Source organism: Odocoileus virginianus, chromosome 16 (genome assembly GCF_023699985.2).
Source record: "Odocoileus virginianus isolate 20LAN1187 ecotype Illinois chromosome 16, Ovbor_1.2, whole genome shotgun sequence".
Lineage (NCBI taxonomy): Eukaryota > Metazoa > Chordata > Mammalia > Artiodactyla > Cervidae > Odocoileus > Odocoileus virginianus.
In genome coordinates, this window is record NC_069689.1 from 51,223,777 (window position 1) to 51,292,666 (window position 68,890).

Here is a 68,890-nt window from a genome sequence, read left to right on the forward strand (position 1 = left end):
CAGGTCTCCTGCATTTCAGGCAGATTCTTTACCTGCTGAGTCCCCTTGTCAAGTGCAGATCCAGTGTGGTCACCCAGCTCTCTCCCCCCTGGGCTTTAAAACCCATCAGCAGGTTCCTTCTGCTCTTTGCATCTAGACCCCCACCCCACCCCAAAGAACAAGGTCCTGCATGGCCTGCCTCCCGCTGGTCCCTCCGGGATGGGCAGCTGCCATCCTGCTGCCCTGCACTTTGGGCTAACAGCCAAGTGGCCTAACAGCTGTCCTGCTCATTAGGAATCGTTGACAGGCCCATCCCTCCGCCTGAGCACTGCCTTCCCACCCCCCCACCTACCAACTGCTGTTCTTCCTGGGATCTCGGCTCCTCTGTCTTTTCCTCACCCCTTTCTTAGGGACGCTTTCCCCACCCCACTGGCTGGTTCTTCCCCAGTGCACTCTCACAGCACTGACTGGGTGTAATAGGTCTGCTATTTTATTTTGATGTGATACTCTGCCTGTATCCTCACTTAAGACCATCAGGTCCGTAGACAGGGTCGATGTCTTCCTCCATTGATCCCTGTATCCTCCCTGTGGTGCCAGGCACAGAGCAGGAGCTGAACACACACTTGTCGAAAGAATGAATGAGTCAACACCGCGTGTTGGAAGTAGTGCTGGGTTCTGAGGACCAACGTTGATAACCAATTACTTAGCACCGTTATTGCCATCTAGCGGTGACTGAGGTTCCTGTGCCGTCCGCCCGTTCTCTGAATTGACTGCCCTTGAGAGACCTGTCAACAGTGCTCCTGAAGGGAATCAAAACATGAATCATAGATTCTAGTTGAGAATTTGCCTTGTTTCCCGTATTGTCGTAGGCACTCAGGACTCTGCCTACCTGATTCCTCAGCAGAGGGCCTGTGAGCTGCCTTCCCAAGGTCTCCGGCTAAGGAGGAGACCTGGAATTCAACAGCAGGGTAGAGAGGCTGTTTTCCCCCTTGTCCCACTGCTTCTGTGTTTCTGCTATTTGTTACATGTAACATACGCATAGGAAAACTGCAGTCATTGTAAAGGTTGCAGAGGGATTGAACAAAACTCCCTTCAGTGGCAGAAAATATATTTTGTAGCCGGAGAAGCTTTTAGGGGGCTCCTGTGGTTTAATAACACGTCTGAATTCATAGACTGACGCTGTGAATAACTGGTTATACTGCAACCCGTGAGGGCTTTGATTTTAAAGGCCCCGGGACAATTTGATGTGCAGTGTTTCTGGATGGTTCACAGGTCTTTCTTGACATATCTTTCCTAGGCTTTTTGACTTTGTGGCCTAGGCAACTATGGCCTTCAAGTCTCTACAAAGTTTCAGGTCTTTTATGGAGTAAGTATTTTTTTACATCTTCATAAACTGCCTTTGAGGTCTGTGGTGAACAGATCTACCTCAAATGTTTTTTGAAACAAGGTAGAACATATGTGAAGTGTATGAAACAGTAGTTCTTTGCTTTATGTTCTTGACAAGTTTATGCAAGTAAATTTGGAGGAGTGGGTAAATTTGATAACATTTTCTTTCTATCTGTTGAGTAAATTGTACACTTACTGAGGAGCCAAAAAAGTAAAGAAGCCAAAGAAAGTGAAAGTGAAAGTCACTCAGTCGTGTCTGACTCTTTGTGACCCCATGGACGGGCCATACTGTCCATGGAATTCTCCAGGCCAGAATACTGGAGTGAGGAGCGTTTCCCTTCTCTAGGGGATCTTCCCAACCCAGGGATCGAACCCAGGTCTCCCACATTGCTGGTGGATTCTGTACCAGCTGAGCCACAAGGAAGCCCAAAGGAACCAAAGTAATAACTAAAAATGATCTATGGCATAGCACAGGGAATTCTACTGAGTAGTCTGTAAAGGCCTCCATGGGAAAAGAACTGAAAAAAGAGTGGATGGGGACTTCGCTGGTGGTTCAGTGGTTAAGACTTCCAGTGCAGGTGGTGTGGGTTTGATCCCTGGTCTGGGAACTAAGATCCCACACGCCACGCGGCACGGGAAACTAGGATCCCCCCAAGTACTGATTGGCGTGGCCAAAAAAATAAAGTAAAAAACAATGGATATGTGAGTATGTGTAACTGAATCACTTTGCGGCACACGTGAAACTAACACAGCGTGTAAAGCAGCTATACTCCAATGTTAAAATTTAAGAAAGAAATGGGAAAAAAAGGAGCCAGAGTGTTAACTTTAATCAGCAAGTTGGGTGGGGGAGCAAGAAACGTGCTGTTTAAAAGACACCGTGGTGAATTACGTTATAGGGATAAAGTTTTAAGCTTGAACTTGCATCAATATCACCTCGCTCGCTGGGGCCCCGGCCCTAATATCTAATTCCCGTGGGCTTGAGAATTTGCATTTCTAACCAGCTCCCAGGGAATGCTGATGTGGCCGCTCCAGGGACCGCACTTTGACAGCTAGAGCAGTGTGTTATCATGGTTTAGTTGCTCAGTGGTATCCAACTCTTTGTGACCCTGTGGACTGTAGCCCATCAGGCTCCTCTGTCCATGGGATTCTCCAGGCAAGAATGCTGGAGTGGGTTGCCATTTCCTTCTCCAGGGGAGCTTCCCGACTGACGGATCGAACCCACGTCTCCTGCATTGGCAGACAGATTCTTCACTGCTGCGCCACCAGGGAAGCCCACTAGAGGGGTGACTTACACCCTGATTTACTGCTGTTTCCTGCTTCCTGTCTTTGGACAGGTCAGGATTCCCCAGGCCTCACTGCTACCCCCCCTGACCCCCTTTGGAGGGAAGCAGGACAGAGGGATTCCTTTCCAGCTTCAGTCTCCGTGGCTCGGACCTGGCAGCGGTCAGTGAGCCTGAGCTGGCTCCCCTGATTCCCCGGAGTCCTTCGTTGATAACCTCTGCTGTGGCCAGGTGAGGATCTCACACTGGTGGCCTCGGGAGGTCCTCTGGTCCAATGGTGTTGGCTCACGTGGCGGTTCTGGAAATGTCTGTGCTGGCCCCCTGTTGATGTGTGCATTTAAGACCTTTGGTGGAGGTTGTCATCATTTCTTTCCTTTTTTTTTTTTAAGAGTTGAATATTTAATTAATTAACTAATTTTTGGTTGCACTGGGTCTTCATTGCAATGCACGGGTCTAGTTGCTCTGAGGCTTGTGGGGTCTTAGTTCCCCGACCAGGGATCAAACGGAGTCCCCTGCACTGGAAGGCGGATTCTCAACCTCTGGACCAGCAGGGAAGTCCTTTGTCATCACCTCTCCCCAAGGTTGTGTGCCCATCTCCTCTGGGTCTGGCCTCCTGCCTGGCTCCCTCAAGTCCAGTCTCCACACAGAAGCCAGAGTCCTCATGATACACAGGTTAGGTTGATGATCTGCATAAACATCTCGGAGTATTTACTTATTCTTACAGAATAAAACCTCCTCTTTTCAGCATGGTACCTGAGGTCATTATGTCTGACTTATCTCTCCATTCTCTTCACCAGTGCAGGTTTTTGATTTCTGACATCCTGAACTTTCTGCCTGGAATGTCCTCATGTCATGTCTTTGCCTGTTTAATTCCTTTTTGTCTTTTTTGGCCCAAGGATAAGTCTTACATAACTGTGTGTGATTCTGGCACACAGAGGTTTATGGAAAGATTGGACAAATGTATGAATGAATAAATAAGAATACACAAAATGGACTTTTAAAAATTGTGGTAAAATATAAAATTTACCATCTGAACTATTTTTTAGCATGTGTTAGGTTAAGTACATTCAAAGGCTTCCCTGGTGGCTCAGATAGTAAAGAATCCACCTGCAATGCAGGAGACCTGGGTCTGGAAGATCCCCTGGAGAAAGAAATGGCAACCTGCTCCGGTATTCTTGCCTGGAAAATCCCAAGGACAGAGGAGCCTGGTGGACTACAGTCCATGGGGTTGCAAAGAGTTGGACATGACTGAGCGACTAAGCACACACAATATTCCACTACATGTATATACCTTATCTTGTTTATCTTTTCATATAGAGAATGGATTTTTTAAAAAAATATTAATTTTATTTATTTCTTTGACTGTGCTAGGTTTTAGTTGCTGCATGTGGGATCTAGATCCCTGACCAGTGATTGAACCTGGGCTCCCTGCATTGGGAGCTTGGAGTCTTAGCTACTGGACCACCAGGGAAGTCCCCAGAGAATGGACTTTTGTACAAAGATTTAACTTCAGCATTGTTTGCAATAGCAAAAGGTTGGAAACCATCTAATTGTCTATGTGTAGGGGTTCAGTGATTTAAAATAACTTTACAGTGGAATGCCGTGTGGCCGTGGTAAAGAGTGGGTCTCTCCATCTGTACTGACTGGGAACAGCCACCACGATAGAATATTAAGGTAATGAAAGCTGTACAGACTGCTTTACTTTCGGTGTATGACCCAGACAAAACAGAAGCAGGGCATGTGCACAGACTCACGTGCTTCCCCCAGTGCCATGGCCGCCTCTGGGAGGCAGAATGCGACAGTGTCCTTTTCTCTAGGTGCTTTTTTATATCTTTTGCATTTTGTACCATGTATTAAATAAGAATGTTGAAAAGAAAGCAAATAACCTTGTCCAGAGGGACAAGTGCTTAGTTCCCTGTAGATCTTCACATGATGAAGGATGCTTTATGCTTACAAAAAATTATTAAGTTTGTAAGAAAGACCCAAATTAAATTAAACTTGGTTAGTCAATTCTCTTGATTCTCAGGAAGGAGTGACCATGGATCTAGTTCTTTGACCACCTCAGGAACTTTATCGTAACTGAATCTTAGCAATGGTATAAGCAATCAGATCTATGTGATTGACCTGAAAATATTCCATCCAGATGAATTTAAGGACAAAGCCTCAGTTTTCGACCCTGTGCCTCTCAGTAGCTGTTCTTTCTTTCATTTTTAAAAAGACTTTATCCTTTATTTATTTTTGGCTGTGCTGGGTCTTTGTTACCATGTGGGATTTTCTCAGTTGTGGATGTGGGCTTCTCATTGTGGTGGAATCTCTTGTTGCGGATTGCAGGCCCTGGGGCACACGGGCTTCAGTAGTTGTGCTTGCCCGGCTCCATAGCATAGTCTCAGGAGCTGTGGTGGACTGGCCTAGATGCTCCGAGGCTTGTGGGATCTTCCTGGATTAGGGATCAAACCTGTGTCTTCTGCATTGGCCGGCAGATTCTTTAACCACAGAGCCACCAGGGAAGCCCCCCTCAGTCAGTTCAGTTCAGTCGCTAAGTCGTGTCCGACTCTTTGTGACCCCATGAATTGCAGCACGCCAGGCCTCCCCGTCCATCACCAACTCCTGGAGTTTACTCAAGCTCATGCCCATCGAGTTGGTGATGCCATCCAGCCATCTCATCCTCTGTTGTCCCCTTCTCCTCCTGCCCCCAATCCCTCCTAGCATCAGGGTCTTTTCCAATGAGTCAGCTCTTCACATGAGGTGGCCAAAGTATTGGAGTTTCAGCTTCAGCATCAGTCCTTCCAATGAACACCCAGGACTGATGTCCTTTAGGATGGACTAGTTGGATCTCCTTGCAGTCCAAGGGACTCTCAAGAGTCTTCTCCAACACCATAGTTCAAAAACATCAAATTTTCAGCACTCAGCTTTCCTCAGTAGCTGTTTAATGCAGGTTTCTGAGCGACTGCTCCTTTAAAGCAATCTGAAGCAGCAAGGAGAGCTGCTTTGAGATGAATTTGATAGCCTGGGCCCAAAGGGGCCATGGTCTCCGGATTGGGGTAAAGGATAGGCCTAGCCTACAAGATGAATGTTTGTTCATGATTTAAGTACCTATTTGCATTAATTGCCATCATCTGTATCACTGTCTCATCAATGCCCAAACAAGGCAGGCCCATCTTCCAGTCTTTCCTCTGACTTAGGTTCGATTCCTGGCTGGGGAACTAAGATCCCACATGCCGTGTGGCACAGCTAAAAACAAGCAGATGAAAGACACCGAGACTTCCTCTCTCCTGCTTCTTTATGTTGCAGGAAGTGGGACTGCTTCCAGGGCCCGAGAGTGGGCTCTTGTCTAACACTCAGAAATGAGTTGTCCAAGGAGACACTCTTGCTGACAGAGCAAGAAACTTTATTGGGAAGGGGCACCCAGGTGGCGAGCAGGAGGGTGAGGGTAACCAGGAGGACTGCTCTGCCACGTGGCTCACAGTCTTGGATTTTATGGTGATGGGATTCGTTTCCAGGTTGTCTCTGGCCCGTCATTCTAACTCCGGGTCCTTCCTGGCAGTACATGGATCAAGAAGGATGGTTTCCAATGAGAAGGATTCTGGGAAGCTGGTAGGACATATGGACTGGCGTCTCCTGTCTCCTTTTGACCTTTCCCAATTCTTCCCATTGGTGGTGGCTTGTTAGTTCCATGTTTATTACCAGGACCTCCTGGTAAAATAACTCATGCAGATGGTTACAGCGGTGCTGGGGTGGGCAGTTTCAGCCAGTGGTTTCCCCTAACACTTCCTTTAACTGTATTTCAATGACAGGCAGTAAGAATGGATTCACTTCTAAGAGGGTACATACAGCATAGGAACCAAATGACACAGTGCAGGAAGAGATGGTGATGTATTTGAATGTCAGTGATGTGGACAGAGAATGGTGCCTGTCACATTAGTAAACAGAGGAAGTTGTTGCCATCAAACCATCGGCCACTGCAGCTGCTTCGATGGAGCACCCTGAGGGGATTCAGGATGGAGAAGAACAGAATACGGCCCTAGATAGCTAAGGTGTGTATCAGAGGAGTAATTTCACTAAGCCCAAACTCTTGCATCTTCCCATACATAAAGTGCTAAATTCATTAACTTGAGATTTTTCTTTAATTAGCAGTAATCTTTGATGTTTGACTACCTGAGTTTTTTGTTTGTTCATTAAAAAAAATTTTTTTAATTTATTTTTGACTGTGCTGGGTCTTCACTGCTGTGAAGGCTTTTCTCTATTTGCGGTGAGTGGGGGCTGCTCGGCAGTAGCGATGCGCGGGCTTCTCGTTGCAGAGCACGGACTCTAGGGTGTTGTGGGCTCAGTAGTTGTGGCTCGTGGGCTTAGTTGCTCTGAGGCATGTGGGGTCTTTACGGATCAGGGATCGAACTCGTGTGTCTTACATCGGCAGGTGGATTCTTTACCACTGAGAAGGGAAGCCCCATTTGTTTGTTCGTTTGTTTTGCAAAAGCTCCTATATATTCTGGCTCCTCCCTTACTTCTTTGGAATAGTCCCTTAGATGCTATAGGCATCCCAGAATGAAGTCCCCACTAAGTCCACCAAAGAAAGCATAGTTCTCAAATTTTAGGTTGTGCCGTTGTTCTCAGTCGACAGGGAGTGTAATGTATCTGCTCAAATCAGGGGTTATAGGTCTCTATGGGGTTGAGAGTCACTGGGAGCTTGTCAGAGACAAGCAGGATCTTTGGCAGCCGGAAAGCCACTTCCTACTGATATTTAGCCCGTAGATGCAGAAGCGCCTGTTCTTTCCACTAAGACACACGAACTTTGTGAAACTCGGTTTCACGTTTCAAACACACAATTGTCACCCCAGCCCCTGAGTGAGGTAGCTAAAGTGGAAGGAGCTGAGATGTGGTGATGACCCTGGGTCCAGCACTTTCCAGGGGAGACACTCCGCACAGCAGGAACTTGAGATTTTTTTCCAGTGTAAAGTGGGGCTGATTGTATACGGCTATGGATTTAGCAAGGCTTCCCAGGTGGCTGAGTGGTAAAGAATCTGCCTGCCAATGCAAGAGACGTGGGTTCTATCCCTGGATCAGGAAGATCCCCTGGAGGAGGAAATGGCAATCCATGCTGGTATTCTTGCCTGGGAAATCCCATGGACAGAGGAGGCTGGTGGGCTACAGTCCATGGGGTTGCAAAGAGGTGGACATGACTGAGCGACTGAGCGTGCATGCATGGGTTTAACAAAGTTCTGTTGAAACTGAGAGCCTGCTGGATCTGCTCCTGTGACTTGCGGTGGATGGGGGAGGGAAGGAGGGAAGAGAAAGGACTGCGCTTCTTGGATTGGAACATGGTGGGTCTCTGGCCATCTGGCAGCTTGACGGCTGCTGTCCAAGTGGCTCCCCATCTCTGAACTGTGCTAATCAAACAATTCAAAAGGTTTGCCCTCCGTGATGGAAGGAGGTGTAAATCGGACTCAATTCACAGCATCTCTTAACAGTTCGATTGAAACTGCATCTCATTTAAGCTCATTCATAACTGTCATTGATGGAAATAGCGGCAAATGTTGAGGAGCCCACCACAAGGCCTGATAATTACCTCACAATGAAAACCCAACTGTAGGAACATCACCGTTGCCATGACAACCACGAGGGAAGCCTGGTTGCCCAGTTACCTATGTTACTAGATGTCAGTGGTGCCTGAGTCTTAGCTTTCAATGAGCCTCAGGAGCACAATGGGGAAAGGCAATGGGAGCTGTATGAGTGGTTTAGAATGAAAGAATCTCGCTGCACCCATGGGGGTCTTTTAATATCCTTTTATTTTGTTTTTTAGCCATGATGGGTTCATGAAGAGTCTATTTCATTGCAGGACCATTGGGTTGTCATCTTGGAGCCAGAGAGTTCTAAAATGATTCCTTCTCTGAAAGACCTTTCTTTTTTCATTTAAATAGTCTTTGTTTATATAAGTCTTTAAACAAACAGTCTTTGTTTAAATAAGGGCTTCCCTGGTGGTTCAGTGGTAAAGAATCTGCCTGCCAGTGTGGGGGACATGGGTTCGATCCCTGGTCCAGGAAGATCCCACATACTGCAGAACAACTAAGCCCATGCTCCACAACTACTGAGCCTGTGCTCTAGAGCCTGGGAGCCAGAGCTGCTGAGCCCACACGTCACAACTACTGAAGCCCCAAACCTAGGGCCTGTCTGTGCTCCGCAACAAGAGAGGCCACCACAGTGAGAAGTCCCTGCACCACAGTTAGAGAGTAGCCCCCACTCTCCCACACCTAGAGAAAGTGCCCGGGCTGCCGTGAAGACCCAGCACCGCCAAAAATAAAAAAATTATATAAAAAATTTTAAAACACCTAAAGCAAATATGTGGTTTAAGCCTCAAAAATGCAAAAGGTATAAAGGAAGCTCTCTTTCTCATCATTGCTCTCCATCTACCTTTTTTCTGTCTTGCCCCAGAGATTTTTTTTTTTAGAGATATTTTTTAATGTGTGTACAAGTCAAGAACTATTCCTTTCCCTTTTCTTTTTACACAAAAGAATATATAATATACACGAAAGAATAATGTATCACGCACACTGTTCTGCACCTTGCTTTTTTCCTTCATGAATCTTGATGTTGTCTCATGTCAATCTGTAGAGTGCTTCTTCAATCTTATTAAAGTGCAAAGTATTCCATTATATGAATGTGCCAAATGTATAAAAGCAGCTTCTGTTGATGGGTGTTAAGGCTGTTTTCAAGACTTTACCATCACAAAGAAGGTTGCAAAGATGGGCCTTAACTTAATGCCATTTTGCATGTGTGAGTTATCTGGAGAATAATTTCTAGATGTAGCTTTGCCAGGTGTATAGGTTTGTCATTTTAAACTGCCATCTGTAGATCCTGAGCTGATTTGCATCCCCTCAGTAAAGGATGTGAAGCCATTTCTCACAGCCTCATGGAGTGTCTTGTCAAACTTTTGGGTTTGTGCCAAATTGGTCTGTGAGAAATGGTATCTCAGTAGGGTTACAATCTGCATTTTTCTTGTATGTATTTAGTTTTAGTGAGCTGTCTATTCAGAAGGGCTTCCCTCATAGCTCAGTTGGTAAATCATCTGCCTGCAATTGAACCCAGGAGACCTGAGTTCAATTCCTGAGTTGGGAAGATCCCCTGGAGAAGAAATGGCAATCCACTCCAGTATTCCTGCCTGGAGAATCCCATGGACAGAGGAGCCTGGTGGGCTACAGTCGATGGGATCGCAAGAGTTGGACATGACTTAGCGACTAAACCATCACCACCACCATCTATTCAGAGGCTTTGCCTATTTTTCCGTGGTGTTGTTGGCCTTTTTTCTTAGAGGGCCTTAACATATTAAGGAGATTAGCCTTTTGTGATGAGTTTCAAAGTTTTTCTTCTTCCAGTTTGTCATTTATGTTTGACTTTTGACAATACAGCGTAATGGATCAGAGAACAGGTTCTTGCGTCTCACTGTCTAGCTTCAGGTTCCGGCTCTGCCCATAAATAGGCCGTGTGGCTTCGGACGCTTGCTTCTCTGTGCTTCGTCTCCCTCCTCTTTGAAATGGGGATCGTAGTAACAACCTTGTGTGGCTTTTTAATCTTTTACATATCTTGAAATGGTCTCATCTCAATCTGTAAGGTGCTTCCTCACTCTTTTTAGAGGGCAAAGTATTATATGGATGTGCCAAATACTATTCAACCAGTTTCTGTGAAGAGTAAATGCTTAATATATTTAAAGTGTCCTTAACAATACTCTCATTATAACATAGTAAATTCTTTTTTCTTTTATTTTTTATAATAAATTCTATATATGATGCCTATTATTATTTAAAATTATCACTTCAAGGCAAATAGATGTGGAAACAATGGAAACAGTGACAGACTTTATTTTCTTGGGCTCCAGAATCACTGCAGATGGTGACTGCAGCTATGAAATTAAAAGACACTTGCTCCTTGGAAGAAAAACTATGACAAACCTAGACAGCATATTAAAAAGCAGAGACATTGCTTTGCCGACAAAGGTTCGTCTAGTCGAAGCTATGCTTTTTCCAGTAGTCATGTATGGATGTGAGACTTGAAAGCTGGATGCCTAAGAATTGATGCTTTTGAACTGTGGCGTTGGAGAAGACTCTTGAGAGTCCCTTGGACTGCAAGGAGATCAAACCAGTCCATCCTAAAGGAGATCAGTCCTGGGTGCTCATTGGAAGGACTGATACTGAAGCTGAAGAAGCTCCAATACTTTGGCCACCTGATGCGAAAAGCTGACTCCTTGGAAAAGACCCTGATGCTGGGAAAGATTGAAGACAGGAGAAGAAGAGGATGACAGAGGATGAGATGAGGTGGTTGGGTGGCATCACTGACTCGATGGACATGAGTTTGAGTAAGCTCCAGGAGTTGGTGATGGACAGGGAAGCCTGGTGGTGTGCTGCAGTCCAGGGGGTTGCAAAGAGTCAGACACAACTGAGCAACTGAACTGAATTGTTTAAATTATTATTTAATGGTTCCTGGATGTTGTGTCATAGTTAGAGAGGCCATAAGAAACTTTCCCTATGCCCTACTTTGTACTTTCTGTTCTTTTTTTTTTTCGGCTGTGCTGGGTCTTTGCTGTGGCGTGGACTTTTTCTAATTGTGATCTGTGGGCTTAGTTGCCCATGTGTGATCTTGGCTCCCCAACCAGGGATTGAATGCATGTCCCCTGCGTTGGAGGAGGATTCTTAACCATTGGACCCCCAGGGAAGTTCCCCTTCTGTTTCCTTCATGTATCGCTACCAGGGGAGCAGCATAGCCGCCTGGGTGTGCGTGCTGGTTTCTGAGTCAGACAAACCTGAGTTTCAGTGGCAGCTCTCGCACGGCTAGCTAAGCGATCTTGAGCGAGTCATGCTGCCTCCCTACATGGGGATTAAAATGACACCCAGTCACAAGGCGACAGTGGCAATTGGCGCTGTGGCTGGCACTCGGTGAGTGTGCACGCCAGGGAAGTGGAGGGCACTGCTTTTAATACCACGGTACCAACCACACTCAGCCCAGTTAGTTTCACGTCTCTGTCTCTCCAGCTCCCTGAGGACAGTGTTCGCATTTCAATTTGTACCCTCAGAAGGGTAGGGTAAGGGAGTTAGAGAAGGCAAGGTTCGGAAAAAGAAGGAGACCGCCACTTTACAGGAACAGATCACCTTTAATGAGGCGAGAAGGGGCAGCAGTCAGATTAGTGAGCTGCTGCCCTAACCCAGGAAAAGAGTAAGTATATACAGGCATGTGTGTGGAAAGCTACTGTATTAAGGGGGCCTATTCTCCAAGGTGGTTTGGAGTAGTTAAACGGCTGGGGCAAGGAATTCTGGAGATCGGCCAGAGGCTGGACTGGCTGGGAGCTGGGTGTAATCAGCCTTAATGTCCATTTTTTTCTTCGGGTGAGAGAGTCCTTTGTTTTGCCTAGAATGGTGGGGAGGACCTGGAGGGGAGTTTTAACTCCAGGCTATTTTGAGCCATGTAACTTTCCTTCAAGAAAGGTACCACAGAAGGGGCTCAACAAATCCTAGTTGATGATTGGACAGAGAAACCAGCTCAAAGCACTGCAGAGATTGCTTAGTTTAGATAATTCCTGGCAGTTTGCAGAGGAGAAAACCGAGGCAAAGTGATTTGTCCAAGGTCAGGGTCGGAATGAAATGTGGAGCTCTTGACTTCAGTCCAAAAGGCACCCGTTGGCCTGCCACCTTCCATGCCATGCTGGCCCCAGGCTAGGAAGGGCGGGGCTGTGTCCTTCATAGCGGACGTCTCTGCCCAGCAGAATAGTCAGGCTCCTCCACTCCAGCTTCTGAAGCATCATTTATCATTCTTGTTCATAGTGGACTCATTAAAATAGAAATGCACACACACACACAAAAAAAAAAAACTTAAAAATTTAAGTGTGGACTTGAATTAATCTGGGTCTTGTTTCCCCTATCTCTAAAATGGGAGCGATCGTTCATTTGTTCACTTGTTCATTGAGGAAATGTTGATAGGGCCTCTGCAGACTTTCTGGAGCTGTGGTAGACAGTGCTTCTGCAGAGATGGACAGAGTGAGACCTGTGTACATAGCGAGCTCAGAGATGTGCAGAGCAACCGCCTGGATAGTCCAAGAACAATGCCTGCCTCTTCTTTAGATTGCTCAGGCCTCTATAGGACCATGGGCGTGGGGCTTTGGAGAGCACAGCCAAGTCACAGTTTGTTTGGCATGGGGCAGAGTTAAAGAAACTTCAAAGAAGATGTGACATTTGAGCTGCCTTTTGAAGGACACCTACGTGTACCAAGTTTATTGACCTTGGTGTGGTTTATAGATTTTTCTTGGCTGATGACACCCTTTATATGACAGGCTCTGTTGGGATCAGGTACAGAGGTTGGTCTTTGTTCTTCTCTGATGTGCTAATGCTTCCTCTAGCCAAGTTCTTATAACCCCTACTTCAACTTTTGCCCCCACTCTGCAGTTGCCAGAATTGACTGATAAAAATACAAAACTCCAGGCACATTGGAATTCAGATAAAGAATCTTGGCAGGGGACATGCTTACACTAAAAATGTATTTGTCATTTATCCAAAATGCCACTTCAACTGGGGGACTTGTATTTTATCTAGCAAACCTACCCCAGTAGTGCATGCAACAAAAAGTTGTTGGAGTTCCTTTTTTCCCTAGCAAATTGCTTTCTTGCATAGAGATAATTCAGGATGGTTCTAGCTCCGATGTTTTCCTCAGCACCCAAAGTTTGGCAGTGGAAAGCAAAAAACCCCATAAACTGGTTTAATGACAAAAGGTGGCATGGATGCACATATTTCCTAGCTCTTTCTGCTGAGAAGGCCTGAAGGAGTGACACCCCAGTAACAAAGAGCACCTTCAAAGCCTGCATCTTAGTTTCTAAATTCCACTCCCCAGTAAAAGTGACTAGGGCAAATAAATGGGGAAAGAGTGGAAACAGTGGCTGACTTTATTTTTATGGGCTCCAAAATCACTGTAGATGGTGATTGCAGCCATGAAATTAAAAGATGCTTACTCCTTGGAAGGAAAGTTACAACCAACCTAGACAGCATATTAAAAAGCAGAGACATTACTGTGCCAACAAAGGTCTGTCTACTCAAGGCTATGGTTTTTCCAGTGGTCATGTATGGATGTGAGACTTGGACTATAAAGGAGGTTGAGCACCAAAGAATTGATGCTTTTGAACTGTGGTGTTGGAGAAGACTCTTGAGAGTCCTTTGGACTGCGAGGAGATCCAACCAGTCCATCCTAAGGGAGATCAGTCCTGGGTGTTCATTGAACACAAAGCTGAAACTCCAATACTTTGGTCACCTGATGCGAAGAGCTGACTCATTTGGAAAGACCCTGATGCCGGAAAAGATTGAGGGCAGGAGGAGAAGGGGACGACAGAGGATGAGACGGTTGGATAGCATCACCAACTTGATGGACATGGGTTTGGGTGGACTCCGGGAGCTGGTGATGGACAGGGAGGCCTGGTGTGCTGCGGTTCATGGGGTCGCAAAGAGTCAGACACAACTGAGCGACTGAACTGAACTGAACTGAAGGGTCCCTTGGAAATGCCATTGACTTTAGGATTGCAGTAGGGAGATTATAAGATGATCCTGGAGCATCATGTAATGACAGAAAGTAAAACAATGGCCAAAAAATCGAACAGAAGGAAACCAAAACCATAAAATGTCTGGGAATCAGTCAAAAGGACTTTGGTTTTCTCCCTCTATTGGCCGGCTGGAGGTGAGCAGTTTGTCTACTTTTTAGCAAGCCCTGAGGGTAATCTCAGAGTACTCTACTTTGGGCCTGTAAGTAAAACGGGGGGCAGCAGACCAGCGACTCGATGTCCTGTAATACGGGGTGTTCAGGTGGGGGGACATGGGTGAGTCTGTGACCGATTCATGTTGATGTTTGATAGACACCAACACAGCACTGGAAGGCAATTATCCTTTGAGTAAAAATAAATAAATCAAAATCCTAGGATACAGGCTTTCACTGAGAAGAGAGGGTGAGAAGAAAGACCAGTATTTTGTGTGAGCTGTTATAGGACACAGTGTTAACTCTTTATCCCCTAAAATGTATTAGTACTTTGGCAGATATATCCAAAATTGTCAAAACAGCCATGCCCCTGTAATAGAAGTTTCTAGAAATTGGAATATATTTCAAGGAAGTCATCTGAATACAACAAAAAACTGCTCAAAGATATATATATTTCACTGTTATTAATAATGTGAAAAAATAGGGACTAATTTGAAGTAAATAATGGATTTTGCATAGCCATAAAAATAATGTTCATTTAAATACAAAGGTCGTGTGTTTAATTATGAAGTGAGGTGGAACTAACCTGGTTTCACTATTGCATAGTCTGAGCAACCTAGAAAATTTGGAGAGGGTATATTTTTTTTTTTTTTTTTTTTTTTTTTTTTTTTAATTTTTATTAGTTGGAGGCTAATTACTTTACATCATTACAGTAGTTTTTGTTATACATTGATATGAATTAGCCATGGATTTACATGTATTCCCCATCCCAGTCCCCCCTCCCACCTCGCTCTCCACCCGATCCCTCTGGGTCTTCCCAGTGCACCAGGCCCGAGCACTTGTCTCATGTACCCAACCTGAGCTGGTTATCCGTTTCACCCTAGATAATACACATGTTTCAATGCTGTTCTCCTGAAACATCCCACCCTCGCCTTCTCCCAGAGTCCACAAGTCTGTTCCATACATCTGAGTCTCTTTTTCTGTTTTGCATATAGGGTTATCGTTACCATCTTTCTAAAGTCCATATATATGTGTTAGTATACTGTAATGGTCTTTATCTTTCTGGCTTACTTCGCTCTGTATAATGGGCTCCAGTTTCATCCATCTCATTAGAAGTGATTCAAATGAATTCTTTTTAATGGCTGAGTAATATTCCATGGTGTATATGTACCACAGCTTCCTCATCCATTCGTCTGCTGATGGGCATCTGGGTTGCTTCCATGTCCTGGCTATTATAAACAGTGCTGCGATGAACATTGGGGTGCATGTGGCTCTTTCAGATCTGGTTTCCTTGGTGTGTATGCCCAGAAGTGGGATTGCTGGGTCATATGGCAGTTCTATTTCCAGCTTTTTAAGGAATCTCCACACTGTTTTCCATAGTGGCTGTACTAATTTGCATTCCCACCAACAGTGTAAGAGGGTTCCCTTTTCTCCACACCCTGGAGAGGGTATATATATATCAAAATGCTAACTCTAATTATTATAATAATACCACTGGGTAAAAAAATTTTCATTCATTTGGAAATAAAATTTTTTTTTTTTTCTAGATAAGTGTGGAGAAGCATAAGGAAGAAAAAGCACATGGGTGAAAAAAAACATTTTCTTCTTAGTTTTGGGTTTTCCCAAAAAAAGTAATTTGATCATTTAGGGTCAAGAAGCACTGGAAAGGACTTCCCTGGAGGTCTGCTGGCTAAAGCAGGAGGTCCGCCTGCTAGTGCAGGAGCCACGGTTTCAGGCCCGGTCCAGGAAGATCTCACGGGCTGCAGGGCGGCTGAGCCTGTGCCCCACAGCTGCTGAGCCGTCCCAGCAACAAGACCCAGCGCAGCCAAAAAAAAAAAGTACTGGGAAACAAAAGTGTGAAAAAGAGTGATCCCCCTTCCGACTTCTCCCTCCTCTCCTTAGGAGCACTGTTCAAGCCTTTAATTCTTCCCACCACTCCTCACAATAGTAGGCTCAGGTCGCCATTTCTTGGTTTATTGATTTTAGACATTACCTGTTGGCTTCCTGATAAGGTAGGTGAAAATTTAGGGCTCTTATACCCATAGAGTGGATGAATAGTGGCCTCCCAAAACTCATGTCCACCGGAACCTTGAAATATTGTCCACTTTACTTGGATATACTAAGAGTTTTTTTCAAATGTAACTGAGTTAAGGATCTTGAGATTAGATTGTCATGGATTTAAGGTGGGGCATAAATCCAGGGATTGGTGTTGTAAGAAGAGGAGAAAATATACACAGAGACACACAGAGAAAAGGCCAGGCTTCTGTGGAGGCAGAGACTGGAGTTAACACAGCCCCACCTGAGGACTGCCAAGCGTTTCTGGGATCCAGCGGAAGCTGCAAGAGAAGCATGGAACAAATTCTCTTAGAACTCTGCCAACACCTTGATTTCAGACTTTTGGCCTCCAGAACTGTGAGAGAATACATTTAAGTCCCCATGCAATTTGTTACCGGCAGCCCTAGGACACTGATACAGCTGCATCTCTGACCATTAACCCCTGTGTGTACACTATGACTTCTTCTAGCTGTTTTTTCTTTTCAAACTTTCCGGTGATGAGCACACATGGCACTTATGAAGAGAGAATATAAACTTTGCTAGGAAAGAGCGTGAGGATGTGAAAATGCAAAGCTAGAGGAAGAGCAGGACCACTCATCATCCGACTGCGTGCTCTGGCCTGAGTTGCACGTGGGTGAGCGCTCAGGATGAAAGACAGAAACCAGCTGTGTCAACAAGATGGCTGTGTATTCCAGAAAGTTCTTACCCAGGAAGAAAACAATGTAAACCTTTCAATATCTCACTGTTTGCTTTGGAAATTCCTGAAAACCAGTTTATTCAAATAAGAGCTTGTGCATTGGGGCACATAGCCCCAGTCTCAGAACAACTGGCTGCTCACCTGGGCAAAACAACCATTAGCCAAACAGCTGTTTATTAACAGACACTTGTTCTAGGGCCCTTGCCTTCCTATGGCCACCAGTCCTAAACTGTAACTTCATGAACTCTGCCCAGTTTTTTTTTTTAAAAACATTTTTATTAGTTATTTGTTTACTTATTTGGCTGCACCAACTTTTCGTTGCAGGATGGACCCAGGACTTTTGATCTTTGTTACAGCATGTGGCATTTTTCTTTTTTCTTAGTTGCTGCATGCAGGATCTTTAATTGCAGCATGTGGGGTCTTGCTCCCTGACTAGGGATTGAACCCAGGCCCCATGCATTGGGAGTGCAGTGTCTTAGCCGCTGAACCATCAGGGAGGTCCCTCTGCTCAGTCTTGAACCACTTGAGCTCAGACACCAAAACCGTGCAGGTAACTGCCCTGGCCTCCCCCTTCTGGGACCCTCCTGGGGTTGGTCAGGCTGGAGAGGCTGTATGTGACTGCGGTGAGGAAAGGGTCATGGCTGTGTGATGCCCACGCTGTCCTGATGGTCCTGGGCGGTTGGCAGTCACCAGCATGTACGTGATTGACTGTGTGTATTGTGTGCTTGCTTGTGCGAGAGTTGTCTGCGGGAGGAAATAGGTGTGCATGTGTGTGTGAGGCCGCTGTTGCTCTTTAGTCACTAAGTTGTATCTGACTCTGCAACCCCATGGACTGAAGCACGCCAGGCTTCTCTGTCCATGGGATTTTCCAGGCAATAACACCCCGGGTGGCTCAGTGGTAAAGAATCCACCTGCCAAGCAGGAGACTCAACTTCGATCCCTGTGTCGGGAAGATCCCCTGAAGAAGGAAGTGGCAACCCACTCCAGTATTCTTGCCTGAGAAATCCCATGGACAGAGGAGCTTGGTGGGCTACAGTCTGTGGCGTTGTAGAGTTGGACCTGACCAAGCTACTGAACAACAACTACAAATAATGGAGTGGGTCACCCTTTCCTTCTCCAGGGGATCTTCTCCACCCGGGGATCGAACCCACCTCCCCTGCATTGGCAGGTAGACGGAAGCCCGCTTGTCTGTCTGTAGAGCGCAGCAATTTATGAAAGGTTTTTCTCTCCCAAAGTCAGTGGGATCCTAGAGGAATTTTAGAGAGAGAGAGGATGACATGTTTAAGTCAGTGTTTCAGAAAGGCCTGTGTTCTCTGGTTTGAGAGAACTCCCAGGGCCATGGAAAAAGGTTTAGAAGATAGTCACACAGTTCAAACATAGATGTGGACACCACTGCCAAGTAACGGTGAGATGGATTAAAAAGATGGATGCGCATTCTTTGCTGCTCTCCCATCAACAGGTAGAGCCTATTCCCCTGCTCTTTGAATCTGTGCTGGCTTTGGGACTCATTTTGACCAACTGAAAGCAACGAAAGTGGCGCTGTGTAACTTCTGAGACGAGGCCTTCAGAGATTGGCGGCTCCTACCTTCACTGTTGGAATGCTTTCTTTGAAGCCTCATTCAGAATGCTGCCTTTTGAATCAAACTGTGAAAAGTCTGAATACCTTGAGACCACCACGCTGTGAGGAAGCCCAAGCTAACCGTGTGAAAAGAGGGGGACCACATGAAAAAATGCAGAGGAGTGAAGCCTTGAAAACTCCCCTCCAGTTCCGACCCAGCTGAATTCAGCTGAGTGGATGATCCTTGGAGATGCTGTATGGAGCAGAAAAGCCAGCGGAGCCCTCTCTGAGTTCCCAACTCACAGAATCTGGTGCAAGCAGAATGCTCGTTTTATGCCAGTTAAGTCATGGGGTAGTTATTTATTTGGCTTCACCAGGTCTTTGTGGTGGTGTTTGGGCTTCTCATTGCAGTGGCTTCTTTTGTGGAGCACAGGCTCTAAGTGTGTGGACTTTAGTAGTTGTGGCATTGCAGGCTTAGTTGCTCCTTGGCATGGGGGATCTTCCTGGACCAGGGATTGAACCTGTGTCCCCTGCATTGGCAGGCAGATTCTTAACCACTGGACCACGAGAGAAGTCCAATACAGTAGTTTTTTATGCAATACTTGGCAACCCAGACAAACAGATGACATTTCTTGATTATTCTGTGCAGTATAGTGCCAGGCAATAGTGTCAAGATGTCCAATATCTGTGATTTGCTGTGCAGATTCAATATGATCCCAGCCATTTAGATTTTAATATTCATGATTAGCATTAGCTATTTTCTTGAAAGTTGTTCAGTTGCTGCTAAGTCGTGTCTGACTCATTGCAACCCTATGAACTGCAGTATGCCAGGCTTCCCTATCCATCACCAACTCCCAGAGTCTGCTCAAACTCATGTCCATTGAGTTGGTGATGCCATCCAACCATCTCATCCTCTGTAGCCCCTTCTCCTCCTGCCTTTAATGTTTCCCAGCATCAGGCTCTTTTCCAATGAATCGGCTCTTCAAATCAGGCTCTTCACATACTTCTTGAAAGTAGTATCTATTATATTCCTAACTTTTCTTTTTATTCATGAATAATTACTGAATCAAAAATTTCTATGTCAAATAAGATGTGAACCAATAAGAATTAAATTTGTATCCTAAAGTAGCCACAGATGCTATTTTTCAATAACTCTTTCAGAGGAAAGAAGGTAGACAACTAAGCCTCCCCTCCTTAATTCTTGAGGCCAGAGCGGGAGGCTGAAGATGAGGGGAAGGATGTGAGGGAGAGGAAGGGTGGAACTAAAGGAATTTTGGATGCAGGCAGAGGGGAATCAGAGAAGGCAGTTGAGAGGGGGACCAGAGAAAAGAGATGGTGTGGAGAAGCCTGGGGCTTCTGCTCTTGGTCTAGGTTCCTTTGCAGACTCTGCATCTCAGAGAGGGATGCTAACTTTGGATCTGAACTGACTCCTGGCCTGGAGTGTGTTTCTTGCTTCCTTCCTTCAGAATCCTCATCCAGTGGCCACCCAGCTCCCGACCCCCATAGAATTTCCATGGAAAACCTGGGTTTGGATGAAGACCTACTATTGTTTTTTGGAGGTGAGAGGTTCATAGCAGGGAAAGAGAGGAGATTTCTAATCTACTGAATTGATTAGTTGAGAAATATTTGCCTCCTAGGATTTCAGTAGCCCGAGATAATCCAGCCCTTAATGAGTAGTTCCACCAGCTATGAATTGATATGCAAATCTATGCAAATAACATGCAGCTCCTCCTGGGCTTCTGGAGACAGGTCTTTGTTTTCAACAGGATTACTTTACTGGGCCAATTCAATGGGGTAGAAAAAGCCCTTTGCAAATGGGATTTTCATATTAATAAGAGCTGCCATGGATTGAATATCTGACACTTGATATATCTATCTGTTTAAAAGCCTCCAGCACAGAACTAGGCTACCTCCAGACAGCACTTCGGAGCGGGAGCCCAGCTCTGCCTACCAAGCCAAAGACTGTGAAAGCCATGATCTTCAAGAATGCTCCGCCTCTGCTATTAGTCTGAGGCATTTCACCCAAAGAGCCGAGTTTAAAAGCTAAAATGTTAGTGCCAGTTTTTTAATTTCAACTCTAGAAAACTTACAGAGTAAATGTATGATAAGAGTGTTTAAAAACAGCACTTTGTTTTTCTGATGATAAAATAACTATTGACAGGCAGATAAAAATGGAAGTTAGGTACACATTCTGAGGTTGGGGACCTGGGTTTGTGCTCAGGTCCACCACTTCCTAACAGTGAGAAAGGGACCAAGTGACCTTTTATTTTTTTAAAGAGTCATCCTTTTTTTCTTAAACATATATTTATATATATGATTTACTTTGGCTGTGCTGGGTCTTCATTGCTGCAAGTGGGCCTTTTCTGTAGTTGCAGAGAGCGGGCGACTCTCTAGTTGTGGTGTGCGGGCTTCTCATTGCAGTGGTTTTTTTTTTTTAATTTTTATTTATGTATTCTTTATTTATATTTTTGGCTGTGGTGGGTCTTTGTCGCTGCATGTGGGCTTTCTCTGGTTGCAGCTAGTGGGGTCTATTTTCTAGCTTCGGAGCTCGGGCTTCTCACTGCAGCAGCTTTTCTTGTGGAGCCTGGACTGGAGAGCGCAGGCGGGCTCTAGTAGTTGTGGTACACGGGCTCGGTTGCTCTGCGGCATGTGGGATCTTCCCGGAGCAGGGATCAGACCCATGCCCCCTTCGCTGGCAGGCAGATTCTTAACCACCGGACCACCGGGGGAGTCCCTGGCTTCACTTGTTGCGGAGCTCAGCAGTCTGGGGGCGGACTTCAGTACTTGAGAGACTTGGGCTCAGTAGTTGTGGGTCTCGGGGCCAAGTGACTTTTAACCTCTTTCTGTGTCTCAGTTTCTCTGACTCTAGTCTGGAGATAACTCACAGGGTTGATGTAAGGATCAACTGAGTTTATTCATGTAAAGCCCTTGATGCCTTTGATATTCACATTGTACCATCTATAGCCAATGACGCTCCTTTAAGTTGGCTTTTGTGTCATTTTGAAATGGCCGCATTTTTCTTAGATAGCCTCCCTGCTTTCTGCACAGCTGTCCCTGACAGTCCTGCCTCAGACCTAGAACCGGGTATGTTTGCATGATCTCTAGTTACCTTTGTGGGGAATGGTTATTAGATGCCACAGTCTGAGAGGTACCATACTCTGTACTACTGTTCAGGATTTTTCATTGTTCCTAAACCTTTTCAGTGGCAAAATAAAAATGAATAATGTGTTAATACTAATGCTTACAATCCAAATGGGTCATTCTGAGGCTTTTACATAACTTCTTAGGTTTTATCCTTGTGCCTGTTTCCCATATAGTGAACATTTTGATTTCTTATCTCATTAATATAATTATAAAATTCACAAACCTATAGCTAGATTGATCAAAAAAAGAAAGAGCTCAAATTACTAGAATCAGGAATGGAAGAGGACACATTATGAGTGATCTTACAGAAATAAAAAGTGAATCTGAAAGGAGGTACTATGAACAATTGTATCCCTATAATTTAGATAAGCTAGATGATCTGGGAAAATTCTTAGAAAGATAAAAGCCACTAAAACTGACAAGAAGAAGTAGAAATTCTGAATTGACCTATAACAAGTGAAGAGATTAATAACCAGAGAACTTCCCACAAAGAGAGGCCAGGCATTGAAGGCTCTGAAGGCTTCACTGGTGAACTCTTTTTTCATGTCACTCAGTCGTGTCTGACTCTTTGTGATCCCATTGTCTGTATAGCCCACCAGGCTCCTCTGTCCATGGAATTCTCCAGGCCAGAATACTGGAGTGGGTAGCCTTTCTCTTCTCCAGGGGATGTTCCCAATCCAGGGATAGAACCCAGGTCTCCTGCATTGCAGGTGGATTCTTTACCAGCTGAGCCACTGGGGAAGCCCAATTTACTGAGTGGAAGGCATTCCCAAGGGAATAAGGGAAAATTATTCAGATTCTTTATGATTCTAAAATGAGACAAAGACATCGTAAGAAAAGACAGGGGAATGGCTACCCACTCCAGTAGTCTTGCCTGGAGAATCCCATGAACAGAGGACCCTGGGGGCTATAGTCCATGGGGTTGCAAAGAGTCGGACATGACTGAAAAAACTGAAAATACTGTACAGCACAGGGAACTTTATTTTATTTTCAAATGATTTCTTTAAACACTTTTCTAGTTTAAGTATATAACATGATTGTTGTAAAAAATTAGAAAAATTATAGAATTGCAGTTGTTAATATGAAAAGTCCAAATTGGCTGTAATCCAACCCCTAGAAATAATCTTTGTTACTGGTCCGACATATATTCTACCAGATTTTTTCCTTCACTCAATGAGAAAAATAATTTCTCAAGTTACTTTACAATGAAGTTAGCTATTATGTGATTCCTTATTAGCACTAGGTTTTTGTGAAGATTATTCAGTGATTCTTTGCACTGTGTCTCAATCCTCTGAGAAGTTTAGCCATTGTTAGAAAGTTGTGGGGAAAGACAATATGTTAATTGTTTCAGGGAATCAAATATGGGAGATAATGTATGTTTTGCACGGTGAAGAATATAGCAGTGGGGAAGATCAGATCCAGAATAGAAACACTTGAGTAAAGCTTACAGGGCCAAACCTTGCCCCAAGCTCCAGATTCCATCTAATAGGACATCATCTAATGGGATTGGTGAGTCTGGTGCCCAGCAGAGGCAAGGAAGATCCATTAGTCCAGTGCCTACATAACTTTGGACCATTTCTTCAAACTTCTGTGTCCGTGCAGATTCCAAGCCTCTCACTCTTCCCTCCCATCCTAGAAGCAGGCTGTGGATTTGATGCATCCATCATCTGTCTTATGTTGTTCAACTGTAAATTAAAAAAGAAAAAGATAATTTTAATGCATAAGCCCTTCCTCGCCTAAGTTGAATCATTACAGAAATTATTTTATACCACAAATTCTCTGTTTCTGAGTTCTTAATTTTGACTTTTCTTCCAGCTGGCCTTAGTATATATACTATATATATTTAGCTGGCCAAGTAATTTTTTCACAAAACAACATGCAGGATATGTTTTCTAATCCTTAGACATCTGAGAATAACTTTCTGTTGCCTTTACACGTGAAAAACCTTTTGACTAGGTTGAAAAATGTTTGCAACCTTGCTGCTCAAAATTGAGTAGATATTACTGTATTGTCTTTTGGGACTTCTTGCTATTGCTTCAGGAACTCTGGGCAGTGTGAGTTTTATTCCTTTGTAAGTGACCTAGGATTTATGCTGGAGTGGTTTTTTTTTTTTCTTTTGTCTTTTATTTATTGTTTTAAAATTAATTAAAAATTTTTTTTTTTGGCTGTGCTGAGTCTTTGTTGCTGTGAGCAGACTTTTCTCTAGTTGTGGCAAGGAGGGGCCGGCTCTCTAGTTGCAGTGCTTGGGCTTCTCATTGCAGTGGCTTCTCTTGTTGCAGAGCACGAGCTCCAGGGCTCGTGGGCTTCAGTAGTTGTGGCTCGAGGACTCGAGAGCAAGTGATCAATAGTCGTGGCACACAGACTTAGTTGCCTGTGGCAGGTGGGATCTTCCTGGACCAGGGATTGAACTCCTGTCCCCTGCATTGGCAGGTGGATTCTTAGCCACTCGACCACCAGGGAAGTCCTCCTTTGTCTTTTAAATTGCTTACTGGGATATATTTAGATGTGTGATCTAGATATTCCCTGTTTTCCCTCTAGATCCAGTCTCCGTTTTCCCCAGCCTGCTTTGGGCCTGGGGTTTTTGCACATGGAACCCACTGACTCCTGTTCCCCTGAGCTTCTGCTTGGTGGGGCCACTGGAAGGTGTGGGAAGAGGTCAGGGGCAGGAGAGTGCTGGCATTTCTTCAACTCTCTCTGGGTTCTGATACCACACCCCCTCGCCTCTTTAGACTAGGAATGGGCATGACGATTAAATTCTCCACTGGTTCTGTATGAATCCCCTTTGATTGATTATTCTGGGAACTTGGTGAATACTCTTAAACTGTGGCTTATATGATTTCTGTCCACTGATTTTCAGGATCACGATGATTCCTTCTGTTACAGCCAGTCTGTACGTAAACTATTCAGTGGTTTCTGTTTTTTCAATTCCAGATTTTGCATTTTTCGGTTCTAGAATTTTCATTTGGTTGCTTTTTAGATTTTCCATTTCTTTGCTCATATTTTAATTTGTTCATTCATTACGATCTTAAGTCTTTGAACATATTTATGTGCATATGCACTAAGTTGCTTTAGTTGTGTCTGGGTTTTTGCGACCCTGTGGACGGTGGCCGGCCAGGCTCCTCTGTCCATGGAATTGTCCAGGTAAGAATACTGGAGTGGGTTGCCATTCTCTCCTCCAGAGAATCTCCCTGACCCAGGGATCAAACTTGTGTCTCTTCTGTTTCCCACGTTGGCAGGCAGGTTCTTTACTGTTAATGCCACCTGGGAAGGGATTGAACCTTTGTCATGGCAGTGAAACTGCCAAATCCTAACCACTGGACCACCAGGGAACCCTTATAGTAGCTAATTTAAAGTTCTTGTTTACTAATTCCAACTTCTGAGTCATCTTGGAATTAGTTTCTTATTTAGATTTAATTAGATATCTATTTTTATTATTTAAATTATTATTATGTCTTTTTTTCTTTTGTTTTCACCTAATAGTTTTTCTCATTGATACTGGACTTTGTGGGGGATGTACTGTAGAGAATCTCAAACCTGTCTTCTACCTTTGAAGAATGTTGAATTTTGTTTTAGAAGGTAGTGAAATTACTTTGTTGTTGTTCAGTCACTCAGTTGTATCTGACTCTTTGTGACCCCATGGACCACAGCACACCAGGCCTTCCTGTCCATCACCAATTCCTGGAGTTTACTCAAACTCATGTCCAGAGTTGGTGATGCCATCCAACCATCTCATCTAGTCCCCTTCTCCTCCTGCCTTCTATCTCTCTCAGCATCAGGGTCTTTTCTAATGAGTTGGCTCTTTGCATCAGGTGGCCAAGGTATTGGAGCTTCAGCTTCAGCATCACTCCTTCTAATGAATATTCAGGGTTGATTTCCTTTAGGCTTGACTGGGTTGATCTCCTTGCAGTCCAAGGAGTCTTCTCCAGCACCACAGTTCAAAAGCATCAGTTCTTTGGCACTCAGCCTTCTTTATGGTTCAACTCTCACATCCATACATGACTCCTGGAAAAACTATAGTTTTGACTAGATGGACCTTTGTCGCAAAGTAATGTCTCTACTTTTGAATACACTGTCTAGGTTAGTCATAGCTTTTCTTCCAAGGAGCAAGTGTCTTTTAATTTCATAACTGCAGCCACCATCTACAGTGATTTTGGAGCCCAAGAAAATGAAGTCTGTCAGGGTTTCCATTGTTTCCACATCTATTTGCCATGAAATGAGGGAACCAGATGCCATGATATTAAGTTTTTTGAATGTTGAGTTTTAAGCCAGCTTTTTCACTCTCCTCTTTCACTTTCATCAAGAGGCTCTTCAGTTCCTCTTCATTTTCTGCCATAAGGGTGGTGTCATCTGCATATTTGAGGTTATTGATATTTCTGTTGGCAGACTTGATTCCAGTTTGTGCTTCATCCAGCCCAGCAATGAAATTACTTTACATCACCACAATCTTGTGGAGGGTTGATTTTGCACTTGTTAGGGCAGGTCTGTTTTAGTTTTACCATTGCTTTTCAAGTGAATACCTTTGTCCTGGGAGGTGGTCTTTATTCTTACATGTGGTCTTTATGAAGTTTTGATGAAAAGCTCTTCTATCTTGGAAGGATGCGATCTACAAGCTGTTTTCCCTGTAGTGGGCATGTGCTGAAAAATCAGCTCAGCTCTTTAGTTCTTCTAGCTGTTTTCCTCTTGGGCTCTTCGTAGTCTTGCCCTACACATGTGCAGTTCTGGGGTCAGCCAATAATTTGTAAAGGGTTTCAGTGGAGAGTTTGAGTGTACCTCCTCTGTGGCTTCCTCCATTTTGTGGAATTCTGTGAGTTCTTCCATTCACTAACCAGTTGCTTTTGCAGCCCTTGAACATCTCCTGTGATCCCACGGACCAACAAGTCTCCAGGCTCTGCCTGACTCTGCCTGCCATGCCAGACAGACTGGGGAGTCAGCAAAGGCAGGAGCCATATGCACGTGGACCTCACCTCCTGTGATTCCCTTTTTTCCAAACGTTACATCTTTTTCTGTCTGCTTCTGGTCATTCCACAAGTGTCTTCAAACAACTGTATTTATTAACACCCAGAGCTTATAACTGTGACCATCAGGAGGAATAGTCTAAAATAATGCTGAGTTACCATGCTATTACTGAGCCACTATTGTTTCTTGCCTGTATTTTAAAATATGCTTTCTTGTACCCTTGCTCCTATAGCCTGTTTCACCTCAGTAAGTCATCCCATTAGAACATTAAATCTGATGATGCTATTTTTTTCCTTATAAGCCAACCACTGGCAGCCCATCTCCCTCAGAATAAAGCCCCAATCCTTGCAGTCAGCTGCACTGCCCTCATTGTATCCCCCACCCCGAATCTGTCTTATCTCTCTGACTTACGTCCCCATGATTTTCCATTTTAATCACTCTGTTCTTGCCAAACTGATCCTCTTCCTACTCCTTGCACTTGCCTCGGGGCTGTTTCCATTTCTGTTCCCTCTTTCTGGAATAGGTTTCCCCCACCCTATTTAAACTTGTAAATCCCAACACCCCTACCTACTCTCACAGTCTTTTAAAAAAAGATATTTATTTTTTTGGCTGCACCAGGTCTTAGTTGCAGCACGTGGGATCTTTAGTTGTGGCATGCAGACTCTTAGTGATAGCACGTGGTCAGCATTTCCCTGACCAGGGATCGAACCCAGGCCTCCTGCATTGGGAGCACAGAGTCTTAACCATCAAGGAAGCCCTTCACAGTCTTTTTACCATCTTCCCTAATTTACTTTATCTTCATCATGCTTGCAGTCAACTTAATAATTAATTTTCTACCTTCATGAGGATGTAACTTCCATGCAGGCAGGGATTTTTGGTGTTTTGTTCACATCTGTATTCCTGGGACCTGGCATAGATGAATATTAAGTGAATTTTTCTCCACTGGGACTCATATAGGCTCAGCTCCTTAATACTGAAAACATGTCTAGGGTAGTTCCCAGCTATTATGAAACTGGCATGTTTTATCTTGGACTATTTCTCTTTATTCCTATAGAGTCTTCCCTACAACGCTTTCCTTACAATGCTGATCTCCTGGGACACACACTGTGGAATGTGATAAAACGTCAGTGAATTAGGTGTCTGTGGAGTTTGGGTTATTATTATTATTATTTTTGTCAGAAATAACCTTAGGAAAATCTGATATCTTTTAAATTTGTTCGTATCACATAAAATATACCAGGTTCTAGTGTTTTTAGAGTTAATAGGATAGAGATAAGAAAAAGGAGATAACAGTTTAATCATTGACATAATACATTTTATGCCTACATAGATTATGCATTGTTGACCTTTAAGTTAATTTAGGCTTAATGAGATGGTGTTTGAAGACTTAATATAATTATTTTATTATGTTTTTAAAAAATTATTCTCTGAGCTTGTGCATGTTTTATACCTCATAAAGGCCCATGTGTATTGCCTTGTCATTGAATATATATATATATTTAGCTGTTTTCTGGTTTGAGGTTCACAGAAGTCTGATCTCATGAAGGATGGTTTTACTCAAATGTTTAATTTTCCCAGGCACTCTACAACTTTTGTTTTTCAATGGAGACCTTTATTTCCAAAAGAAATTAAACTTTATGTTCTGAAAATGGATTCTTTAGATATTCTTGGAACTTCTCTCAGGATCCAGTGGTTAAGATTCTGCCTTGCAGTGCAGAGGACCTGGGTTCTATCCCTGGTCAGGGAACTAAGATCCTGTCTGTTGTACAGAGCAGCTCTCCCCTGCCCCCATAAATAAATAATAAAAAGATTTTTATCTTTTTGCAACAGGCCTGTTTGCAACAGGCATCTTTATCATCCTGGGCACAAATTGAATAATGAATGGAGAGCTCAGCTGACACTCAGTGGCGAGCCTTGAAAATGCAGATTAATTTCTGAACAACATTGCATCCACCCTTCTGGCAGAAAGTGAAGAACTAAAGAGCCTCTGATAAAAGTAAAAGAGGAGAGTGAAAAAGTTGGCTTAAAGCTCAACATTCAGAAAACTAAGATCATGGCATCCGGCCCCATCACTTCATGGGAAATAGATGGGGAAACAGTGGAAACAGTGACAGACTTTATTTTTGGGGGCTCCAAAATCACTGCAGATGGCGACTGCAGCCATGAAATTAAAAAGCATTTACTCCTTGGAAGAAAAGTTATGACCAACCTAGATAGCATATTAAAAAGCAGAGACATTACTTTGCCAACAAATGTCTGTCCAGTCAAGACTATGGTTTTTCCAGTAGTCATGTGTGGATGTGAGATTTGGATTATAAAGAAAGCTGAGCACCAAAGAATTGATGCTTTTGAACTGTGGTATTGGAGAAGACTCTTGAGAGTCCCTTGGACTGCAAGGAGATCCAGTTAGCCCATCCTAAAGGGGATCAGTCCTGAATATTCATTGGAAGGACTGATGTTGAAGCTGAAACTCCAATACTTTGGCCACCTGATGTGAAGAACTGACTCCTTGGAAAAGACCCTGATGCTGGGAAAGATTGAAGGCAGGAGGAGAAGGGGACACCAGAGGATGAGATGGTTGGATGGCATCACCAACTCAATGGATATGAGTTTGAGTAAGCTCTGGGAGCTGGTGGTAGACAGGGAGGCCTGGTGTGCTGCAGTCCATGGGGTCACAAAGACTTGGACATGACTGAGCGACTGAACCGAACTGGACTGAACTGATTGCGTCCCAGGGAGCCCCAGGGTCTCCAGCAGAAGCCAGGAAATCAGAAGGGAGGGACGAGGAGGCTGAATAGCTGGACTCTGGCCTCATCCCTTTCAGCCACAGAAGCTGTAGTTTTATACATTTTCTTCATCTGGGGACACTGCTTAGCTGTTACATGATAAAATAGTTATTTTGGCACTTCAAAAATAAACATTTAAAAAACAATAGAGTGTAAGCATGTGAAATCCAAGAAGTGATTGTACTGTACATATTCATTTATATCATCGGATTTTAGGATTTCAGCAGTATTTCCACATATAAAACATATAAATGCTGGAATTAACACCAAATAGCTAGTTAACCTATAGTGGAATTGAATGTCTGTGTATTTTCATTAAAAAAAATTCAACAAGCAACATGCATGACCCTAGAGATCATCATAGGAAGTGGAGTAAGTCAGACAAAGACAAATATGATATAACTTATCTGTGTATTCCATAAAGTGATACAAATGACCTTGTTTATAGAACAGCGACAAACCCACAGGCATAGAAAACAAGTTGGTGATTACCCAAGGGGAAAGGAGAGGGGTAAATCAGGAGTGTAGGATTATCAGATACACACTTGTATATATAAAATAAATAAACAAGGACCTACTGTAACAGCCACAAGGTCGTCTAGGATTTGCACAGCCACCCAGCTTCCGTGTGGAGCAAATATCGTTTTCCTGGCAGTGAAGGGACAGCGGTACACAGAACTTAGTGGGGCTTAGTGATTAGCAGCAGAGGGTGGGTCATTTACAGCGCTGATTTGCAACGTTGTGTTAATTTCTGCTGCACAGCGAAGGGATTCAGTTATATATATATGTGTATATTCTTTTTCATACTCTTTCCCATAATGACTTATCACAGGGTATTGAATATAGTTCCCTGTGGGATGCAGTGTGTGTGCTCAGTCGCTCTGTCCCATCTGACTCTTTGCGACACCATGGACTGTAGCGCGCCAGGCTCCTCTGTCCATGGGATTTCCCAGAGAAGAATACTGGGGTGGGTTGCCATTTCCTCCTCCAGGGGATCCTCCCCACCCAGGGATTGAGCCTGTGTCTCCTGCATTGCAGGTGGCCTCTTTACCGCTAGGTGGGCCGCCGGGGAAGCCAGTGCTACCCAGTAGGCCTGTGTGTTTATCCATTGTCTATAGGGTAGTTTGTATCTGCTAATCCCAAACTGCTGCTCTATCCCTCCCCCACCCCCCTTCCCCTCGGCAACCTCAAGTCTGTTCTCTACATCTGTGAGTCTTTCTGTTTCCTAGGTAGGTTCATTTGTGTCAGAGTTTAGATTCCACATATAAGTGATATCACATGGGATTTGCCTTTCTTTTTCTGACTTACTTAGTGTGATCATCTCTAGTTGCATCAGTGGCATCATTTCTTTCTTTTTTAATGGCTCGGCAGTATTCCATTTCTCCAAAGAAGACACACAGATGGCCAACAGGCACATGAAAAGATGCTCAGCATCACTAATTATGAGAAAATGAAAACGAAAGCTGCAATGAGGTACCACCTCATACCAGTCAGAATGGCAGCATCTTCACTCACACATCTGGCCAGTGATTCTGGATGATGACTGGACCTCTCCCACAAAACAAGAGACTTCTCCGTATGACCTCTTTGATTCATGTTTCTATGGCTGCGCCGGGTCCTCTTTTCGCCGCGGGCTTTCTTCGGCTGCAGCAGCGGGGATGCTCTCCCCTGCAGCGTGCTGGCTTCTCCCTGCAGTGGCTCCTCTTGTTACAGAGCACAGGCTCTCGGGGCACGGGCTTCAGTCGTTGCAGCTCGTGGGCTCAGCAGCTGTGGCTCACGGGTCTAGTCACTCCAAGGCATGTGGGACCCTCCTGGACCAGGGATCAAGCCTGTCCCCTGCCCTGGCAGGCGGACTCTTCACCCCTGGACCACCAGGGAAGCCCTCCGTGTGGTCTCTTGAGTAGACTAGTTTGGGCTTCCTTACAACATGGCAGCTGGGTTCCCAGAGTGAGCATCCCAGGAGGTAGGAAGTGATGTCTTGAGGGCCTGGACACAGTTATATTGTCATTTTTGCTCTATTCTATTGGCTGAGGACTAACATAGCCCAGATTCAGCATTGACACCAACTCATGACTGGAGGAGTGGTAGAGAATCTGGGGGCTCTGTTTTAAAACTGCCGCAGTTCCCGAGATGATAGAGGGGGTCACATCTCACGTCCGTTCTCATTGACTGTCTGACTTTGGGCAAGCTCTTCATGGTAGAAATTACTGTTGCTTGTCAGTGTCTGTCTCTGCTCTCTTACTCCTTGGAACACCAGTACAGTATTTTGCAGCCCATTGTATGTCGGTGGGGCAAAGAAATCAGTTTTAGCTGGCGGAGTGAGCACAGAAGTCCCATGTGTCCCCTTACATCAAGGTAGGTAAGAGCCGTGGGTTTTCTCACTCTCTCCCGCTTACCTACCAGCTAGATGCAGCGGAGCCAGAGGTGGACGTGAGTGTAAGAGCTGGTGGAGTCACAGTATGGAAGGAACCTGGGTCCCTGAACGAAGGCTAGAGTGAGTCCCTCATCCCATGCCCTCTGCCCACAATAACATGGAGGAGAGGGAGGCCTTCATCATGTTAGGTCACCGAAGTGTTGGGTTATTTGTGACAGCAGGCAGCATACCCTAATACATTAACCAACCTCTCTGAACATGCTTCCTTACCTGAAAAGGTGGGTATTATCAATAGCTATGATGAGTACCCTCATAAGAATTAAGTGAAATAATTTAATGCACAGCCCCTGGCACATAGGAAGTTCTCAATGGTGGCTCAGATGGTAAAGAATCTGCCTGCAATATGGGAGACCTGGGTTTGATCCTTGGGTCAGGAAAATCCCCTGGAGGGCGGAATGGCAACCCACTCCAGTATTCTTGCCTGGAGAATCCCATGGACAGAGGCTACAGTCCATGAGGTTGCAAAGAGTCAGATATGACTGAGCAACTAACACTTTCAGTATCATTGCCTCAAAGTTAATATGACAGCCAGTTGGAAAAGGAGGCAGGCTTGTGCCTGGGAGGATGGTGGTGCAGGAGGAGGGGAGCAGTAGGCTGGCCATCATCATCGCCATTATCAAGATGCCACCTTGATTTGTTGAGTCCCTGCCTGGGCCAGCCTCTGTTTTAGGGGCACTTCACTTGTGTTCAGGTCAGTCCCCCAAGGCCGATGTTGTTAACCTTGGGGGCCCAGAGCTGCTGCCGAAGCTGTCCAAAGTCACACAGACAGTGACTCAGGCTGGCCTGAACACATTATTGACCAAAGATATGTTAGCATGTCTTTTGTTGTTATTGCTGTTCAGTCACTACGTTGTGTTCAACTCTTTGCAACCTCATGGCCTGCAGCAGGCCAGGCTCCTCTGTCCTTCACTGTCTCCCTGGAGTTTGCTCAAATTCATGTCCACTGAGCTGATGATGCCATCCAACCATCTCCTCCTCTGTCTCCCCCTTCTCCTCCTGCTCACAATCTTTCCCTGCATCAGGGTCTCGAAATGTTATTGACTGCCGTTCTTCAGTATTCACTTACCTAATAAATCACCGGCCACAAGCGTCAGTTTCTGCAAAAATCCCGTGGTCAGTAAAGAGTTAACCGCAGCTCTTCTGACCTCCAAGCCCGACTCCTTTTATTGTAGGGATGACAAATGTGACATGTACATAAAAGAAAAGAAAAAAATGAGGCCTCTGTCTGCTTTCCTCTTTGCTGGGGAAGTGTTGCTTTTTTTCCTTTGGAGACTTTCTTTACTTCACATTGTAAGGATTTACTTTTGTACATTAAATATATATTGGCTGTGGCTTGGCTGCCAATGTGGAAGGCCCCAGCTTCCTTCCCTCTCCCGGGGTCCTTTGGCCTCTCTTTTCTGTTTGAACTCCACAGGCGTGGTGAAGTTGGTCAGTGGAAAAAGGTCTGGATTTCGTGAGCAAAGTCCAAGTGCGTGAGGCTCCCTGCAGCTTAGGGTCTCCTGTGAGTAGAGCAGATGTTTTAAAACCCTCTCAGTGACACCGGTAACCCGAGGTGGGATTGTAACTCCAAAGCGGTGCTTTTTTTCCTGTGTGGTTTGCCAGAAACAACTTTATTTTATTTCTTTTGGCCTCACTGTGCAGTATGTGGGATTTTAATTCCCCAACCAGGGAGTGAACCTTTGTCCCCTGCATTGCAAGGCGGATTTTTTAAAAAAATTATTTATTTTAATTGGAGGCTAACTACTTTGTAGTATTGTGCTGGTTTTTGCCATACAGCGACATGCATCAGCTACAGGTGTACATGTGTCCCCCGTCCTCAGTCCCCCGACCTCCCTCCCCATCCTGTCCTAGGCTGGCCCAGAGCAGCAGCTTTGAGTGCCCTGCTTCATGCATCGAACTTACACTGGTCCTCTGTTTCACATACGGTAATGTACAGGTTTCAGCGCTGTTCTCTCAAATCATCCCACCCTCGCCTTCTCCCACAGAGTCCAAAAGTCTGTTCTTTACATCTGTGTCTCTTTTGCTGTCTTGCACATAGAGTCATCATTACTGTCTTTCTAAATTCAGTATATATGTGTTAATATACTGTATTGGTGTTTCTCTTTCTGACTTACTTCACTCTGTATGATAGGCTCCTGTTTCATCCACCTCATTAGAACTGACTCAAATGCATTCATTGTTATAGCTGAGTAATAGTCCATTGTGTATATGTACCACAACTTCCTTATCCATTCGTCTGGCAAGGCGGATTCTTAACTGCTGGACCACCAGGGAAGTCCCCAGATGCATCCTTCATTTCTCGATTGCCCTGTGAAGTGAGCGCAGCTTTGTCTGCAATTCCACCAAAATAAGAAGGTCTCAGGAACATGCTGAGGAGCAGGTGCTTACCATCCTGATGTTAGATCTTGCTAGATGAAGCAGATTTACTAGTTTGACCAATGACTGATTTCTCTTCCTTCCTCTTCCTCCTCTCTGAGTATCAGTTTTGGTTTTAGCAACATAACCCACTGCATAGACCTGTAGATCTATAGGTTTAGAGTCAGTCGCTAAGGAGTGTCCCTGGACTGGCTTTGCTTTATGTGAACAAGGAGTCCTTCTATCATCCGTTGAAGAGTGTGTGGAGCTGAGACACCAGGTAAAGATGAGGGTTTATAACATCTTCTTCTTACACTGTTCCTCTTCTGGCTCTGAGAAAACTTTAAACATAAAACATACCTTCCTTTTTATCTAACAGGTAGTTTCTCTGTCAAAGGCAGGATGAGTAAAACCAACTTCTACATTTAAGGTTATCTTTGAAATATTTATGAGTATGCTCAAAGGTAAAAAGGCTTTGAGTGCTTGCTGCTAAAACAATGAGTGAAGCTGATTTTCTTCTAGAATATTATTTGATATTACTCTTGTTATTATAGAATATTATACAGTTCTTCTGCAATAAAATTCAGAAAGCTGTTTTGTTACTGCCTAGCTGGGAGGGGAGTTTGGAAGAGACTGGTTACATGTGTGTGTACAGCTGAGTCCCTCTGCTGCCCCCCGGAAACTGTCACCACATTGTTAATCGGCTATGCTCCAGGATAAAATAAAAACTTTTGTTTTTAAAAAGAAAATAAGAAAACTATTTCGTTCTTTAAAAATAGTTTAAAAAAAAAAATCTGTGTACCTGTTTAAAGCTTCCCTAGTAGCTCAGCTGGTAAAGAATCCAGCTGCAACGCAGGAGACCCCAGTTCGATTCCTGAGTTGGGAAGATCCCCTGGAGAAGGGATAGGCTACCCACTCCAGTATTCTTGGGCTTCTCTGGTGGTTCAGATGAAGGTAAAGAATCCACCTGCAATGTGGGAGACCTGTGTTCGATCCCTGTGTTGGGAAGATCCCCTGGAGGAGGGCATGGCAACCCACTCTGTATCCTTGCCTGGAGAATTCCATGGACAGCGGAGCCTGGCGGGGTAAGGTTCCTGGGGCTGCAAAGGGTCGGACACGACTGAGCGACTAAGCGCAGCCCGGCAGCTGTGTGAAAACGAACACAAGATGGTGCCAGAGAGCTGAGGTGGAACAGGATTTGCTTTCAGGGACTGGAAAGACTTGAGTGCAAAGGGGTGGCCTGGGGCTGGCGAGTATTTCTGAGAGATGGGTGCCGTGAAGCAGGGGGAGCTAGCACCCCCCCTTTGCCCACTCTTACCACCTTGACTGTCCTCAGGAAGCCTTTCCACAGCTTTGCACAAACTTTTCAGCCCTGGTGCCCATCCTCAGACCCTCAAAACCTGTGGAAGAGCAGGTCAGCTGTGAGCAGAAGATGGAGGAAAAGGGAGAAGAAGGCTGTGAAGAGCAGAGAAGGGGCTTTCCAGGCTGTTCCCGAGGGGTCAGCGCCTCTCACGGGGGTTGGTCAGCAAGTCTCTGCCTCCTGGTGGCCACGGACACAGGCGGGGGAGGGGAGCAGGGGCCACGTCTCCCCATGGGCCCACTTTTAATTAGTTGACTAATTAGGCTGCGTCGGGTCTTTGTTGCAGCGCAAGTCACGCGGGATCCATTGCTGTGGCTCGCGGGCTCAGAGGAGGAGATGGTTGGATGGCATCACCCGCATGGTGGACATGAGCCTGAGCATGCTCCAGGAGGTGTGAAGGACGGAGGAGCCTGGCATGCTGCAGCCCACGGGGCCGCAGGGTCAGACACGGCTAAGACTGGATAACACCAGCCTCAGTGGTTGCCGGGCCTGGGCGCAGTTGCCCTGCAGCTGTGGGATCTTAGTTCCGGGACTGGGGATTGAACCCACGTCTCCCACATGGTAAGCTGGATTCTTAACCACTGTACCACCAGGGAAGTCCCAGGCCCACATTTTTAAAGTATGGAGAGCTTTGTTTTTATAGAAATTGTGGTAAAATTCACATGGCAAAACAACATTGGCATCTTTTTCAAAAAACCTTTTTCATTATGGTAAAACATAGGACATGAAATCTACCATTTTAACCATTTTAAAGTGTATCGTTTGGTGGCATGAAGCACATTCACAGTGTGGTGAAGTCACCATCACCATCTCCAGATCTCTTTTCATCTTTTCATCTTCTAAAGCCGAAGCTCTGCACCCATCCACCCCACTTTCTTTCTCCCCACTTCCCCAGGCCCTGGCATCCACCATTCTGCTTTCTGTCTGGATGAATCTGATGACTCTAGGGACCTCATCTAAGTGGAATCATACGGCCTTTATCCTTTGCATATCTGGCTTATTTCACTGAGCATATTGCCTTCAAGTTTCATCCATATTGCAGCAGGTTTCAGAATTTCCCTCCCTTTTAAGGGTGAATAATGTTCCATTGTATTAATATGTGTAGACCACACTTTGTTTATCCATTTATCCATCAGTGGACACTTGGGTTGCTTCTAGCTTTTGGCCACTGTGTATAATGCTGCTATGCATGTGCATATACAAATGTATCTTTGAGTGCTTTCTTTCCCTTCTTTTGAGGGTATACACAGAAATGGAATTGCTGGATCAAATGAAAATGCTATGTTTAATTTTTTGAGAAACAGCCATGCTGTTTTCTACAGTGGCTATACTGCTTACCGTTCTTACAGCAATGCAGAAAGTTCCCAAATTCTCTACCTCCTCACCACAGTTGTTAGTTCTGTTTTTTTTTTTCTCCTTAAAGACTAATCTAGTGGAGGTTCAGCTTAAAAAGAAAAAAAAAAACCTCTTTATTGAACATGTTACAGTGTAGCTTCTGTTGTTTGTGTTCTGGTTTTCTCTGGCTGGGATTTAGGTCCTTGACCAGGGATTGAACCCACAGCTGCTGCACTCTGACAGGGAAGTCTTAACAGATAGACGGCCAGGGAACCAGGGAAATCCCCCTCACCCTCACCTTATTTTTTTTTTTTTAAGATGTATTTATTTTTAGCTGTGCTGGGTCTTCGCTGCCGTGCACAAGTTTTCTCTACAGCTGCGGGCAGTGGGAGCCGCTCTCCATTGCCGTGCGGGCTTCTCATTGCGGTTGCTTCTCTTGCCGCAGAGTGTGGGATCACTGGCTGCGGTGCACTGGCTGAGTTGTTCTGTGATGCCTGGGATCTTCCTGAACTGGGGATCGAACCTGCGTCCCCTGCGTTGGCAGGTGGATTCCTAATCACTAGATCACCAAGGAAGCTCCCTGCCCACCTTTTCTACAATAGCCATCCTAATTGGCATGAAATGGCCTCTCATTGTGGTTTTGATTTGTGTTTCCCGGAGAAGTTGGTTTTTATTTACTTATTTGAAGTCACAGTCTTTCTTCAGTCACGAGCTTGTGCAGTGGTGAAAACCGTGGGGTCCAGTGTGTGACCCCTTGAGATGCCCAGTGCCCCAGCTCTGTGATGTCAGCGAGTCCCAGCGGGCCTGAGCCTCAGCATCTCCACCTGACCGGGAGGGTTCCTGATAATCCCTTCCACGCAGGTTGGCTGGAGGAAGACACGGCGTAGGGTGCAAGGAGCTTTCAGCATGGCTCCTGCACACAGTTAATGTTCAGAGGAGGTAGACATGAATGCAGAAGCCCAGTCATAACTCAGTTAACCAGACGGTGCTTAACTTGATCTGGCCACAGACAGACTTCCAATTCCTTTCATCTATATTGGTGTGCGTGCTCAGTCGCTCAGTTGTGTCTGACTCTTTGTGACCCATGGACTGTAGCCCACATGGGTCCTCGACCCATAGGATTCTCCAGGCAAGAATACTGGCGTGGGTTGCATTTCCTCCTCCAGGAGATCTTCCCGACCCAGGGATCTAACCCGCATCTCCTCTGGCTCCTGCGTTGCAAGCAGATTCTCTACCGCCAAGCCACCAGAGGAGCCCTTCCTCAACATCTGCTCTCCCCCAAATCTTGTCCCTGTGTGAGGCATCTTTAGCAGAGAGGAGCCCCGTCTGAGGCCTGCATAACTGGTTTCAAGGGTCCTTCTTGATACCGGAGTCTAAAACTGTCACTGGAGATCGCTGAGCCCATTTCCGAGTCTCAGGTGGAACAGTTCAGTGTCACCAGCATCTCCCTGGGATCCTGGGAGCCCTTTGAAACTCTTGGACCACCGTCATTCTTCCAGATGATGACTCGCATGCCAGGGGTCCTACCCTGAAGGCTCAGCTGGACACTGACTAGCATGTGTGGGTGACACCTGGAGCTTCCATCTGCTCAGCTCAGCTTCCTCTGCGAAGACTCCTCCCTTGGGCAGGAAGGGTCTGCTGACTGCAGGACTATGAGCTGGCAGGCTTCACGAGGAGACAAAGCATTGCCATGACTAGAAATGTGAAGGGATGCTTGGAGGAAAAATGGGTCAGCTCGAACTTCATTAAATGTGTTTGCCCTTTGTAATTCGGCAGGAGCGAGAAGTGTTTTGAAACAGAATGCAGCAAGGTCACCTGAAGTCAGGAAGCTTGGAAGGAGAGTGGCTGGGGTGGGACATGGGACCTTTTTCTTCTGAGGAGCTAGTGATAAATTCAGGATGATTGATTTTTGGAGCTTGGCCAGGAGGTTTCTGTTCACTGTGCAGGAACAATCCTTACAAGCAGAGATAGTGTCTGCCCAGGGCAGTTAGGGAGCAGCAGAAACAGGAGGGCCAGGCTGATGCACAGGAGCAGAGAGACCAAGGGGACGGCTGGCTCAGGGCACACGGGGACCCCACGTGGCTCCCCAGGAGCTGACCCAGGCTCCTCAGGGAGCTTAGGTATGTGCTGGGAATGGTGGGCAGGTTCGGAGTCAAGAGCTAATAGCAAGGAGAGCAAATGTCATAAGAGCTCCCAAAGAGCATCCTAGTTGTCTCCATGGCGACTGCAGACAGAGAATCCATGAGGGTAGGTGGTCATTCTGGGGTTACTCACACCCCATCCCTAACAAATGCCCAAAGGCAAGCCCCCAAGCCCTGGATGGTGGAACTGAACTCATCTCATTTTGTGTGTCGCCAGGGGCTTCCCTGGTGGCTTAGTGGTAAAGAATCCACCTGCCAATGCAGAAGATGTGGGCTCAATCCCTGTGTTAGGAAGATCCCTGGAGAAGGAAATGGCAACCTACTCCAGCATTCTTGCCTGGGATAGCCCATGGGCAGAGGAGCCTGGACTCTGCTACAGTCCATGGGGTCTCAAAGTCGGGCATGACTTCACAACTAAATGAAGACAAACAACAGGCATCTTGAGAAGACTCTAGGATAAGCTATCCCTTGGAGCCTGGGGTTTGGTTTACCAGCCTGGGCAGGGTCACCAACGGGGGACACACAATGACCACCTCTTGTTTTCACTCAGGAAGCAGCTCAACCACACTTTCCCTGGGTCAGTGGCTCATTGCTCTGCAGAGAACATTAAAAGCATCCATAAAAGAGATATCACAGATTTCGTTGGCCGTAAACCTCAAAGATGAATTTCCTCACCACATTTTATGAGTATGGGTTTTAAAGCTTTCACAATGGGGCTGCCCTTCTCCAGGAGCCATGAACTTCCTCCTGGGGTGATGATTTGTGTTGTTCACTCAGCCAGGAGACGACCTCAGACGATACATGATGACTCAACATGTGAAACTGACAAAGGCCATTATCTTTTGTTTTCTTTTCCATGGGTGGCAGAGGGGAGATGTTAGTCCATAGATGGGATCCTCTGAGGAAGCTACAGTAGGGATGACCAGAGATGCTGTGGTCCCCAACTGTATCCAGAGACCCTGATGGTTAGAAAGAACAGGTAGCATTAACATGTGCATTTTGAAGGGTGACACTTCCCAAGTAGCACCGGTGGTAAAGAATCCTCCTGCCAATGCAGAAGACACAGGTTGGATCCCTGCATCCGGAAGATCCCCTAGAGAAGGGAATGGCAACCTGCTCCAGTATTCTTGTCTGGAAAATTCCATAAACAGAGGAGGCCTTGGTAGTCCATGGGGCTGCGAAGAATGGAACATAACTGAGCACACACACACTATAAGGGAAAGGCGGTGAGATGAACAAAACCATAGATCGTTACAGCTGGACCAGGTCTTTGGGACCATTCGCCCCAGTAGGTTAAATTTACAGATGGGGCACCAAGCTTCATCACATTTGAGGCTTCATTCAAGGTTATCCAGAAGCCTCAACACTTAAAAATAATTCTTTAATTACCAAAGCAAAGTTTCCTTCCTTAAGTGGGGCAGTTAAAGGAAACACAAGCCTTCATTTGTGGCCTAATAATAACCCAAAAGTTTTCTCCTGCCCTAAATGAAGAAACCTCATTAACAAATGGGGCTTTTGTTCAAGAGAAGCCACAAAGCATGGCCTGTTTCTCCCCCCTCCCCAGAAGGACAGCAGCAATTAGAGCTTGTGGCTTAGGCGGTGAATTTCTGTGCCTTCTCTGCGCTTATGGAGAGATTTGAGTCATTAATGAGATGCTAATGATCCAGCTCTCAAACTTAACTAGAGTTCACTCTGAGTTTCCTGGAAGAAGTACAGAAACTCCCCCCACCCCTTCCTCTAACCTGTTGTGGTGAATTCAGGCTAACCCTGGAGCAAGGGGCCGATTTGTAAAAGCTGGGCTGATTAAATCCCAATTACTTTGGCATAACGATTTCCCCAAGAATGTGTTCTCAGCAAGGACATAACCCCCAGACAATGGGTGTGTATATGATATGGTTTAGAAACTTGACTTCCCACTCTGCTGGCCTTGTTTTTCTTCTGCATGACCCAAAAAAGATCTGCTTGGTCACATTTTGTTCACAGCTGGCTTGGCTTTGAACTGGATCATTCTCCCTGTTGTCATCTCGGACATTTGTTTTGAAACAAAGGCCTGGCCTTTCATTTTGTGTATGAACAGTGTTATGTTCTTTGTTTTCGTGATAGAAACTGTGTCAAATCTGCACAATACATAAAAAGCTGCTAGCCTGTGCCTGGGCTTCCCCGGTGGATCAGACGGTAAAGAATCCGCCTGCAATGCAGAGACCTGGGTTCAATCCCTGGGCTGGGAAGATCCCCTGGAGGAGGGCATGACAACCCACTCTAGTATTCTTGCCTGGGGAATCCCCATGAATAGAGGAAGCTGGTGGGCTACAGTCTGTGGGCTCACAGAGAGTTGGACATGACTGAGAGACTCTGCACAGCACAGCCTGTGCCTGGCACATAGCGGATGCCCAGTGCTTTAGTCTGGGATCCCCTGGAAGCAAAACCTGAAACGTGCTGTCAGGAGCTGGGGAGGGCAGGCAGCCAGCAAAGGGCTGCTATGAAGCCGCCTCCCACTGTCGGCAGCTGGGTATTGGAATGCGGGCTGCCAAAGACGATCACCCCGTCCAAGGGGCCGGGGAGCTGGGGTATTTATACTCCACCTTGTCAGTGGTTGGTTGAGAACTGGAGTGTTGATGACTTGAATGCCCGCTGACCTTTACAGCGGAGCCTTAAGCAAAGAGATGACAGTGGTAGTGACAGTCAGCCGGCACACTGGGTGTGGGCCGTGTGAGGACACTAGCTGTCTCCTCATTATTTTCTTTTCCGCTCCCTTCTTTCTGACTTCCTACCTTGTTTAAATTTGTCCTGCACACTTGCTCTATGTCCCACACTGCTCCTTCCTCATCTGTCTGTCCCTCCTCTGCTCAGCAATGACGATGATCTTAACTTGGCCTCCCTCAGAAGCAGAGCTTGAGTTCGAGTGGTTGATTTTGGGGGGGAAGGGCGGTCCCAGGAGGTGTTGGGCTTCTCCAGTGGCCCAGATGGTAAAGAATCTGCAGGAGATGTGGGTTTGAACCCTGGGTCCAGAGGATCTCCTGGGGGAGGGAATGGCAACCCACTCCATTATTTTTGCCTGGAGAATTCCATGGAAAGAGGAGCCTGGTGGGCTACAGTCCATGGGGTTGCAAAGAGTTGGACGTGACTGAATGACTAACACTTCCACTTTCAGGAGGTGTTGGTGGGGAGTCAGGTGAGACAGGGAAGTGAGCCAAGAGAGCAGGTTGATGAGCCCATTATCGCTGTGGGCACCTGGGTGCAGTCCCCCGAGGGCTTCTGGGAGGTTGTGCCAAACACACTGTACATAGCCTCACTGCGTCCCGGGCGCAGGGAGGGGAGGACAGAGAAGCCGGATGCTCCATCCCCGCTCCTCTCCTGCGCTGGTCGAGGGCTGTGCCTCCTCCAAGGGCAGAGAGCCTCAGGTGGTCCCGGGAGGGGGGTGCTGGTGTGTTTGGGAAGGTGGGTGCTGGGCCCCCGGGTCTGCCCCGTGAGTGTGACTGGAGCTGGTCCCGGGAGGGGGCTGCTGGTGTGTTCGGGAACGTGGGTGCTGGGCCCCCGGGTCTGCCCTGTGAGTGTGACTGGAGCTGGTCCCGGGAGGGGGGTGCTGGTGTGTTCAGGAACGTGGGTGCTGGGCCCCCGGGTCTGCCCTGTGACTGTGACTGGAGCTGGTCACGGGAGGGGGCTGCTGGTGTGTTCAGGAACGTGGGTGCTGGGCCCCCGGGTCTGCCCTGTGACTGTGACTGGAGCTGGTCACGGGAGGAGGGTGCTGCTGTGTTCGGGAACGTGGGTGCTGGGCCCCCGCGTCTGCCCCGTGAGCGTGACTGGAGCTGGAGCTGCCGTGCATGCAGTGCTTCGCACTCTCGCCTGCCTCCTGTTTACGGGTGAGGAAAGCATAGAGGAAGCAGCTTGCCGAGGTCACGCAGGCCGGGCAGCGGCCGTGCTGGTTGTAGAGCCGGAGCTCTGGATAAAGGCTGTATCAGATCTGCGCAATACTTACAAAGCTGCTAGCCTCTGCCTGGGCTTCCCTGGTGGCTCAGATGGTAAAGCTCTGCCTGCAGCGCGGAGACCCGATCGTTGGGTTGGGAAGATCCCTTGGAGGAGGGCATGACAACCCACTCCAGTGTTCTTTTGCTGATGTCAGCTTCGAGGTGTCCTGTCTGCCGCTGGCCCAGAGCAGTTGGCTCTCTTGGCCTTGACCTTGGGGCCATCTCTAGGGAGCTGCTGCCCTGGGGAGCTCCAGGGCTTCCTGCCTTGGGCTCACTGGGCTGTTGTTGCTTGGACGCCTCAGGAACACAGGGTAGGGTCCCTCCTGAGCCCACTTTTCCTGTGAGGTTCTCGGGAACTGGAAGTTGAGAGGCTACAGGCCCACAGTTAGCAGGGATGGAGTGGGTTCCCAGTCCCCTGATTCTCAAGCGCTGTGCCCGCCCTGGGTTGGGGTTTGGTGATCAGGCGCTCCCGCCCACTGCTGGATGAGTGTAAATCGGGGACATTTCAAGTGGTGGACAGTATGGGTGCTGTCAAAATTACAAATGCATATGGCTGTCCACCCAGAAATTCCCCTTCTGGGAGGTTGTCGTGTGGATGCACTCCCATGTGTGTGAAGTAGTCTGTGTATTTTGTGGTCCCTGCAGTACTGTCTGAGCTAAAAAGACTGGAAATTGCCTCAGTGACCGTTCATAGGGAACTGGCTAAAGCAGGTCATGAAGTGCCATGTGGCCATAAGAAAGTGAGGAAGTGGGGACTTCCTTGGTGTTTTGATGGTTAGAATCTGCCTTCCAATGCAAGGGATGTAGGTTTGATCCCTGGTCAGTGAACTAAAATCCCACATGTCTTGGGGCAAATAGAGAAAGCCCACACACCACAACAAAGACCTGTGCAGCCAAAAAAATAAAAGAAAGTGAAGAGGTATGTGGTCTCTTTATTTGTTGGGGGAAAACCCCAAGGGGCAGAACAGTGCTATAATTTGTGTAAAGAAAAAAATTAGGTGTGTATTTGATTGCTTATGTCTGTCTCTGGTAGGAGACCCACCGCGAATTGCCTCTAGGAAGCTGGAGTCCTGTGGAAAGGAAGCTTTCTCTGTACACCCTTTGATGTCTTTTGAATGTCACATCATATGGATACATTGAGAACCTACTAAAAATAAAATGTTAACATTTAGTGTGTTCTATTGTTTTATTGCATTTCACTCTGAAAGCCCAGTCTCCTTATCTGTAAAATCAGGAAAATACTATTTATTTCAGAAAGTGATGACTCTTATATTCATTTTTTTTAGCACTCGTTGCCCTTATGTTTAATTTTAGAAGTAGTTGACTTGGTCTCTACTGCTCCAGGAGAAGCCCCATGAGGGCAGAGCCTGGGTATCACTTGCTCACCACTCTTGCTCTAGGGATCACATTTGGTGGATGTCAAACAAAAATGTTTTAAGGGAATGAATAACTCAGTGAAAGCACTTTGCTAATTAGAACATCCTCTTCCCCCCACCCCCATCCTCAAGGGCTGCAAATCCAGATTGATTTTCTTTATTTTATGGTTTGACCTCACTATAGATTCAAAGTTTGATCAGTATTCTTTTTTAAAAATGTTTTATTGAAACATAGTTGATTTACAATGTTGTATTAATTTCTGCTCTGTAACAGAGTGACTCAGTTATGCACATATATACTTTCTTTTTTTTATTTTTTGTATTATTTATATTGCATTCTCTTCCATTATGGTTTATCCCAGAATACTGACTATAGTTCCCTGTGTCATACAATAGGATCTTGTTTTTCATCCAGTCTATGTGTAATAGTTTGCATCCACTAACCCCAAGCTCCCAATCCTGCCCCCGCTCTGCCCCCGCCTTGGCAACCACGGGTCTATTCTCTATGTCTGTGAGTCTGTTTCTGTTTAATGGATATGTTCATTTGTGTTGTATTTTAGATTCCACATGTAAGTGATGGCATATGATATCTGTCTTTCTCTTTCTAACTTACTTTGCTTAGTATGAGAGTCTCTAGGTCCATCTGTGTTGCTGCCCATGGCATTATTTCATTCTTTTTAATGGCTGAGTAATATTCCACTGTAATATTCCATGTACCACATCTTTATCCATTTATCTGTCCATGGGCATTTAGATTGTTTCCATATCTTGGCTATTGCAAATATACTGCTAGTGAACACAGGGGTGCGTGCAGTTTTTCAAATTATAGTTTTGTTGAGACATGCTCTTTATGTTTTTGTTATCACTCATTTATAACATCAAATTGCGAGAGGCAGCCATGTATAGTGGCTCAGACTATCCAGGTTCAGATACCAGCTCTGGTGCTTATTAGCTGTGTGACCGTGGCAAGTTACTTAAACTCTCTGTGCTCTAGTTTCTGCATTAGTTGATTGAGAGCTGTGTAAGTACTTACCACATATGATTGCTGTGAGGATACAAAAAGTTCATTTATCTAATGCTTAAAACAGTACCTGCATTCTAAATATGAGGTGCTGGAATTTGCCCTGACTTTGATATTTTTCCTGTTATAAATACTCAACTGTATGATTCTGGCAAAACTTCCTCCAGGATTTGGGAAGAACTTTAAACAAGTTGGAATACTTCTCTGCTTGTATCCCCTTTCAATTCTTTCTTTCCTGGAGTGTTAAGGTGGCTTGTTCTTTGAATGTGCTCTCATTTTTCCAGAGAAGACTATTCTGGAACAAAGTTTCCTCACTTAGAGGACGTTGGCCACCAGGTGACTGGGCAGGGGTTATGTGTGTGTGTGTGGGGGGTGGGGTGCTGTCGACACCTCGAGTCTCTGCAGAGTCCTAATCTCCCCGAAGGACCCCCTTGGCCCCCTGCCAGCCTGTCCCGTGAAGCCATGCTCCCCTGTCTCCTGCAGGTAAGAGGGATGGAATAAGACCCCCTGGAGGAGGAAATAGCAACACTTCATATTCTTGTCTGGCGAACCCCACGGACAGAGGAGCCTGGCGAGCTACAGTCCACGGGGTCGCAAAGAGTCAGACACGACTGAAGCGACTAAGCCCGCAGGGCCTGGGTGGAATTGTTCAAATCCCAGGTTAGTCCAGCCTCTCCTGCGTGAATCCGGGAGAGTTGAAGTCAGCCCCAGAAGACAAGGAGCAGCAGGACGCCTCGGAAACCCTCTGTCTTCTGCGTGAGCTGGCGTGAAAAGGGAGGCTTTTGCTGCGAGCTCCCTGATGATTACTGCTGAAAATCGTGACTTGAGTGGCCTTGATGGAGACGCACAAAGGACATGGACAATTGGAGCCTGAACTGCTCGGAGCTGCTCTGCGGGGCTTGGGGCTGGGCTCGTGGGGAGCTCGGCTGGGCCCATCAAAGTGCCTTGGGAGAGCAGCTTTAAGGACGTTTTCTCAGCGTCTGTCTGCGTTCTGATGGGCCCTTCCAGGGCTCTTAGCCCTTGGGTGTCTGAGCGTCCAGCCTCCCCTCTGACAGGCTGGGAGAGGCTGGGCCTCCCGCCCTGCCCTCCTCAGCCCTTTCATCTCGTGTTTGCCTTGGAGCCACTGTGCTTCCTGGTGCTGCTGGAAGTTTTATTCCTGCCGGGAGGCCGGATGCCTGGCAGGTGCTAGCTCATTAGTGCCAGGCATTCTCCACGGAGCCCGCCCTGCCTGCTTGAAGCGTCTCCCGGAGCAGGAGCGGCTACCCCGGCTTGGCTCACTGGAGCATGATCCGGTGGCCGTGACAGCCGAGCTCTCACACCAGGGCCTGGGCTCGGAGGCCCAAGGTAGTCAGCTTTATTTTCAGGAAGCTCAGGAGCATTTGCTTCTCATCTTGTTTCCTGACGCAGGATAACATCTCATCAGAGTAAAACAAAGCCTCGGTGTCTGCACTCGCCATGCCCCCTCCCACCTTGGCCATATGGAAACAGTGGTAAACACAAGTCACCACTGCTTTTTAAAAACTGAAGGTGGGACTGTGAGCTGGTGGCAGCCTTGAAGGGGAGAGGAGACACCTGGCCTCTTCAGATCCTGGGATTTAGCTCCTATCCGCTGATCCAGGGGGCAGGAGGGAGAAAGAGTGAGGCTGGGTCAGGGTGTGGCCGTCTCCCTTCACTGTTTAGTCCCTATGCTCCAAGGGCCATGACAAAGGAAGAAAAACAGTGTCTCGAGCTTGAGTCTTTAGCTTTTCAAAATAAGAAAAAGTCCAACAAACAGACAAGCAGGCACACGCCCCCCTGAAAGTAGAACCCGAAGCAGAGACGGCGGGTGGAGTGCAGCTATGTCTGCGCTGCTGATGTGTTTGCCCCACACAGCATTTTTCTTTTTTTTCTTCCAAGCTGAGCCAACATTTAAACACTGAGGGATTTGAAATAACAATCTGGAAAATCTGGAGTCCCTGACCGCACTTGTAGTTGCAAAACCAGACGGAGCCTTGGTGTTGCAAGGAGCGTGTCAGTGTCTGACCACCCCACTCCCTGATTCCCAGCTGGTCTCCGGCCCCTTTGGCATTCCTTTTTGCCGTCTCTGATGTGAAAGGTCTGGCAACCAGCTGTCGTCACAGTATTTTTCTGAATTAAGCTTTCTGGAGCAGTGTGGGTATGGTTTCTCATATTCTTCGATTATTCTCCAGATTTGCCTTACTCCCTCCACTCCTTTGACTAGGTCGATTAACCTTCTTTTTGTATTCATATTAAGCCTAGCAGGTGAGCTTCCACTTGAAGTCTAAGACCTTGGCTTAAAGAATTTTGCTATATGACTTTAAATTATTTGCTAAATTTGTGACTGTTCTGATTTGAATGATTTTGAGAAAATGGGAAAGTGTAAGTGCGTAGATGTGTAAATAGTGGCGTTTTCCCTTGGTTTATAACTGTAAGTTTCAGATTTGTGCTATAACCTCAGGCCATGTCAACTTAGTAATTTTTTTTCCCAAGGAATTTATTTCACGTAAGATGTATTTATTGGCATAGTGTTGTTCTAAAGTTTCCTTATTATCGTTGTGCTAATTGCAGGGTCTGTAGTGATGTCCCTCCTCTCATTTCTTTCTCTTTTTTCTGGCAGAGTCACACAGCTTGGGGAATCTTAGTTCCCCAACCAAGGATCAAACCTGGGCCCTCGGCAGTGAAAGCACTGAGCCCTAACCACTGGACCGCCAGGAAATTACCTCCTCTCTCATTTCTGGTAACTAACTTAACGGTTCTTGATATAGCTGTTCCTTGCCTATGTCCATGTATTCTATGGGCTTCCCTGGTGGCTCAGTCTTAAAGAGTCTGCCTGCAATGCAGGAGACATGGGAGATGTGGGTTCAGTCCCTGGGTCGGGAAGATCCCCAGGAGGAGGCACGGCAACCCATTCCAGTATTCTTGCCTGGAGAATCCCATGGACAGAGGAGCCAGAGGGCTACGGTCCATGGGGGTCACAAAGGGTTGGGGCAACTGAGCAACTGAACACACACGCACACACACACACACACATATCCTATATCTTCCTGTTATCATCTTATTATTATTATTTTGGCTGTGCTTGCAGAATCTTAGTTCCCTGACCAGGGAATTGAACCTGTGCCCCCTGCAGTGGAAGCATGGAGTCCTAACCACTGGACTGCCAGTGAATGCCCACATCTGTCCCTTCTTAGAGTCTCCCAGTTGCCTCCTTTCCTTCTGAAGGGACCTCCTGGGTTATATTGCAGCCACCACTGCAGCCAACCAATCGCCTGCCCTGAGAGTGCTGGGACCTCCCCTTTCCTCTGCTAGGCAACTGGGCCAAGTAGCCATACGCCCAGAGTTTCTGGATTTGAATAAACAGCAGGCCCCACTGAAGTCATGAGATCCAAGGTCTGTAGCTGCAGGGGAGGGTCACCCCGTGAGGGGAACACTGACTGTGGGGGACAGAAGTGAGCTGGCCGGGACCAGAAGGAGGGTGAGGTGAGTGAGGCACCGGAGGCCCAGAGTGAGGAGGCGCCGGCCTCAGCCCGGGTCTTGCACCTGCAGTCCAGGTGTTTCACCTGCCTCCCCCCTTTCTCTGCCCAGAGTTGGCAGAGTACACGCCCCTGCTTCCCTTCTCCCACAGCCTGCTCTCAAGAGCCGGTTTCTCCTGCAGCCCATGTGCACCTCCATGCACAGAGTGACTCCACCTGCCTGGTGACCTGCTGTGTCTCTCTGCGGCAGCACCCTGCGGTGCTTTCCCCTTCCTCCAGTCCTTCCTTTCGCCCGCCCTTAAAGCCCAGGGACAGTATCCCCTGAATGAGGCGTAAACATCTTAGTCCCTGTCTCAGGCTCTGCTTCTTAGAGGATATGGCTAATGTGGTATGGAAGTCCAAAGACAAGACACTAGGTGAACCTGACTTTTAATTTGCTTTTCACCTTTCAATGAGATAGTGTAATAGAAAAAAAAAAATCAATTCTGATATTTTGAGAAAAAAGCACTAAGTTGCTTCAGTCGTGTCTGACTCTTTTTTGACCCTATGGACTGTAGCCCACCAGGCTCCTCTGTCCATGGGATTCTCCAGGCAAGAATGCTGGAGTGGGTTGCCATTTCCTCCTGCAGAGGATCTTCCCGACCCAGGGATTGAACCCATATCTCTTTACATCTCTTGCTTTGGCAGGTGAGTTCTTGACCACTAGCACCTTGAGTAAAAACTAGAGGCCCTTAATGGGATGTTCACAGGCTGAATTTGCTGTTTTCTTTAATCTGTAGGTTGTTAAAAAACCTGAGTGACCATTTAAGAATCAGATAATTTTAAGAAAAAAAATCCAGATTTTTTGAAATGTATTTTGGGGCAGTGGAAGATTTGGCAACACAGGCCAGCATTTGTCTGGAGCTGGGCATCAGCTGCCCCCCTGCGAAGGAGCGGATGAGCACATAACCAGCGGGATGTAGGCCAGGACTCCATGGTGACAAATGTGCTCCTACATGTGGCCCCTCTCTCCATGTTTATGCCTCGTTCCTTGTAGGCACTGGGTTTTAAAATCTCCAGGGTAAAGGAGATTCAGCTGCAAGTCTTGTTGGGATAGGACTTGCTTCTCAGAACACTTATGTACATGGTGGCTAATGGCTTATAGGTTGCTGAATCATCTGGCCCAGTTAAAATTGTCCTTTGATTTAAAAAAAAGTGTTCTTTGATGGACAGTGGGAGTCAGATCAAGTAATATGGAGCACACACCAAGATCCTTCCTGCATCTGTGAGGAAGATTGTCCCTAAAAAAAATGACAGTGTTCTTGAGAGCTCCTTAATCAAGAGAGAGAAGGAAAAAAAAAAAAAAAAAAGAGAGAGAGAAGGAACTCTCAGCACCAGTAATGCTATGAGGAAATCTGGCAACAAAGCCTCTGAGAATTATAATATAAATACATATAGTGTATATATAAATAAAAATATACATTTGTATTTATAAAATATAAATTATAGTGCATGTATTATACATATATGTATCATATACATATTATACCATGTATTATATACTAGCATATTATATATACACTGTTTTTACATTGTATATCATGTACAGCATCATACATGTGTGTGTACATATATGTAAAATATACATATAGTATTGTATGTAGTACCTACATGCTCAGTCACTCAGTGGTGTCTGACTCTTTGAGATCCCATGGACTATAGTCTGCCAGGCTCCTCCATCCGTGGAATTTTCCAGGCAAGAATATTGAAGTGGGCGGCCATTTCCTACTTCAGGGGATCTTCACGACCCAAGGATCGAACCTGAGTCTCCTGCGTCTCCTGCTTTGGCAGATGGATTCTTTACCACTGAGCCACCTGGGAAGCCCTGTATGTACAGTACACATAAATGTATACTGCTGCTGCTGCTGAGTCGCTTCAGTCGTGTCTGACTCTGTGCAACCCCACAGACGGCAGCCCACCAGGCTCCCCCATCCCTGGGATTCTCCAGGCAAGAACACTGGAGTGGGTTGCCATTTCCTTCTCCAATGCATGAAAGTGAAAAGTGAAAGTGAAGTCGCTCAGTTGTGTCCGACTCTTAGCGACCCCATGGACTGTAGCCTACCAGGTTCCTCCCTCCATGGGATTTTCCAGGCGAGAGTACTGGAGTGGGGTGCCATTGCCTTCTCCATAAATGTATACTATACAATGGTATATATAGTATGTATTGTATTCACATTGCAAAGATAGCATATACAATATTATATATAATATATACAGCATATATATAAATCTTGTGATGCTCTTGGAGTGTAAGACCCTGGACCACTAGTTCCTGGTTGCCGGTACTAGGTGTGAATCACTGGCCAACAATGTGACACTTATCTCAGCAGGTGCTCCATCTGTCTTTCTTTTTACTTTTAAAAAAATTTTTTCCCAATTATTTCTATTAGTTGGAGGCTAATTACTTTACAATATTGTAGTGGTTTTTGCCATACAAACATTCGTCTTTCTTTGTCGGTCTCCCTCACATCATTCCTCTCCTTGGTTTCAGTCTCTACCTGATCGATAAGCAGCCGCGCTGAGTTGAAGAGGACAGCAGCCTATCCTGTGGCTTCTTTTTCCTCCGCTGCGGACACCCCTCCCTTAAAGCTGGACGGCACTTCAGTCTTTTCCGAGCGCTCTCACATCTTTCCTCTCAGTGGCTCCCTCTGCTTTCTGTCCTTGAGCGGGACAGAGCGGCAGAACCTGGTGTAAAGTGGAAAGCGAGCCACAGTGAGGCTAAGTGCTTTGTCCTCCCGTGATGAGCAGGGCGGCAGGCAGGAGGGCGGGGGGCCAGGTCTTCAGTGTTTCCCCGCTCAGCCCCCACCCTGCCAAGGGGGGGCATTTTCTAGCTTTAATTCTTCAGCCAGGATGATGGCACCAGTCCTTAACACAAACCATGGGATGCAACCCACTAGTGACATCCATTCAATGGGTGCAACCAGTTTTTGCAAATCAAATAAAAGAGCATAGATTATGTTGTTCAGTAAAACTTTGGATGAGAGTCTGCCACATTTTTGACTTCCCAGTCTCTGGCTGTTGCTTGTCCAGGAGCAGATTTACATCCCTGTCAACATGGATTTTTGAACACTGTGAAGCATCATCGGGGGCTTTCACTTGGGATTCAAGGAGTTTAGATTTCAGGGACAGATTGTTGAGACATGTCTTTCTTGCACATCTCATAATCCAAAGCAGGAATGCACCTCAGAGTTGGTAGGACCTGCAGTGTGTCTACAACATTGGACTAAAAAAAAAAAAATCAAAAAACAAAACCAACAAGACTGTGTATCTCTGCTTTGAAAGGCTAGAACTAAAACAATCATTGCTACTAGCTGCTGGCAAAATGCTAACATATGATTTTAAAGAAAGAGTGACATTTTAATACTTTGCTCTGTAAATTCGATAAATAAATGTATGGACCTCAGAGCCAACAGGTGGAAGAGCCAGTGCTGGGGAAACACGGGGCAGGAAGAGGCAGAGGCAAATATAATTGCAGGAGTCAATGTGACTCATAGCTGAGGACAAGGTCAGTCTTGGGAAGGCTGCCTCATGACCAGCAGAATCACTAAGAGGTGGGGGAGCGTAGGACAAGTCAGGATGCCGTGACCACGAGGAAGCGAGGGTGCTGGGAGATGCTTGTAGTCAGCGCTGCCCCGCGGGCTCCCGGGACGTTTCCGCTGGATATCCAGACACACGATTTCAAGCGTGAATGATTCATTAGTCAATTGACATTCATCATTGAGAAAAACCAATAAAACAGAAGCCAATCAATCCAGAAAGGTGGTTAATAAAAAGTGAATACACGTTTAGCTTGAAGCACTCTTTGTAATTGATCCCCTCTTTGACTAGCTTTTCTTGCAGATGTCGAAGGGAGAATCGCAGTCAAACGGTGCGTCTCCTTTTCAGGGTACAGTCAGTTCCACGTGTGGTGTCTAGTCCACATGTTCAAGTTTTGTGGTCTGTGGGATCATACCTCTGAAATGGCAGTGGGAGTCCACAGGAAAGTGGGCGGACTTACAAACATTTATTTTGCAGAAACAATTTTCAACTGGCAATCTAAAAAATGAGTAACAGTGAAATCAGTACCAGTGGTGAAACGCTGATAGTGGCCTGTGTGTGTGAAGAAAAAGCAACAGTAGAAGAGGAGATGTAACTTGACTTGGGACCTGTAAAGGGATAGCAGCTGGAAATGTGGAAACGGAAGCAGGCACACACGTGTGAGCGAGCAAGCGAGCAAGCCTTGCAGGCCAGAGAAAGGGCACGTTCCTGGTACCTCCCTGGGACCACAAAGAGTCGGACACGAACTTCTTCAATCCTCTTTTCTCCCTTCAGCGTTGAACTTCCCCATGTCTCCCAGGAAATTTGATTCCTCTTCATCCAATCTGAATTATTAAACTTGGATTCACATAAATAGCACTAAAATATACATGAAAGTGAAAGTGTTAGTCGCTCAGTCATGTCCGACTCTTTGCAACCCCAACTACATGGCCCATGGAATTCTCCAGGCCAGAATACTGGAGTTGGGTAGCTGTTCCCTTCTCCAGGGGATCTTCCCAACCCCGGGATCTAACCCAGGTCTCTGCACTGTAGGCAGATTATTTTACCAGCTGAGCCACCAGGGAAGCCCCCATATACATAAGGATATATTAAAATACATGGGCTTCCCAGGTGGTGCTAGTGGTTAAGAACCCACCTGCCAATGCAGGAGACATAAGAGACGTGGGTTCGATCCCTGGGTAGGTAAGATCCCTTGGAGAAGGGCATAGCAACCCACTCTAGTATTCTTGCCTGGCAAGTCCCACGGATGGAGGAGTCTGGCAGATTATAGTCCATGGGGTCGCATAGAATTGGACACAACTAAAGCAACTTAGCACACACACATTCAAATATATAAATATATATGTGCATGCGTGGTAAGTCACTTCAGCTGTTTCTGACTCTGTGACCCCATGGACTGTAGTCTGCCAGGCTCCTCTGTCCATGGGATTCTCCAGGCAAGAATACTGGACTGGGTTGCCATGCCCACCTCCAGGGGCTCTTCCCGAACTAGGGATTGAACCCACGTCTTTTATGTCTCCTGCATTGGCAGGCAGGTTTTTTTTTTTTTTTTTTTTTTACCATTAGTGCCACCTGGGAAGCCCAAATAAATATGTAAATAATTACAAATATATGAAACATACATGTATGTATATGCATTTACTCTCAGTTCAGTTCAGTTGCTCAGTCGTGTCCGACTATTTGTGACCCCATGAATCGCAGCACGCCAGGCCTCCCTGTCCATCATCAGCTCCCAGAGTTCACCCAAACTCAAGTGTATCAAGTCAGTGATGACATCCAGCCACCTCATCCTCTGTCATCCCCTTCTCCTCCTGCTCCCAATCCCTCCCAGCATCAGGGTCTTTTCCAATGAGTCAACTCTTCGCATGAGGTGGCCAAAGTATTGCAGTTTCAGCTTCAGCATCAGTCCTTTCAATGAACACCCAGGACTGATCTCCTTTAGGATGGACTGGTTGGATCTCCTTGCAGTCCAAGGGACTCTCAAGAGTCTTCTCCAACACCACAGTTCAAAAGCATCAATTCTTCGGCACTCAGCTTTCTTCACAGTCCAACTCTCACATCCAAAGATGACTACTGGAAAAACCATAGTCTTGCATTTACTCTACAGACCCCCAAGCCCCTACAACAGCCTCAGTCTCTTACTGAATGAGCAGCAGGGTGCTGTGGCCACAGAAGCACATGTCCTGTGACACCAGCCTCCTACACCCTCAGTTGTATTTTCCTTCTCCGACTGACTCTAGGGCTCACTTCCCTTCCTGTGGCTATACTGAGCCCTCAAGGTGATGATGGAGCTGACCAGGGAAAGGCTGTGATCATGGTTGGATTGAAGAGAGGGGTGGGGAATGGTCGGGGTGGGAGTGTTGCATCTAAAGTCTTGGCAAGCAAAAACCAAGGGCTGGAAATGTCCTTGGAAGTCCAGTGGTTAGGACTTTCATGGCACTTTCCCTGCAATGGGCCTGGGTTCAACCCTTGGTTGGGGAACTAGGATCCTGAAAGTAGTGTGGCTCCAAATCCCCCAAACCAAAGAGCAAAACAGCCAAAAAAACACACCAGGGGCTGCTTTGTAAGGGAAGCTCCAGAAAGGAGCAGGCACACCAACCCACAGGCTGCCCTGGTTCCAGGGCGCAGAGTCTCCCTCATGACACTCTTTCATTGTGCCTTAGACCTTAGAGGAACTGGGGATGGGCCCTGGGAAGCTGTTTCACTGACAGCCGGTCTTTGTCTCTCAGGAGATGAGCCAAGGAGAGAAATGTCTCCATTAAGGTTCTCTTGCCTTTGGCTCCATGTTGCCTCCAGCATCCACTTGGTTCCCCCTTCAGCTGAATCCCCAGGGCAGACCCAGTCACCTGTGCTCAGTCATTAAGTGACGCTAAGTTGTGTCTGACTCTGCGACCCCATGGACTGTAGCCTACCAGGCTCCTCTGTCCATGGGATTTCCCAGGCAAGAATACGAGAGTGGGTTGCCATTTCTTTCTCCAGGGGACTCTTCCTGATCCAGGGATCAGAAGTCCAGTCTTCTGCATCTCCAGCATTGCAGGCTGACTCTTTACCACTGTGCCACCAGGGGAGCTGGATCCTCAACAAATTAAGTAAATTAATAAAAATTATCTAATTAATAAATTAATTTGTAATTGATCAGTAGTTTTTTCTTGCATGAAGTCCTTCTAGTTTGAAAGTTGTTTGCCTCAACTTTCTCATTGGTAGTTGAGGAAACTGCTTCTCCAGGGGGATAAGTGTCTTTTAAAAACACAACCATTTAGGGAGGACAGTCTTTTATATTCGTACATGAAATCATGTAAAAACACACTCTGGGACCTCATTTTCTCTGCTGCATGGGATTTGGTAAGAGACGGTAAAGTGGCTTATGTTTGCCTGCCTGACTTCCTTTCCTTTTCTCTTTCTTGGGTAATGGTACCCAGATTTCCTAGGGGGAATTGCCTCCCCCCTCCCCACCAGTGTGTGTTGGCTCTTTAAAGCTGTCAATCAAACTGCCCAAACCAATCCAGGATAAGGGATGGGCACATGATCCAGGCTGGGCAGTCAGACTCTGTTGTTGGGAACCCTGACTCCTGAGTAGGAGTGACACAGGGAGAATGTCTGGGCTCCGTATTTATCTCAGCAGCGTGGCCCCCGTGGGCTGTCAGCCAGCCTCAGCTCTCCAGACCCTTCGTTGTTCTTGTTTAGTCACTCAGTCGTGTCCCACTCTTTGATCCAAGGGATCCTTGGACTGCAGCATGCCAGGCTTCCTGTCCTTCACTGTCTTCTGGAGCTTGCTCAGACTCATGTCCATTAAGTCAGTGATGCCATCCAGCCATTTCATCCTCATCCCCTTCTCCTGCCTTCAATCTTGCTCAGCATCAGGGTCTTTTCCAATGAATTGTCTCTTTGCATCAGGTGGCCAAATTATTGGAAGTTCAGCTACAGCATCAGTCCTTCCAATGAGTACTCAGGGTTGATTTCCTTTAGGATTGACTGGTTTGATCTCCCTGCAGTCCAAAGGACTCTCCACAGTCTTCTCCAACACCACAGTTAGAAATATTCACCTTGCAGTGACCATGGAGCAGCTTTACATTCCATCTTGCAAACCATCCTATATCTTTCCAACAGAGTCTCATTGATTTTGCTGTCCCATGTGGTTTGCAGGATCTTAGTTCCCAGATCAGGGATCAAACTTGTGCCCTCTCCAGTGGAAGTGTGGAGTCTTAACCACTAGACCACCAAGAAAGGTCTCTCCCATTTTGTTTACACTTGATCTTAGCCAGAAGGCTGAGAAGCGATCCCATTTTGTTTAAAGAGTTGTTTTTTCTTACTTGCCCCACATACTCTAACTGGTAGAGCAGTTATCCTAAGTAATAGGCTTTTAAAGTGAAATTGTTGTTTTTGTTGTATGTCATCACAGTGTTCAAAAACAAGATGGCTTAGTATGAAGACAGCCAGATTCGTGGTTTTTGTCACATATCCTTGCTAGGTTGTCCCGAATTCTCTTGCATTGACTGTCTCTAAAGACAATGCCCCATCCGAGATACTGAGCTCTTTTGTCTAACATGGAGCCCCTGATGCAAGAAAAGCACCCAAGTTAATTTTCTTAACGTCCACCTTTGACTTTCTCAGATTGAAAAGCCATTCCCTGCCATTCCCTGGCTGCATTCACATTGTAGCTTTTATTTTGTTTGCTTCCACCCTTTCTGTTCAGTTTAGTGAGGTAAATCCATCACTTACGGCTGAAAGCCCTCATTCACTTGCTCAGAAGGCTTGGAAGGAGGGGAGAGAAGGATGAATCCAGGAACAGCTGGTGACAGATATTAGACCTCTGATCGGCGCAGCTGCGACACTGTTCCCAGTAATACAAACGTGCCCAAGCGGTCCAGACACAGCAGAGTCTGAGCCTGACCTGCTGGCAGGGGATTAATGACTGGGAATGTAGTCTGGGTCTGGCCGTGTAAGTCAACGCTCCTAGCCCACGATCCGGGATGGTTTTGTCAGTTGCTTGTTACTGTCAGTACTCCTGAGAATGCACAGGGGCGTCTGCCCAGAATAACACTGGGTTCCGGAAGCAAGGAAGCTGGAACGGGAACTTCACCAGCCCCCACTCCCGCATAGAGGTGCTCTCAGAATCCACCTTAACTCCTTTCTCCGCTTCCTCTTTAACATGAGGGATCTGCTAAGGTTAAGGCTTGACTTTAGTGGGCAGGGGATCTGTGTATCCTGGGGGCCCCAGGCCACTACCTGGGAGGGATTGGACAGGAGATGGAGTGCCAGGCAGTGGGATGGACGGGGAGGCTGGGACTGACATACACTACTGATGTGTGTGCTGTGTTGCGCTGAATCACTTCAGTCACGTCTGATTCTTTGCGACCCCATGGACTATAGCCCGCCAGGCTCCTCTGTCCAAGGAATTTTCCAGGCAAGAGTACCGAGTGGGTTAACATTTCCTCCTCCAGGGGATCTTCCCAGCCCTGGGATTGAACCCACCTCTCTTGCATTGGCAGAAGGGTTCTTTACCACTAGTGCCGCCTGGGAAGTCCTGTACGCATTGATACTATCTATAAAATAGGTAACTAACGAGAACCCCTGTAGGCACAAAGAACTGTACACAATGTTCTCCCGTGACCTAAACGGGAAGGTAACCCAAGGAAGAAGGGTCATGTGTACACGTGGCTGACTCACTTTGCTCTATAGCAAAAACTAACACTTGTACTCCAATTAAAAAAAAAAAAGCAAGAAAGTGGAGTGCCAAGATGGATTGCCAGAGAAGGAGTTCATGTAGGGAGGGGCATCAGGGCACCTGTTTAATTCAGGCCTGCCAAGTAAGATGATAAAAGGTATTCCACAAAGAGATGAATGCCAACTAGTTTTATGGTGGTTACTTAGCTGTGCTACCTCATTTTGTTCTACATAATTTTCTACATCCCTCACAAGGTTATTAGAATTTCGAAAGTGGAGTTCTTAGAGTGAATTTTCTGTGTCTTCCAGCATGATAGACATGTAGAATATGCTAGATCAAGCCGTCTGCATGGGCTGGTGAAATGTCCTTCCCTTTGCTCACCGCTGACCTTAACATTGACCTGTTGGGGCCAAGCTGTAGCCCAGGAACATGGCTAATTAATTGCTTTTCACTCCAACAGCTCCTATAAAGTGGACCAGGACTGTCTATTACAAACCCCATTTAGAGTCCTGCTTCTTTTCTCCTTCACTTGCCAAGCAGCTGTCAGGCGCCACTGACTCCAAGGCAATTTCTGGCCGTAAGTCACTGGCCTGGTCTGGAAGTGGTTTCCAGTGAGCCAGTCACCCGAAATGTGATTTTGAATGAAAAGTTCGCATGTTGCTTGGAAGGAGCGTGGGAGTCGTGGCCCTTAGAGGCAGAGGAGGAGATGGTGGAGGGTGGCTTCTGGGGGTCACTGCTGCTGCTGCTGCTGAATCGCTTCAGTCGTGTCCGACTCTGTGCGACCCCACAGACGGCAGCCCACCAGGCTCCCCCGTCCCTGGGACTCTCCAGTCAAGAACACTGGAGTGGGTTGCCATTTCCTTCTCCAATGCGTGAAAGTGAAAAGTGAAAGTGACTGGGGGTCATTAGGTGGGGCGTAAAGTGGAAATCTTCCCAGCGAGGTGGAAGGACAGAGATCAGCATATAAATATTTCACTCTGATGCTTTGGGCTCACATCTGAGTACAAGCTGCAACCCAGAGTTCTGATTCCTGGCACAATCTAGCAGGTGGTGGGCTTTTTAAGTGATGGTGTGTTCGATTGGGAAGAAGGGAACAGACCCACATGGCCACTCTGGAGGGCGTGGGCTGGAGGGCGGATCCGAGCCCTCTGGTTTGAGGGCTTGGCACTGAGGTGCAATGCGGGGGTTTCACTGATCAGAGATTCATTTCTTAAGTATTGACCTCTCTGAAAAGCATCTGCTGAGGAGTTGCTTCGTCAGCAAGTCATGTCCGATTCTTTTGTGACCCTATAGTCCGCCAGGCTCCTCTGTCCACGGGATATCCTAGGCAAGAATAGGGGAGGGGGTTGCCATTTCCTTCTCCAAGGGATCTTCCAGACCCAGGGATGGAGCTTGCACCTCCTGCTTTGGGAGTCAGTTTCTTTACCACTGGACCACCTGGGAAGCCCATCTACTGAGGAGACGGAAGGATAAAGCTGTGAGCAGTGTCTCGCATGTTAAAGCGAATTAACGGATCGTGTTTATCCCTTAGTGAGACAGGGAGATGGACGCAAAGCAGCAAGGACGGGAAGTGGAGGGAACACAGAGAAATGGAAATTTATTAAGGATCATGATGTGCCAAGAATAATGCCCACATACCCCATTTAATCCTCACATCTGTGTGAAAGAGCTTTTTTGGATCTCAGAGGCAGAGGATTGAGTTAGACACCTCATGGGTGGTCAGCACAATGTCCCTTTCTTGTTTCCCTTATCTTTATACCTTTTTATCTTATTCTCTATGTCCATTTCCCAATCTTTGTAATGACAGTCTCATAAGTTTAATGTATGTCCTTTTATTTGTACTTGTGTGTGTGTTCTCGTTTTAAACTTACATAAACGGTGTAGTAGATATCCTGTTTCATTCTTTTTTTTTTTTCTTTTCCCACTCACCTTGGCTTTAAAACTGTTTTCCTATGGAAAAATTTGGAGCTTTTTCAAAAGTAGAGTAGTGTCATGAGCTCTGATGTACCCGTCACTCAAAGTCAAATGTAAACCTGAGGTCAATGTTGTTTCACTTACACCCCACCCATTCCTATTCTTCATAGATCACTCTGAAACAGCATCATACTATTTCATCAATGGATATTTTCCTATGAACCTCTAAGATAGAATCATTATAATACATAATCATTATAGCATATTATCATCCCTAAAAATTATAAATAATCATTTATATCATCAACATTCGATCAGTGGTCAAATTTTCCCTATTTTCGCTGCCCGTGGGCTTGGCGGCTGTGGTGCACTGGCTTAGTCACCCTGTGGCACGTGGCATCTTCCTGGACCAGCGATCAAACTGGCGTTCCTTGCATTGAAAGGTGGATTCTTAACCACGGGACCACCAGAGAAGCCCTGTGGTGTTTTTTAAAATATGCTCCTCTGCCCTGTATATTTCTTGTAAATTGGTCGTGAGATCTAGAAATGTGATCAGATTCAGGTTAAATCTTTTTGCAAGAAACACTTCATAGCTGAAGTTACGGACTTTGATCAGGAGGCACCTAGTATCCGGTTGTTTTTTTAATTTTTTATTGAAATACAGCTGGTTTACAATGTTGTGTTAGTTTCAGGTGTATAGCAAAGCGATTCAGTGGGGGGTGTGTGTGTGTGTGTGTACACCTGGCTATTTCTTTTTGTGATATTAGCGGTGATAATAATCAGTGAGTTCATTAGAGGGTTTTCAAATGATAATCTTTCTTAAAATTTTTTCGTTTATTTGCCTATGTAGATCTTAGTTGCAGCACTCAGGATCTTAATTTCAGCATGCGGGATCTAGTTTCCTGACCAGGGATGAATCTGGGGCCCCCTGCATTGGGAGCACAGAGTCTTAGCCACTTACCAGCTGAGTCCTTCAAATGAAGATAATTTAATTCTATTACTCCTTCTTCATTTATTAGTTAAAATATTTCTATAAAGGAAAATTTAGTTACTTTCACATAGAGATTGTATAGGAAAGACAAGATAAATACTTGATTTTTATTAATTTCCAAAATGATGAGTTTCTCTAAAGATAAATCAATAAGATTTTAAAAATAAGATTTTTACTCATGAATTTCATTGGTTAATTCAGTTGTTTGCCGCTATCCATCTAGGTTCTTAAATCGCCCTATCTTTGGCAAATGGGAGCCTCTACAAGTTGTTTTTTTTTTTTTTTTTTTTAGTCCTTTTTGAGTATAAAAGGACTCACCTCATCACTTTCTCTTTTTAAAAAATTTTTATTTATTTGCTCTGTCGTGTCTTAGTTGCGTCCTGTAGGGTCTTTCTTGGCGGCGTATGGACTCTCTAGTTGGAGCACACAGACTTAGTTACCCTGTGCCACGTGGGATCTTAGTTCCCTGACTGGGGATCGAACACATGCCCCCTGCATAGCAAGGCAGATTATCAACCGCTGGACCCCAGAGAAGTCCCCACCTCATTACTCTTTGATAGCTTTCTTGCTGCTAGTAGAATCAGATGGTCCTGGCTCAGATTACACATTTATTGCCTTAGATGTGGAGTCAGCCATTTCTTCAGGGAGCCCTGGTTCTGATTAGTGGGAGACCACATTTCGATGCCACAGCCTGGGTACTAGCCTGGGTACTAGGAACGCTGAGTTTTTACACTTTATCCATATTGCCATGTGCACTTTCCTCCAGTCAGCTTCTCCTGATTTCTATGCCACAGTCCACCACGCGCAGTTTCACTCTGTGTGAACCTGCTTCTCCAACAACGGAGACCAAGATGCTACCAGCTCCCCGCTGCCACAGACAACACAAGGAGTCCTCTTATGCATCTGCATGAGAATCTTTTTAAAAAATATTTATTTTTGGTGGCGTTGGGTCTTAGATTTGAGTGAGGGGTGGCTACACAAGTCTGGAACTCAGAGGAGATGTCTGAGTTGAAGAAGGGAACTTGGGCAAATTAGCACATAGGTGGGAATTTAACTGCAAGGTTGCTGAGATGCCCAAAGAGGGATGTCAGGGGAGCAGAGAACAGGGCCTGGGGCCAGCTTTGAGAACACCAGCGTTTAGTGGTTCCATGAAAGAAAATGAACGTATAAAGGGGACAGAAGGAGAGACTGGAGATGCAGAGAGAGTTGCAGAGAGCATAGCGTCATTCAGGGAGGCCACAGGAAGAATGAATTTCAAGCAGGGCATCTTGCTCTCCTGAGAGAAAGAGGTCAGGAAAGATGAGGAATGAAAGACGTCTGCTAAACTTAGCAATGTGAAGTCATGAGTAAGTTTAGGAAGTGCTGTTTCAGTCAGGAGCTGGGAAGAGAGAGTGGGAAGTGAGAAGGAACAGAAATGCTTCTGGGAAGGTGCTTACAGGGACTGGAATGACTCCACTGTGGGGCTTGGTTAGCCCCACTCCCCTACTTCCTGCCAGGAATCTGGATGAGATGGCTGGTGGGACAACAGCCCTTTTGGGATTACAAGGAGGGGGAGTCCTAGAGGCCTCAATTCCAGCACCTTAGGCTGCTGAACTAGCCTTAACTCTCACTCACCTCTGGGTATTTCTTTTCATGGGAAAAATAAAATTGTGTTGTTTGCAGCTAAAGATAATTTGTAACTGATATAGCGTGTTACCTGCCTTATCTCATTTAATCACCATCATGGCTTTTTGAGGTAGTGGGATTACTATTCCTATATTATGGACAAAGAGGCCTAAGCACAGAGACGTTAAGACAACGGCATATGTGTGCTAAGTCACTTCAGTTGTGTCTGGCTGTTTGCAACCCTATGAACTCCTCCATCCAGGCTCGTCTGTCCATGGATTCTTCAGGTAAGAATACTGGAGTGGGTTGCCATGCCCTCCTCCAGGGGATCTTCCTGACCCAGGGATTGAACCTGTGTCTCTTATGTCTCCTGCATTGGCAGGCGGGTTCTTTACCACTAGCACCACCAGGCTGAGATTTAAAGAGGTTTTCTGGCTTAAGACCAGGCTCTTCAGTGCTGCTATGATGTGCTTTTTAAACAACTATCATTGGTGATTTTGTTGTTGTTATTATTGCCGCTAGCCATCTCAGAGGTCACTGGAAGATGTAGTGGCAACAACCCCATCCTTCTGTGTGTCTCGCTTTGCTCTCACATGACTATCCTACTCCTAACCCTGCTAACACCAGATGGGGGGTTTACCCCCACCAAGCAAATCTGGGACACCAGTTGGGTGTTCTGCCATGTAACTCAATACTGATGCTGTCTTCCAGGGGGTAGCATCAGATCCCATAGGTTAAGGGCCGGGTCCCACAATACTATTCCCCACTTGGGACATCAATTATGAGCCACAGGTCCCAGGTTAGCCAAAATTTCTGCCTGTCTTGCCTGTAAATCAGTTTCTTACGATCCCCTCCTTGTGTTCAATTAAGTTGCTAGAGTAGCTCACAGAACTCAAGGAAACAAAAAATACAGAGAAATAGTCAGATGAAGAGATATGCAGGGCGAGATCTGGGAGGGTCCTGAGCGTAGGTGCTTCTATTCCCATGGGGATGGCTTACGTCACCCTCCTGGTATGGCTATGCATACCCACCTGAAATCTCTTCAAATCCTACATGTTTGATAATTTTATGGAGACATGGTCGACTGCGAACTCCATTTCTAATCCTCTTTCCTCCTTAAGAGACTTGGGGAGTATGGCTGAAAATTCCAAGCTTCTAATCAAGGCTTGACTTTTCCAGTGACCAGCCCCCTCCAGGAGTCGTCCAGGAGCTCACTCAGAGTCACTTCCTTAGAACAAAAGACACTCCTATCACCCAGAAAATCACCAGAGTTTCCGGAGCCTGAGCCAGGAACTGGGGCAGAGGCCACTGCATGTATGGGTTTTATTAGCTCGCAAGGGAGTTAATGATAGAATAACACTAAGTCCCCTTTCAAGGAGGTGGCCTTACAGCTCGTACTTCCCAGAAGCTTTGAAATACTTAATGCTTCTTTTTCTGCCTCCTCTGTTCCATGTTTGCGGAGATGGTGTAGCTGGTAGGAATACAGAGGTGATGCGGAAGGTAATTTCTGAAGCTATAATTCTACAGTTCCACTCTAAAGACACTGCGGTGGAGTTCATATACGAAACAATCCTCCAGCTCAGGATCCCAGATCCCAGGGTAGGGGTGGGGGAATGCTGAGATCAGGCAATCAGTACAGTCTGGGAAGGGGCTCAAGCTCCCTTTCCAGGGCCATACCCATCCTTCAGGCGCAATGAGGAGCATGCACCCTGGGACAAATCATGTTCATCGCTGTTTAGCATGACGTCACTAAAGGGGGTTGCAAAATTACCCAATTCTATGCAAAAGAGAAAGTCTATCCAAGTTGTGCCACTGTTATTTAAAATCCTAGCCATCAGCTGTGAGAAAAGACCCTGCAGTCACATCAAAGAATAGAATAGTTTTCAAAGTACGTTTGTCACTGCAAACGTACTTCCACCCAAATAGAGCAAGAAAAAAAAATTTTTTTTCCCTCTAGTTTATAGTCTATGACAACTTGAATAGAATTTATATTCTTCTGATGTGTGAAAATTGTATTAATTTTAATTATGTTGAATTGGTTCATGGTGATTTTCAGGTCTATGTATCCTTACAGTTTTTTGTATATTCATTCTGTTAATTTTTGAGAGTCTGATATTGTAACTCCCAACTAAAAATCTTAATTTATCTGCTTAAAAAATAATTGTAATATATAGTGGAACTATGGGCTTCCTGGGTTTCCCAGGTGGTGCTCGTGGTAAAGAATCCATCTGTCAGTGCAGGAGACATAGAGACACAGGTTCGACCCCTGGGTGGGGAAGATCCCCTGGAGGAGGGTATGGCCACCCACTCCAGTATTCTTGCCTGGAGAATCCCATGGACAGAGAAGCCTGGTAGGCTATGGTCCATGGAGTCACAGAGAACTGGACATGACTGAAGTGACTAAGCATGATGCATAATGAAACTATATGTAATTTTGTCTGTATTTTCCAAGTCTCCTGTAAATGTGTTATCGTAGTTTCATAATTTAAAAAACAAAAAAGAGAAGAACCAATATTTTCTATATTAAAAAAATTCCTGAGAATCAGCACTGTGAAATCACATCCTCAGAATGTTTATAATTACTGTTGGCAATCCACTTATCAGTATTTCAACATGCATCTTGCCAGTGCAAGTATGTATCAACAATTAGAGAAGCTACTACCCTTACTTAATGTAATTAAAAATTGAATTTAATAAAGAACATTGCCTAATGATTTGTATCTTTTAAAAAAATATTGAATAAAATTTAGAGTTTATTAATGATTTATATCACTTATAATTCTTTCAGCATTGACACGTGTGTGCTCAGTCGCTCAGTCGTGTCTGTCTCTTTGCAACTCCGTGGACTAGCCCACCAGGCTCCTCTGTCCATGGGATTCTCCAGGCAAGAATACTGGAGTGGGTAGCCATTTCCTCCTCCAGGGGACCTTCCTGACCCCCAGGGTCAAACCCCAGGTCTCCTGCATTGGCAGGTGGGTTCTTTACCACTGAGCCACGTGGGAGGCCCAAGCATTGCTCTACTATATACAGTTTAAAACTCTGCCTGTGATAGGGACTTCCTTGGTGGTCCAGCAGTTAAGAATCTTCCTTCCAAGCAGGGGACACAGGTTCAATCCTTGGTCAGGGAACTAAGATTCTACTTGCTGAAAGCTAACTAAGCCCACGGGCTCTAGAGCCCACACTCCACAACTAGAGAAGCCCTCCTATCAAGACAAAAAGATCCCACATGCCACAACTAAGACCTGACACAGCCAAATAAATAAACAAATAAAAACTTCGTGCATGATAAATAACAGGTCATTGTTTTTTCCTCACCAGAGCATGTGGGTTAGATAAAACACGGATATTTACACTGCTGTTTTTTCACTTTCCATAACTGCCTATCAGTTTCAAACATATGAAATTCATTTTTTAAATTTTTTAAAATTTAAAATTTTATTTTATTGAAGTATAGTTGATTTACAATGTTGTGTTAATTTCTACTGTATAGCAAAGTGATTCAGTTAAACATATATATATATATATATATATATATATATATATATACTTTTTCCTATTTTTTTTCATTGTGGTTTATCACAAGATATTGACTGTAGAGTACCTTATTTTTTATCCATTCTATGAATAATGGAAATTCAATTTATTTCAGATTCTCCACCACCATCATCTTGATCATGAGAGCTTATTTTAAAAATGCGTCCGAAATGAGATTGCTGACAGTATGAAGTTTGAGTAGAAAGTTGGGGCGCTCTATGCTTCCGCGCTGCTATTGCTAATTCACTCTGGTTCTCCTTGGCTAGTACTTTCCATGAACAATGCTTTACACTTGGTAGGGGGCTGAAATCCTTTCTACCAGTCTTGTAAATCATTCATTTTGGAGTCAAATAAAAATGACCATCTATCTAGATATCCTGCATATATTTATTGAATTTGTTACAATATTGCTTCTGATGGTTATGTTTTGGTGTTTCGGCCTTGAGGCATGTGGTAGAATAGCTTAGGTCCCAACTAGGAATCGAACCTACACCTCCTTCATTGGAAGGCATAATTTTAACCACTCGACTGCCAGAGAAGTCTCTTCTACATATTTTAAATGGTACAGCCTTCTGTAATGGTGGGAATGGAATTCCAAGGACATGGGTGACCTGTGTCTTGATTAGAGGAATTAGTAGAACTATAGTCTATGCTGTGAGCACCTACTGTGTGCCAGGAACTTTGGATTTATTATTATGATCATCTCAACTCCATGAGGAAGGTTTACCAGCTGAGGAAACAGAGTCAGACCATGAAAAAAGTTGCCCAGACTCTCACTCCTACGAGAGGCCAGAGATGCTACTTTAAGATATCCGTGTGTTACTACTGAATGGAGCGACTGGTTACAGTGACATGAAATACATAAGAGGAGAAAGGGTTGGAAAGGAAAAAACGGTTTATGCACAATATGAATATCTACATAGACAATGTGGCAGGATCAGTCATTAGAACTAAAAAGAGAACTTGGCAAGATCTTGCTGGATATGAGATCACTAAAAAAAAATCAGCAGTGTTTCCTACATCAGTCATAGTCCATTAGAAATTTCAGTACAAGTAAAATTCCATTGACAGTGTCAACAAATATCTAGATATTGGCATATCAAAAACATACATGATCTCCCTGGGGAGAAAAAACAAAACATCTCTGAAAATCAGAGGATTATCTATCGAGAGGTAGTCCAAGATCTTGATGGGATAATTTAATATTGTTAAATTTCTCTTAATTAATTTGTAAACTCAATGCAATGCCAGTAAAAATTTCAGTTGGCTAAAATTCAATAATCTGTAAATACGAATAATTTAAACTGATATAAACTATCAGAACAGGAAGAACAACAGTCTACAGAAAAGTAAGAAAGTCTTAAAAAAAAAGAGCAAAGAATGGGAGGGGTATGCCCATTAGCTAGATATTAGGATAATTTCAAAGCCTCATTGTAAAGGCAGGGACTTCCCTGGCAGTTCAGTGGTTAAGACTTCCCCTTCCATTGCAGGGGCTGTGTGTTCCATCCCTGGTCGAGGAGTGGAGATCCTGCATGCCTCAAGGTCAAAAACCCAAAACACAAAACAGAAGCAATATTGTAACAGATCCAGTAAAGACTTAAAAAACAGTCCACATCAAACAAAATCTTAAAAAAAATAATAAAGGCAATGTGGACTGGACTTCCAGAAAAATGGATAGACCAGTAGATCAGAGAGAAAAGCTTTAGAGGGATATAGGAATATGTGAGGACTTAATAACAAAAAATTAATGGGAAGAGGATGGGCTGTTTAATAGAAGGTGTTGGCAGGGAGATCAGCTTGGTGTTCTATAATGACCTAGAGGGGCGGGACGAAAGCTCTAGAGGGAGGAGATAGATGCAGAGCTGGTTCAAGTTGTTGTGCAGCAGAAACTAACAACAATGTAAAGCAATTATCTTCCAATTTAAAAATAAAGGATTGAAGTTGTTGGGAAAAATGGCTTATTACACAGAGCAAAATAAAACTGGATCCCACATAACATTGCATTAAAAAGATAGACTCCAGATGGATTAAATGCATAAAATTCAAAGGAAAATGACAAAGTTAACAGAAGTTGATGTTGGAGAGTACTCAGTGATTTAGGGATAGAAAAATATCTTCCTGGTAAAAGACATAGTTGATCATATCAAAATAAAGGACATCATTTTAAAGTTTGTAGAAAATAGGATAGAGAAAGATATTTGCAATGCTTAAGATACGACAAGGAGCTAAGAAGGAAATTGCAACCCACTCCTGTCTTCTTGCCTGGAGAATCCAGACCTGGAGAATCCCCACGGACAGAGGAGCCTGGCAGGCTACAGCCCACAGGGTCACAAAGAGTCAGACACGACTGAAGCGACTTAGCACGCATGTAGCCACATCTAAAAAATTCAAAGATTCCTAAAAAAGAAGAAAAATATAGGCATTTTTATAGAAAAATGGGCAAAGGCTTCAAAGGAACAATTTATAGAAGTGCAAATAAATGTTTACCATGAAGAGATGCTTCAAATTGTTAGTAATAAGAGAAATGCAAACCGGAGCAAGAAAGAGCTGGCAGGTTCCGGTTCTTAGAGGCACTCTTAGGCAGTGGATTTT

At 45.6% G+C, this 68,890-nt stretch overlaps 1 long non-coding RNA gene across 1 annotated transcript; it reads left to right on the forward strand.

Moving 5' to 3' along the window:
* The first annotated feature begins 11,651 nt into the window (after window positions 1–11,651).
* On the forward strand, window positions 11,652–52,345 carry LOC139038627 (uncharacterized). Its single transcript, XR_011491650.1, has 3 exons — window positions 11,652–11,843; window positions 48,158–48,277; window positions 51,544–52,345. It is a non-coding gene; the product is annotated as an uncharacterized lncRNA (long non-coding RNA).
* The last annotated feature ends 16,545 nt before the right edge of the window (window positions 52,346–68,890 follow it).